This window comes from Schistocerca americana, chromosome 7 (genome assembly GCF_021461395.2).
Source record: "Schistocerca americana isolate TAMUIC-IGC-003095 chromosome 7, iqSchAmer2.1, whole genome shotgun sequence".
In the NCBI taxonomy this organism is placed as follows: Eukaryota; Metazoa; Arthropoda; class Insecta; order Orthoptera; family Acrididae; genus Schistocerca; species Schistocerca americana.
The window spans coordinates 445,201,399-445,273,487 of NC_060125.1; the positions used below are offsets into that span (position 1 = coordinate 445,201,399).

Here is a 72,089-nt window from a genome sequence, read left to right on the forward strand (position 1 = left end):
CCTCTGTTGTAAGTCATTAGTCTGTACAGAATTGACCTCTTTCTAAAATTGCGCTACATTCATTAGCAATCCTAGTTTTTTGGGATTTTTCTGTTTTTACAGACTCAAGACCAACTTTGAGATCAACAATAAAATTATCCAGCACTTTAGGGTCATTAAGACTAGGCATAAAATTGTATTTAAAACCTCTTGCCAGCAAGGCATTTTCTTCGGGAGTAAAGCTTATGTAAGTTTTATTTAGTACTCTATCAAAAAATTTGTATTTCGGAAACTACACGATTTGTCGGATGCTCGAGGAGTGCTGTGGTGAGTATTTTCAACACATGGTGAAACCAAGATGAAACAATGTCCAGACATCGCGGGTTTGGGCAGCCACCCCTCACTGTAGATTTTGGACGTCAATGGCTGGGCAGACTAGTAAAACAGGAGATTCAGCGAAATGTGGCGGAACTAACGGCAGACTTTAATGCTGGGCAGAGTACTAGTGTGTCTGAACACTCAATCTAAAGAACACTCCTAACGATAGGCCTCTGCAACCGACGACTCATGCAAGTGCCAATGTTATGACATGGCAATTACGACTGAAATGGGCACGTGGGAACGGCAGTAGCCATTGGTGCAATCGCGGAGACTTCCATGATTTGACGAATCCCGATATCTTGGTCATCATGCTCATGGGAGGGTGCGAACCCGTCGTCTCCCAGGGGAACAGCTTCTTGACACCTGTACTGCGGCGGCAGCGGCTCCACTATGGCTCTGGGGGCATTCACATGGGCGTCCATGGTTCCAGTGGAGCTTCTGCAAGGTACCATGACGCCCAAGGAGTATCGTACGCTGGTTGCAGATCACGTGCACCCCTTCATGGCGATCACGTTTCCAGACGGCAGTGGCATTTTTCAACAAGATAATGCGCTATGTCACAAGACCAGGAGTGTGATGGAGTGGTTCAGGAACACAGTGGCGAGTTCCAATTGATGTGCTGCTTCCGCAACTCACCAGGTCTGAACCCAGTAGAACACATCTGGGATGTGGTCGAACGTGGCATTCGAGCTCATCACCACCTCACCAGAATTTACGGTAATTAGGCGACTTGAGTGTTCAGATGTGTTCCCAGCTCCCTCCAGCGACCTACCAAGGCCTCATTGCTTCCATGCGATGACGTGTCGCCGCTGACATCCGTGCCAAAGGTGACATACTGTCTAATAGGTAGGTGTTCATAAAGTTCTGGCTGATCAGTACATAACACCATCTGCAGTTGAAACGTTTGTGACAGCAAATGTGTTAGTGTGTGAATGATCTCGGATCACGAGTTCCACCCACTGCCAGTTTTCGAATATCCTCGATGCAGTAATACCAAATTCATAATATCACTAAATGAGTGGACTCAAGTATGCGAAACTTCGATGCAATGACACTGGTTAAGTTCCCCCAGTGTTACTAGGCGACCATACAGTTGTCTCAGGAGACTTTCCAGAAACGATCAAAATTCATAAGGAAAAGGAGGGCACTCATCTACAGAAGCAGACATTTAAAAACTTAATGTATCTCAGTTGTGCAATGCAGCATGCTCTAGATAGGGAGCTAAGTTTTCAACCACATGTGTACAAATTCTACAAGAAAATGTGGCTAACTTTAAAAAAATAGCGGGCCAAACTCTTAATCTGTCTGAAGAAACCATTGCTCAACTGCATGAGGCATGCTGTGTATCGATATGTGGAAATTTGTGTGAACCAACCATGCCTGATGTGGTCATCAAACTGCGAGTGTATTTAAGGATATCCCTGCATATGTAAAAATTTCTAAAGGTATAAAGGTGTAAGAGGAATATGTGTTTTTCTTACTCTATGAAATCCTCTACATGCCAATGTAAACCTGTAGTCATCAACATAGCTGAGTGGACGAAATATGCTCTTTATGAAGACTTCACAGTAACCAACTGGTCCTGCAATGATCATGACACAGAGAAGAAGAAGAAAAAGAGGGTCACTCCAACCCAATAACATATGTGCTTTAATTATTGGGGCTTCTGAATGTGAGGAGACAAGTGTTATTCTGTCACTGCTAACACATTCTTATGGGGTCCACTTGGAGCATGTATATATGCTTTTAAAAACATTATTTCAGTCCAAGTGTCAGCTAGTGCAGGAAACTCGGCATGGCATCGGAAGGACTGATATAAAAATGATATGAAAAAATAGATGAAGATACCATCTCTTTGATTTTAGGTTGATGTCTTGTCTTCCTATATTGCTATCGAGCAAATCACTGTTCCCCATGTGAGAACTGTATAAAAAGACAACTGCTAGAAAAGGCACAATTACATGCTCCTTTTTCTTCCTACCAAATCTTCTCACTTCTGATTTTGGAAGTTCACCGTCAACAGAGGAGAAGAAAATCACATCATTGTTCCCCTTGCACAAAAGAGTAGAAATGTCACCTGACTCAAGTTTTGTTGTGAATTCCTCTGAATAACCGAATGATTCCTTTTTGACATATTTTTGGCCACTGAGCTTGCATTTAGGAATTCTATTGCATTGAATTGTACCAATGCACTGAATTCCTTTTTTGAACAAATATACCTCTAAATCCAGAGATTCTGTCAAAATATAATTTGTAATTCTGGTGTCTTGGCACTTTTCTTGACAGCCGAATAACAGGATTTCCACTAGCTCCGATATCAGGTTCCTCATCAGCCCGAAATTTAGGATCATTTTAGGTCTGCTATAAATTTCGAATTTGTGAGCAAACCCTAAGCCATAAAGAGTTTGTAACCCCACTTAGGTGGTTTATCTTTCATATACATTTTCATGTGGGGTCTTGCACTGGTGGCACACATCTGTTCATCAATTGCAAGACGTTCACCAGAGTACTGAAAGACAAGTAGTCTAGTATTGGCCTTATTTTGTATAGTTAGTCACTTTCCGGTCCTTTGGGGCCTGGTAGCTACCAACGTAACTCCAAATACATTATTCCATAGATCACAGACGGCAGCCGGCGGGGCGAAGCACTGATGATGCATATGCCAAAAAATTTATAAATGTCATAATTCGTACAATCAAATGGCATTTGGATTTTATTGAATAGCATATAAATTTGTGTCATCCACAATTCTTGATCTAATTTCATCAGTGAGGAAATATTTAAAACATTCGTATGATGTAGATAGCTCTAGAACTGATTGCTGTAATTTGTCCTTTCCTGTGAATGGAAGCTTGTCAGGATACGAAAGAAAATTTTGATTTTGCTTTTTCCGCAAAACCTCATGTTTTTTTATATTTATTTTATTGGTAATAGGAATTTTAGTTCGAATTGGCGGAAGAGATGAAGAATTCCCTTGATTATTTCCCTTAGCTCTATTGGATATATTTGAAATACGTTCTGTTTGGATATCAGTTCCAGGATCACTATCGCTAAATGGAGAATCAAGGTCTTGGACTTTTATTGTTGGATCTTCGTCAGAATCGTCGAATTCCAGCCCATCTTCACTCTCTCAGGGGCAGACCATCGCCATTAAATCATCTGATGTCAAAATCTTACGTTTTCCATTATCCCAATACATAGTGGAATCCATCACAGTAATTTTTTGTCAACAAGTGTACACGAAACTGAAACAAAATACATGTAGTTGGAATCTGAATAATGTAAGAGTTGAAAACAACAGTACAATCATATCACGCACTTTTTCAGATGTGCAAACTGAATAATATACACATCAAAAAAAGTTTTGCATCACCTCGGTTCCGAGAGTTCCGGAACCTGTACAGAAAATTTGAATAGAGATCAGCGTAAACACCATTTTCACCCTTTTAATTGCTCAAGAAAAACACACATTGCATGTTGTATCACCACACAGCGAGACCTTCAGAGGTGGTGGTCCAGACTGCTTTACACACCGGTACCTCTAATACCCAGTAGCACGTCCTCTTGCATTGATGTATACCTGTATTCGTCATGGCATACTATCCATGAATTCATCAAGGCACTGTTGGTCCAGATTGTCCCACTCCTCAACGGCGATTCCGAGCAGATCCCTCAGAGTGGTTGCTGGGTCACTTCGTCCATAAACAACCCTTTACAATCTATCCCAGGCTTGTTCGATATGGTTCATGTCTTGAGAAAATGCTGGCCACTCTAGCCGAGCTATGTCGTTATCCTGAAGGAGGTCATTCATAAGATGTGCACGATGGGGCCGCGAATTGTCGTCCATGAAGACGAATGCCTTGCCAATATGCTGCCGATATAGTTGCACTGTCGGTCGGAGGATGGCATTCACGTACCGTGCAGCCGTTACGACGTCTTCCACTACCAGCAGCGGCGTATGTCGGCCCCATATAATGCCGCCTCAAAACATCAGGGAACCTCCACCTTGCTGCACTCGCTGGACAGTGTGTCTAAGGCGTTCAGAGTGACCGAGTTGCCTTCAAACACGTCTGTGGCGTTTGTCTGGTTGAATGCATATGCGACACTCACCGCTACAGAGAACGTGGTCCCAGTTCTGAGCCGTCCATTCGGCATGTTGTTGAACCTCGCCATGGACGTCGGGAGTGAGGCTGCGCATCATGCAGCCTATTGCGCCCAGGTTCTGTGGCTGCACGTAAAGCATTATTCGACATGGTGGCGCTGCTGTCAGGGTTCCTCCGAGCCATAATCCGTAGGCAGCGGTCATTTACTGCAGTAGTAGCCCTTGGGCGGCCTGAGCGAGGCATGTCATCGCCACTTCCTGTCTCTCTGTATCTCCTCCACGTACGAACAACGTCGCTTTGGTTCATTCCTAGACGCCTGGACACTTCCCCTGTTGAGAGCCCTTCCTGGCACAAAGTAACAATGTGGATGCGATCGAACCGCGGTATTGACCATCTAGGCATGGTTGAACTACAGACAACACGAGCCGTGTACCTCCTTACTTGTAGAATGATTGGAACTGATCAGCTGTCAGACTCCATCTAATAGGCGCTGCTCATGCATAGTTGTTTACGTCTTCGGTGGCCGAGCAGTTCTGCTATGGTCGCAGGTTCGAATCCTGCCTCGGGCATGGATGTGTTCTATCAATACATATGGTATACCTTGCTGTGAGTGTTCCACAAATTTTGAATTATTTTCATTCTGCTCTCACCAAGATGCCCATTACTCAAACAGAACATGCATGTTGTTGGTCAACAGGTGACATGCTGCTGCGTGTTTTCACTGTGGGATTGAGACTCCTAGCGGCCTACGTGACAGCCACAGGCATCTTAAGTCTGGTCCCGACCATGGTTCGCACCTACCTCCGGCAGCGGCGACCCAATTCACTGATGGCCGGCCATGTGAACCGCACACTCTTTGGGGTGCTGCTAATGCTCCTCTGTCTTAGCGTGGGCGTTGAAAGAGGTGGCTTGATGGTGATACTGGTGGGATTCTACCTGATGGCCACAGGGATCTTCCGGCTGGCCAGGTACACAACACGTGCGCTGTTTCGCGTATGCTCCATGCTCTTCGGAGCATTGCTTCCGCTTCTCGCGCTCGGAGTGCATGTTGTAAATGGTGGCCGGCCTGCGTGGGAGTTCACAGTGATGGTGAGCGTCATGGTGGCCTACATGGCGGCGAAGGGCACCTTGCAGCTGAACAGGGACTCAGAGCCATTCGGGATGATCCTCGTGATCCTTGGTCTCGGCTTGTACATCGTAATTATGGGGATGGAACGTGGTGTCGTGCAGGTTTACTATGGTAGGTGTTAGTAGACTCCTCATATTAAGTTCCCAATTTATTTAAGTGACAATACTTCAACACTTTCTTAAATCAACAGAATTTTTAATTCTAAATTGTTTGTACACCAAATTTTGCTGTGAAGCACACCATGTCAAAAACTGATATTACATATGATGATTTAGTTCTAAGTTGGTGCCCATTTATTTATCAACAATAGTGGAGGACTTAGTTAGTGCTGATGTATACGCAACTGCTGATACAGCTTGAGTCAAAAAGGACTTTACAACTTTGGAATGATACAGAAATGTATTAGAAATACTTACAGAATAGATAGATGTATCATTTTGTAAGAAACAACCTGAAGCTTCTATAAAGTGTCAAGTGTAATTTTGGTTCGATGCCACTACCACTTGTGATGTGGGAAACATCCCACCAGCAATTAATTTTTTCCCACACTCGTTTCAGCGAATCAGATGTAACGTCCAACAGCAGTGTAGATTTGATTTCTCAGGTCAGCTACATTGTTTGGTACGGGAAGAACAAACACGTAGCCTTTAATGAAATGTGGCGTTGATTTTTGTGGGCTGTGGGCAAAGCTCTCCCTAACCTGCTCAACATATTCATCAACACGCTGCTGACCTAATGATTTACCATGTCGCAGTGAACAACCCGTCTCCACAGTGTTCTTATGCCAAGAGTAAATTGCAGGCCTGCTTGGAGGTTCTTTAGCGAATTCGGTGCAAAAGTTACGCCGAACAGTTGTTACAGAGTTAGTATCATGAAACCAAACACGCAACGAGCACGGACCTACTAGCGAAAATATCCATTTTAAGTGTGCACTACGCTGGCGCTCTTGGTGGCGGGATGGGGTGCTGATGAACTACACGAACAACTTGAAGCTGTTTGCAGCAAAATGATACATCTGCAGATTCTGTAAGTCATCTCAGTAGATTTCTGTATCATTCCAAAGTTATAAAGTACTTTTTGACACAGCCTGTATTTCTATGCTTCCGGAGGTTTGGCTGTTCATTGTGGGGTGGGGAAAGTTATATCAAGGGAAGGAAGGTGGGAATCGCAGTTGAAGACTGCATAACGTTGTGTTTAACTGGTTAGATAAGTATGCAAATTTTTCGAGCCTCTGATGAGGACAAGCTGGAAAGTTCATGGCCTAACAGAGACTTGAAATATCCTTCTTCTTCATGCATTCTCCTCGATAGCTGAAGTCAGATGCAATCACTACATCTGCTACGTCGTTACATTTATAGGGCTTTCAAAGTAGTCATGTAGTTTGCATCTCGACAAAGGGATATACTGGAAGCCTTGATGCGTAATTGCGGTGCTGTCCAACATTGTACTAACCATTGAAGTGAACAATCGAGCGCAAAAATGATGTGTTGTTGTTGTGGTGTTCAGTCATGAGACTGGTTTGATGCAGCTCTCCATGCTACTCTATCCTGTGCAAGCTTCATCATCTCCCAGTAACTACTGCAACCTACATCCTTCTGAATCTGCTTAGTGTATTCATCTCTTGGTCTCCCTCTATGATTTTTACCCTCAACGCTGCCCTCCAATGCTAAATTTGTGATCCCTTGATGCCTCAGAACATGTCCTACTAACCGGTCCCTTCTTCTTGTCAAGTTATGCCAGAAACTATTCTTCTCACCAATTCTATTCAATGCCTCCTCATTAGTTATGTGATCTACCCATCTAATCTTCAGCATTCTTCTGTAGCACCACATTTCGAAAGCTTCTATTCTCTTCTTGTCCACACTGTTTATCGTCCATGTTTCACTTTCATAAGGCTACACTCCGTACAAATACTTTCAGAAACGACTTCCTGACACTTAAATCTATACTCGATGTTAACAAATCTCTCTTCTTCAGAAACGCTTTCCTTGCCATTGCCAGTCTACATTTTATATCCTCTCTACTTCGACCATCATCAGTTATTTTGCTCCCCAAATAGCAAAACTCCTTTACTACATTAAGTGTCTCATTTCCTAATCTAATTCCCTCAGCATCACCCGATTTAATTCGACTATATTCCATTATCCTCGTTTTGCTTTTGTTGATGTTCATCTTAAACACATTTAAATCAATGCATCTGAAAGCGAGTCATCATGAACACATCGAATGAGATGAAAATATCAGTCACTACTTTAAAAGCTGAAGATGCACTTCTCTTTTCCTGGGACACTTTGTCAAAGGTGTGTTCCATCTTGGTTTCTTATGGTAGGTACCTTACATTAACGTTAGTTGTAATTCATATTTGGGTTCTTTTTGAAATACAATTCGCTATGTTTACTCTTTATCAATAAAGTTGTTGCGTATTAGTCTGCATTATTTCCAACATTTTTATGTCGACTACAGTGGTGTAAAGACGTAGAAGGTCGCACTATACAGGCTGTGACAGCTTCTTCCCACAGCTATGCTGGAGAGAGAAACAGCAACAGAAACACAACGGTTACGGTATTATGCAGACACTATATCGTGGCAGTTTTAGGTGGGTAGTGTTTTGAACTATGGTTGATTAAGATACTGGTACAGGTCGGGCCTGAAGAAACACTTCCAACCGCTACAAACAATTACGCTACAGCCACTACCAAGTACGATGTGTACTCTAGTTTGCTTTGTGATGTGGATTTCTTGTTTCTTTCATCTTACTTTGACATGAGTGAAGAGACTAATTTTGGTGCATAAATGGATTCCAAAGCGAGTCTCATCACAACAAAAGGAATCAGCGATCCCTATGAGCGTTATGAAAGTTCTGCTTTCGTGGAAGCACAGAAGACGGACGTTGGATGGCAGTCCTACGAGAGGGAGGCGGGGCTAATTGTCCCGCGCCACTTTTCTCCCCTTGGCTAGTCTTAAGTTCTCGTTCGTTTACGGTCGCGACCGATTGCCTCACTATACTCTCCGCATAATACGCACACCAGTACAAAAGCGCCATTACACAAGAAAAAAGAAATCTTATAGCCATCTTCTCGCACTGACTATGTGTAAGTCTAGATTTGCTATACAAATGTCCTTTCTGACAGCTTCATAGATACGCAGCACTACTGTCAATGTATAACCCTTTCGCCATGCAAATTTGCATTAAATGAAAAGTTCTTGTACGCCTACATAACATTAATTCCTTCTTTAAAGTATATCATTCAAAGTTATAGTGCTGAAGCTACGCGTTAACATTTGTGATTTCTTATATTTCAAATCAATGAAACATTTAGTGAGAAAAAAAAACATAACTAGGAGGTAAGAGTATCTCACTGCTATGCACAAGATCCACGTTCAGTTCTCAGTACTGCCCGGGATTTTTCCATGGTGGGATAATTGGATGGGGCTGTACTCATCCCCATGATGCCAACTGCGGAGCTATATGGGTGAGAAGTCACGGTTCCAGGCCTGGTTAGCTGACAACGGCTGGGAGAGTGGTGTGCGGATCCATGCCTCTCGATACCGACACAGAATGCCGCCACTGACAGAGGATAATGCGGCATCAGAATAGTTACGTGGCGTTAGTAGCTGCTAAAATATACTTGCAGTAGTTTGGTTCCTTGATGAATTGTAGCACACATTTCAACAGTTTTTGGTAACAGCTGCCAGCACCAGAAGGCGTCAAAACGCTGCACAATCTTATCAGAAAGGCAGCTCGGGAGACAGCAAATATTACGTGGTTAACAAATATGGTTAATGAGTCAGCAATTTTTCTTCTTTAGGACCACCAGCACAATATGTTCTGATAATGATATGATTATTAGAACAGATGCATCAAAGAAGCTGCTTACAACAACAAATCTTTATTTACGACAGATTGTTTCGGCTTTTATCGCCATCGTCGAGTACCTACGAATACAATTTTGGCGAGAACGTGTATAAATGTGAATGTCACTTACATTAAAGTGACTACATTGTACTCAAGTCTGGACTGATTTGACGCCCATACTACGTCGTTCGTGAACTGTCTTATAACTGTCATTGTTTGAATAAGATGGTAATGACGTAATATATTGAAAACAAAACTTTAATTACGGTGTGACAGAAGATTGACAGTTCCATTCTCTATGTTTAGAAAGATCATGAAGATGAACAGCGATATTATTTCATTAACTAGAATCTGTTGCGACCGAGCGAGGTGGCGCAGTGGTTAGACACTGGACTCGCATTCGGGTGGACGACGGTTCAATCCCGCGTCCGACCATCCTGATTTAGGTTATCCGTGATTTCCCTAAATCACTCCAGGCCGATGCCGGGATGGTTCCTCTGAAAGGCCACGGCCGACTTCCTTCCCCATCCTTCCCTAATCCGATGAGACCGATGACCACGCTGTCTGGTCTCCTTCCCCAAACCAACCAACCAACCAACCTGTTGCGATGTGATAACCCAGGCATATATATAATTGCATGCGACAGTAGTAATAGCTTTTACATTGGCCGAACAGGAAGAAATTTTAATGTGAGATGTGAGGAACACATTAGAATGAGCGAAAATAATGAGTAAAGCTTCTTTCTATACTTCAAAAATCAAACCACGCTGCTGATACGACCGAAAATACACTCCAGATTCTACACAAATACCGAAAGGTTTACAATGAAGATTTTTGAAGAATAGGAAACTCATATGCACACGAGAAAATACCCATAAGAAATAGTAAACGAGCATGCAGAATTCAGACGCCAGTACAACCTCAAAAACTTTATTGAACTTTGAAATGCGAAAATGGATCAATCGGAAGTAACATACGCAATAACCACAGATAAAAATGGCTCAAATGGTTCTGAGCACTATGGGACTTAACATCTAAGGTCATCAGTCCCCTAGAACTTAGAACTACTTAAACCTAACTAACCTAGGGACACCACACACATCCATGCCCGAGGCAGGATTCGAACCTGCGACCGTAGCGATCGCGCGGTTCCAGACTGTAGCGCCTAGAACCGCTAGGCCTCTACTGCCGGCGACCACAGATAATCGTACCAATTTTCATGGAGGTAAAAAAAAGATGGAAGTTGGCACTACAGATTTACGCTGTACGTTGTTTGAAGCCAGAGTGGATGGGGGCTACCGCCATTTTAAGTAGCCCAAAACATTAGCATACTACCGTTTACGGTTTACTTCTTGTTCACTAATCTCATCCTGTGCGCGCAACAGCTATTTCATATAACAAAGTTACACTGCTTACATGAACAACGTAGTGTAAGGAAGACAATTTCGAACGTTTTTCTGTTCTTGAGTGTGTCTTTGTTCTAGTAATACGAAACATTTGACCTCCTTAACTTGCTTTTTGCTGCAATATTTCGGGTAACCAGAAACAGAAGGAAGTGATATGAAAAGCATGCTTTCGTAATTCAATTTATTCCACTTTTACTATATTTGTATCGATAGCAAGTGAAACTCGAACTCCGAAATCAATGCTTGTTTGATTACTGGTTTTGCATTGCTTGTTCGTTACTTTTTCAGCTTTCAACTCGTATGCACATCATTTTTAGTGTTCACTTTAGCAAAAACCTTACCTACTTGTTCTTTCCCAGCCTATAAACGTGTGCAATGAGGTAAGAAGCAAGGCATGCTATCGTGTCTTGTGCATAGCAACAAAGTCAATGATTATTGAAATGTCAAAGAAACGGAACTGCATAGAGGTATACTTCCACGCAGGATAGAGTTCTTGTTTTATTAGATTGTCAGTGCAATAGTCTCACTGCCGTTTACCCATCTTCTCACTTTAAAATCTTTGCTGTGACGCATCGTTCAGTGAGCGGCAATAAATAGCAAATTTCTGAACAAAAAAAGATATAATTTTTGAAACAGCTACCAGCATTGTGGAATGCTATAAATGGGATTAAGGGAATGGTCCCAAACGCTGAAGGCCCCTTAAAATGGATATTTTGCTTTAAGATGTATGTGAGTAACTGTTTCATAGTGATAGCCTCACATGTGTAAGATGTAGGCCTACCTTTCCAACTTTAGCCTGTTTGCTTCCTTTCCTAGAATAGTTCTTGCCAGTAACTCCGTGAGTTTTCCAGCAATAACCGAATCTAGCACAATTAGACTGTACATCTACTTTCATTATCTGCTTGATTTTACTTAAGAATTTAATTTTAAGGTATTCAAAGTATATGAGTCTATACCATGCTTTGTGATATACCAGTAGTACTTAGTTTCATGCTCCATGTATCATTTGCATGATAAATCATAATGATATGTAAAAATATAATGATACTTTGATATGATACATTGACATCATTCTTTTTGTAAATAATCCTCGGTACCGATCATTTATTAGTTTTTACGTTTTTTAATTAATGACAGACAGATGTTAGTAATTCCTACCCATCATCATTTCCACACTACAGTTTTAGCCAACTACAGCTTACCTCCGTCTGCTAAAGAGATACAACGAAGTAGTCAGGCAATAACTTTTTATTTCCTTAAACTCGAACCCAGTCAACTGAAAAATCTACGTCAATACAAAGAATAATAATAAAAATCGAAGAGTAAAGCAGATTGTCCATGCGCTCGTCGCCATAGAATAATGCTGCGTTTCAATGCGCATTCGCAGATGTTTTTCTGGCGACTCTCACGCAAAAAACCGAACAACAGAATGCTGTTCTTTCCAGGGGCAAGTCGCAAGTGGGGCGGCCATCTTTATACTGATACTGCGATGGTATGTCTGTATCTGCACTATGCTGCCACCTACAGGCCATTCTGCACGCTGTTTGTAGCACACTTACCAACTTACAGGATAATGACGCGAAATTTCGATTTGTTATTAGAAATTTAAGGTTTTCATTTGACTCACCCTCGTATAAGACATTTCACTAACGAAGTAGTATGACGTCACATCAATCTAGAAGTGAGTACAATATAGTGATTTTGTTATAAATGACGTTCACATTTATACACGTTCTCACCAGAGTTGTATTCGTAGGTTCTTGACGATAGCGCTAAATGCCGGAAAAGTCTGTCGTACATAAAGATTTGTTATTTATTATAAGCAGCTATTTTGGTGCATCTATTCTAACAAATGATTAATGAGGTTAATGTTGTGACGCCGTTTGAATATAGAGAGAACTGTAACAGCCGCTTGGAAGAAATTTCAAGAAGACACGCAATGCATATTCTCTTGTCAGGTGATGATTATTACACTGACTTGTCGCATACGAAGAGTATGGAGCAAAAGTGAAGCTTGATTTTGAGAAGACTATGAAAAGGGCTGAAGGTAAGCTTTCTGCGTCCTCGATCTACAGTCAGACGTACAGAACTCGCACCTATGGCCCTATATACTTAATCTGTGACGTTGCCAGCAAGTAAACCGGAGCCCTTTTAAGGTGATATCGAAAGCCGGCTATGTTTCTGCGACAAGTTCGAATCCTCCAACGAAGATAACGCCTATCAGCCAACTGTTAAAAAACACGAATTTCTCTGAGTGTGTGTTGAAGGTCAAGCGAAATTACTCATTGACGGTATCTGTGTGGTGGCATCGTCTTATGTGGACATGAAAAGAATCCTCAACGATCGATATGGCGTCTTCGTATCTCAATGAAATGAAACCCATTCGGATCGTTCCGCCAGAAATCTTGAACATCACTTTCGTAGGCCGTAAGCGATGTATTCAGGCCCTACGTCAGTGGGTTAATACACATGGTAGTGTACTCGTGCCAGATATACCGTGCGCATTACCTGGCGACATATTAAACAAACGCCAAATAATTCAAGCAATTTGGGAGCAACTGTCACAAGGTAAAATTTTGAAGTTTATGATGTTTTTAGCTCATGAAGATCTTGCGATACTTACTGCGCAGAAGATAAGAGGGTAATTTAATTCCATGGATCTGATCCCCAAGCAGCTGCATTTCATTTTAATTCTACACCTACATCTATACTCCGCCAGCCACTGGAAGTGCATGGCAGAGGGCACGTCCCACTGTACCATTTATTAAGCCTTTTCCCCGTTCCATTTACGCATGGAGTGCGGGAAGAATGATTGATTAAATGTCTCTGTGAGTGCTACAGTTAATCTAGCCTTGTCCTTGCGAAACTTATGGGTGCGATATTAGGGCGTTGTAATATATTCCTAGATTCATAATTTAAAGCTGGTTCTTGAAACTTTGTTGGTAGACTTTCTCAGGATAGATTACGTCTGCCAGCTCAGTTCTTTCAACGTCTGTGTGACATTCTCCCACGACTCAAACAAACCACTAACAATACGTACTGCACTTCTCTGTTTATGTTCAATGTCTCTCTATAGTCCTATTTGGTACAGGCTGAGCAATATTCTAGGAAGAGTCGTACGAGTGATTTGTAAGCAATGCCCTTTGTAGACTATCCTTAGTATTCCATCAATAAAATGAACTCTGCTACGTGCTTTATCCACGATTGAGCCCATGTGATCGTTCTGTTTCATGTCCTTACGAAGTGTTACACCTTGGTATTTATATGAGTTTACGGATTCCAACTATGATCAAGTAATATTGTATTCATAGGCTACTACGCTTTTTCGTTTTGTGAAGTGGTCAGTTTCACATTTCCGGACATTTAAAGCAAGTCTCCAACGCACCACTTTGAAATCTTACCAAGGTCTGATTGATTATTTGTGCAGCTTTGTTCAGACTGTAATTTATTATGTATAACTGTATAATCTGCTGAACGTCTGATGTTACTATTAAATTAATATTGTTTGCAAGATCATTAATACAAGTTACTTCTACACCTGGCGATGACTTTTTGCCCAAGATAAGACGGTGCATGCACCTTACCAAAAAATCCTCATGCAGTCCCAAATTTCGTCTGATATCTCACATAATTGATAATAAGCATAGGTGTGGTAATGAGTCAAACGATTTTCCGAAATCGGAAAAATTCTACATTACCTCACGGCCTTAATCCATGGCTTTCAGGATATCATGCGAGAAAAGTGGGAGTTGGATTTCAGATGAGCTATGTTTCCGAACTCTATGCTGGTTGGCACGGAGGAGGTCGTTCTGTTGGTGATACCTCATTAAGTTTGAGCCCAGAATATTTTCTAAGATTCTGCAACAAATTGATGTCAAGGATACTGGACGGCAGTTTTGTGGATTACCCCTGCTACCCTACTTGTAGACACATGGGACCTGTGCTTTCTTCCAGCTACTGGGGACAACCTTTTTTTCGAGGGCTCTACGACAGATCATAAATAACAGGGGGACTAACTCAGCCGCAGATTGGTTATAGAATGTGATAGGGATTCCATCTGGCTGTGGGGCTTTGTTCAATTTTAACGTTTTCAGCTGTTCCTTAACGCCACTAATATCTACTTCATTCATCTTTCCAGCGGTACAAAAATTAAATTGGGACAATATTTCTAGGTTTTTCTTTGTAAAAGAACATTTGAAAACAGAATTAAGTATGTCTGCTTTTGCTTTGTTACTCTCAATTTCACATCCTGCTTTATCCATGTGTGATTGGACACAAACTTTGGTGCCATCAACAGCCTTTACATATCATGAGAGTTTGTTTGGATTTGGTGAAAGATCTTTCGACAATGCGGTAATTACTCTCTTGACTGCCAAAATGTTTCATTCTACATCTATCAATCTGTATCCCTAAGATATCATTTGTGCGTATTACACAGTTATCTCTGTTCCTTTAGAAGTTTCTTTACGGTGACTGTGTGCCACGGAGTATCGCTCCCATCATGAACTGTTCTGTGGAGTACATATCTATCCGCACATCGTCAACTATTCTTTTAAGCTTCAGCCTTAGTTCGTCTACAAGTTCTTGTCCTAAGCTAAAAATTTAAATTTCTTCATTCAGATACGACAGTACCGCTTCTCTGCCTAGTTTACTGAACACATAAATATTTATGCTGGTTTTAGTTGCCCTTTGAACTTTGGTATTCATTGTGGTTATAACTGCCTCATGCACATTGATATCAGATTCGATGTGGACGAAGAGGTCAGGTCTGGTTGATGCCACTAGATCGAAAATATTTCCTTCATGAGTGGGGTTCAGAGAAGGCGTTTAGTTATGTTTAACAGACGAGTTTGGTAGTCGATAGAAGGACGGTATTATAACTTTATTCTCATCCTTGAAACTGAGACTTGCCCATACAGTCTCACATGCAGCTTCATTATCTATCTTGGTGGATTTGAGTTTCTTGTATGCTGAGACAAATGTACCATTTTTATTTGCCATTTCTTATCCTTTTTGTATACCCGTAAATCTTCCCATGGATCTCACGACTGTCAGCTTCAAGTTTTAATTACCTTTTTGTGCTTAATGTTATGTGAGGTTGAGTGTTTTTTAGGAGCACTTTAAACGCTGGTACTTTGTTACCACTTCTTCAGTAATTAACTATTAGGATTTTTATGCTCTCACTGGCGGGTGGCACTTCTTTGGATCTTACAGTGACACTTCAGGGTTTCCTACAGCTATCGTTATATGGATTGGTTGGAGAGTCGCGTAATATAAAAACCCTTGTGTGCAGCCCATGCATAATCAACTATTTCATTCAAAATCAGTGTGTCAAGAGCTCAAATCCTTCAGAAAAAGAGGCGGCAACCAGGTCACCCAGCATAACACTGTAAGACTGTGGCAAATACCGACTGATATTTCACAATACTGAAATCTACTATCCACTGTTTCCTCTTCCTCAGTCATGGCGATGATATTAAGAACTGCATACAGTTAGATACCGTCTTTTGTTGGTGTTATAAGGAGAACCATCACAAATGCATTTGCACCAGCAATGAAAGCTCTGTTTCTGAAACATTTCCAAGTGATTCTACGATACTTTGATCGGCAATGTGCGCGCAGTGTCTTCAAGCTTGATATACCACATGTATATGCATTAAATTACGTACAGACTAGAGTGACGTCATTCGAGGCCGGCCGTTGTGGTCGAGCGGTTCTAGGTGCTTCAGTCCAGAACCGCGCTACTGGTACGGTCGCAGGTTCCAATCCTGCCTTGGGCATGGATGTATATGATGTCATTAGGTTAGTAAGGTTTAAGTAGTTCTATGTTCTACGCTTTGGATGGTGGCAGGCAATCCAATTTAATCAGCAATTTTTTGGGTGACAGTCTGAAATTAGAAACGATTGTCAGTGAACCACGTACAGTCCACGCCTCCAAAACTTCTTATGCCACATCAGGTTCACGCAGACGTGAGAAGGGTATATAAGAGTAACTAAACCTCTCATACGGCCTGCAGGAGCACACATTCATTCTCGCAACATCCAACAGTTCCTCAATGTTTGGAGATACTGAGAAAGACACGAAAACTACTTTTAGCTGACTCTAGACACCGGTCGAATCTGCCAGTCGAATTACTCACAAACTCTGACCGGTATTGCAAAATAGCTAAGAATGTTGTGCCAATATATATTTCTCCACATCCTACTTCAGAAGCTTCGAAGCTTTGTTAGATTTCCAGCAGCAACCACACAAGAATACCCATAAGCTACTAAACAGTGAATTTCATCACTCTATCTGTAGATAACCTCTGCAGTTTCTGGGAGATAGAAACTATAGGAATAATCACGATCTTCGTATGAGTCAATGAGATTCGGCGCTGTTGCACGAATTAGATGTATCCTACGACATGGAAGGTCAGTGATGAACTGTTCGCCTACTACTAACACAAAATTTTGAAGCAAACAGCCAGTCACAGTGCTTCAAAATTTTCTTTAAAATGGAACATCCACCATGTTTCTGTGGGCAACATGATCAAATGGACTCGATTAATTTTGGCGATAGTACAGAAACATTGTGTATTTTACACCATGTTTAAAGATATTTAAAAAAATGTTTCCAGAAAGTCTTACTTGCGGTATATACATAGCTCAAAGTACTTTACAGGGGACTAAAATGAAACAGCCAATTATAATGCACTCCCCCTGCCTATGGTCAAAAGCATTTGAATGGTCTGAATCTTTTTGGCGTCATTTTTCCACTTATTTATCCAAAAAATTACCTGAAGGAATGTTGCTGCAGTAATTTAGGCTGTGCGTAAACGTATACAAAAACTATAAATTTTTGTTTTGAATTATGTTCAAAAGTATTTATCCGAAAAGTAACATAAACGGTGTATCTTTCAATACTTTGACCATGTAGATAAGTGTCCAAATTCTATGAAATCTTTTTTCACCAGGTTAGGAGTATTTTATTAAAAATTTTGTAAATTGTGCGGCTTGCACCATTCTTGGCCACACTCTAAAGTATCCAAAAGCTGTGAATTCCTTTCTTACACCATATTCAAAAGTATTTGTCCTAAACAAGTTATGTAAAGTATGTAACTTTCTGTATTTCCACACCTCCAAGTCCGATACAATGCATGTTTAACACTCAAGTCACAGACAGTTAAAAAGATGTAATAATATAAGTGGTGCGACAATGGGGCTGTAGCACGATTGATCTTGATCCCTCATGGCAGCTCAGTTGTGGCTCAGTACAGTATGCACAAAACCTCAGGTGCGTGCAGCCTAGCTGCAGGGACGAGATACTGTGTCAGCAGTAACCAAATACACAGTATTCTCAGTAAAAATTTTGCCTCATCAGTAATTTCATCACACTTGAAACAATCAATCACATCCTAGCCATTAAAACGAAACAGCCAGTCCTTGTCTTTCTTCTCTGGTCTTTCCACTTGTCAATGAGCTTAGTTGAATCTATTTACCACATGGAAGCTAAAATTAAACATTTTCACATCTGAAATGTCTATATTATTTATCAAAATACACATGACATTATTGCTGATATAATTTACAGATTAAGGTGCAATATCAAGGAGCATAGTTTGATCTTTGTATCACATGTGGTGCAAGGCAAAATGCAACACCAAATTAAATATATCCACATCCAAAGTGTTTGAATTATTTTTGTGTGAGTGTAAAAATTACATATCAGCTAAAATAATATACTTGTGAAATGCGATGATATTATTACCACATCGAAATTGTCTATTAAAAGGATTTAAAGAAAATGACAGAGCTGGTGCAACTTACAATACTTCCAGTTCTAAAATGTCTGCAGATACACACAATATTATTCCACATCTAACATCAGCACTGCTGGTCCAAATTACAGTATTTTCACATCGGTGTTATTTATCAAAAATACATAAACACATACACATAATGGTTATTTCAGTCTTATTACCAGGTCTAAAATGTCTGTATTATTGTCCCACGAGACACATTTTAGCTAAAATAATGTGTCAGCTACAATAAAAATGTAATTATTGTGTCTTACTTCTGACACTTAAAAACATGACTGTGTTTCTCAAATTAAATGCCAAAACGCTATTTCCAACTCTATATTGCCTTTATTATTGTTCTAGACCACACATGTTAGCTAAAATAATGCGAGAGGTACTGTTAGAGTGCAGTTATTAAGTAACTTACACTTAGCGCCTGAAACCATTACTGTGGACAATCTAATTAAGTGCCACAATGCGGTTTCCACGTTTAAATTGTCCTATAACAGTATAAAACACATGTAACTAAAAGAATATGTTTAACAGGCAGCTGATACTACATCTTAGGCCTAAATAAGGTTATGTTATAGAAACGAGTTCTCAAATCACCATTTTAGTGTGTGTGTGTGTGTGTGTGTGTGTGTGTGTGTGTGTGTGTGTGTGTGTGTGTGTGTGTGTGTGTGGAGAGGGAGAAGATAATGCTAAAGAAAAATGTATACATCACATTGTTAACTAGATAATACTTTTTTTACTGTTAGTCTGGGAATCATCTATGGTAGCATGTCTCTCCACCAGTATTACTTTCCAGACACTTTACCACAATAAATGATACAAAAAATAGAACATTCCGGTAATACTTCTAATATTATGTATTACTTAAATGGCGAGACACAAGCATAACTATGGAAAGACCCAAATAAAAAAGAAAAACACAGTAAGGTCAAAGACAATTATGGGCTAGGTTCCATGCAGAGAGATATGTTCAAACTTTAGGTAATTCAGTCTTTCCACAAAATATAATAATTTATCAAAATATAAAAATATTTATAGTACAAATACATGTAGGTCACTTATAATATGAAAGTATAACTACAATCCTCTGATGAAGAACGAAAATTGTGTGTTTGTACCAAAATAAAATTGTGTATAATATTTATCAAAAAACATAAAAGTGTCAAGTACAGAATACAAGGGCACTATTGTAATAACTTATTTGTTCTGTAACATTTTAAAAAATTCATGTGGGCCACATATTGTCTCTACTGATATAAATTTTAGGTTAAGGCTAGGTGCTTGATTTCGGGGAGGGGGACCAAATAACATATAGATTAAGTTGCACTTGTCAATGAGCATAGTTCAGTCATTGTGGCACACTTGAAAACAAATATTGTCTGTACTGTTTATAAAAATACAGGAATATTTGTACAGTACCATTATGAAGCAAACATGGAACTACTGGTGACCTAATGTACAGGTTAAAGTGCATTTGTCAAAAAGAATAGTTTGATCATTGTACCACACTTTAAAGACACCAAAAATTGTATGTAACATTTGTCAAATCATACATGTCTTGTGTATTGTTACTTCTGATCTAATAGGTTAAATTGCACTTGTTTAGGGCTGACTTCTACTGTCTCACAGCGATAATTGCATGTCATTTTGATGCAATAGCATACAGCTTGGTAATAGTACACATTAATACAGGTATGAGACTTGTGTTGCTATGCTTTCAACTACCTACTTTCAAGTATACTTTAATACTTGTTCCATAGACTATGAATACGACATTTTGTAATGATGTGGAACATGTCACTTTCACTTGAGTTTTACTTACACAAAATAATTGATTAATATTTTTTTACAGTTACAACTTCATATACAAAAATTCATCTATTGAGTAGAAGTAGTTGTCATTCAGAAATTCTTTTAATTTGTTTTTAAGTTTTGGTTGGCTATCTGTCAGGCTACTTGCCAATTTCCAAGGACTTTTGTGGCAGCACAAGTAGCCCCTTTCTGTGCCATATGGAGATTTAATGCAAAATAGTGAAGATCATCATTTCTTCTAGTGTTGTAGCTGATGTGGACTACCAACACAAGTACAAGGATAGCATACCAATAGGGACAAGAAAGGAGGCATGAAGGACGCCAGAACAAAAATAACAATCATCCATTTATTGCACCATTACACATGCACATCATGATATATGAAACATTATAACTGCCATACTCAATCAATAAACAATATGTACCACAATGGTCACACACAATGGAGATTAAGAAATTACATGGCACATCAACTCCGATATGACAAACAGTGTGCATAATGAAGGCCGAACAATTTTACCAATGTAAGAAATTAAAAAATTACTAGCATAAAATTAACTAAAATGCCTTGAAGGAAATGTTTATGAGAAGAACACGACGGGTCCGCAAGGGAGGAGGCAACACAATACTTAACTCAGGTGCAGCAAAACAAACAACAGACACCAGGCCGTGTGCCAACAACAGGCACATAAGGCACGCAACTACTCTCTCTGTTACGGTTCCGCGCATTCCACCCAAGTAATAGCTACCTGAAACATTTTAATACTTAGAACAGTACACCAGTGATCAGCAAATTAACAAAAAAACAATAACATGACATAAAAATACAATAATTTAAGAAAATCACGAGACCTTGCCCGGGCCGGACAACAGACCAAATTCCGGGAAATACATAAGAAACCTCAGCCAACTTAATACCAAAACAACAATTTATGAACACTATGCAAAACACAAGACCTCTCAGTCTAAAAGGCTTCCGTTTAGTCGCGAAGGCGGCTCCGAGACGCCTGCTGAGGTGCCAAGCGTCGTACGGAGTGCCGAATAAAGCTTAACATTCACTGATGGAAAGCGGAAGCACCGCAAGACAAAATAAACTCCAGTCTAACTGCCCAAGGCAAACTCTAAGGAGTGCCACTCGAAGACTATGCACTTTAAGATCAAACATGAAGCACCCAGACTAACGTGCCGCTGAACGATGCACTTCCATCAGCAGCGTCTAATAGAATATGGCGAGCAGCATAGCCCATTGATATACATCCATGGGACTGTAAATGAGGATAGCAATCCCAGCGACGGAGAGACAGGAGGACGAAATAACATCCCGATGTACATAGAAGGTATTTCAAACTCAGGCTCGACAAACTACAACAGGCGAGATTTTGCTCCCCTTGCGAATCAAGTTAAACGGCACACCACGCCGCTGTCCACACTATTAACCGTAAAATCACGGTCCGGTCTTCCCACCAGGCCCCACTCGGCGTCCAGACGCAAACAACCCCAGCCAAGCTGAACTGTCTTCATGCCAAGGCAGCCCTGTCTTCCTTCCTCACACGCCTCCAGCTAAGCCCTGGCCAGCGATCACACATGGAAACAACCGCCTAACGCCAAAGCGCTATCTGAGTGAAAACTCAGCACTAGGATCGATACAGACTTGGAACTAAGTGAGCACCGTAACAGTAGCTATATACTTTGCTGTTATTTTTGAATTGGGGTGGGTTATTAATAACAAATTTCATAAGTGAATATATGTATTCCAAAGGTACTATGAATAACTCGTGTTTCTTAAATAAATGTCTGCAAGGTGATGTTGGATGTGCTCCAGCTATTGTTCTGATTACACACTTCTGTACAATGAATACTTTCTCTCTTAAAAACGAATTACCCCAAAATACGACAGTATATGATAGCAGTGATTGACAATAATCGTAGTAGGCTAATTTACTGGTATGTTTATCTCCAAAACTGGCAATAATCCTAATAGCATAAGCTGCTGAACCTAACCGCTTCAGCAGATCATCGATCCATTTCTTCCAATTCAATTTGTCATCAATGCACACATCCAGAAATTTTGAATATTGTGCCTTAGCAACAGACTTCTATTCATAGTCTCTATTTATCAATGATGTTTTGTCATTTACTGAAAAGAATTGTGTTAAACTATGTTTACTCAAAATTTAGTAAGAAACCATTTGCAGAGAAGCACTTAATGATTTTCTGAAAGACATTATTTACAATTTTGTCAGCTGATTCTTGTTTGTTGAGTGTGATTACCATACTTGTATCATCATCAAAAATAACTAGGTTTGCCTCTTCATCAATACAGAGCGGTAAGTCATTAATATATATTAAGAACAATAATAGACCCAAGACTGAAACCTGTGGGACTTCATTCTTGATACTTCCCCAGTTAGTATACACTGGTGACTTTTGTAGACTATCTATACTGTTAATTTCAAACTTCTACAGTCTCATAGTTAAAAATTAATTAAACCATTTGTGCACTGTCCTACTCATACCACAATAATTAAGCTAATCTAGAAGAATTTGTCGATTCACACAGTCAAAAGCCTTTGAGAGATCACAAAATATCGCATTTAATATTTGATCAGTGAAAGCATATATAGCATTTTCTATTGAAAAGCCTTTGAAAACCAAATTGACACATTTCTATTATGTCATTTTTAAAAACATGTGACACAACTCTTGAATACATTACTTTTTCAAGAATTTGGATAAAACTGTCAGAAGTGACAGTGGGTGGAAATTGTTAGCATCTGAATTATCACTTTTTTATGTAGTGGTTTAGCAATAGCATATTTCAGTCTACCAGGAAAAATGCCCTGTTTCAGTAAAGTACTACATACGAGGGCGGTTCAGAAAGTAACCTCCGATTGGTCACAGTGCGGGTTGTGGGGGGAGTAGCGACGCCATCTGTGCGTTCACGCACTCAACAGGTCAGTCGGCATCAAGCCATGGTCGAGTGAACGTCGTACCTGCGCTAGTTTAGTTTTTGTGGCAGTTTGAAATGTGTGCTGCAATAGAAAACCCCGCCAAATGTGAAGTGCGTGCTGTCATAAGGTTTTTTACAGCCAAAGGATATTCTGCAGCAGCTATTCATCGTGAACTTTGTGCCATGTACGGACCAAGAGTTATGAGTGAAGGAGTTGTCCGTGAATGGGTACGTTTATTTAAAAGTGGACGAGAAAACGTACATGATGAAGAGAGGAGTGGTAGACCATCATTGGTGACTGACGAACTCGTTCAGACAGTTGATGCAAAAGTTCGTGAAAGTCGACGTTTCTCAATGTCGGAGTTGTCTACTGGTTTTCCACAGATTTCTAAGACTCTCTTGTACGAGATAGTGACAGCAAGATTGGGTTACCGTAAGTTCTGTGCACGATGGGTGCCCAAAATTCTTACCGACCACCACAAAACTCAAAGAATGGCCTCTGCATTAGACTTTCTGTCACGTTATGAGGACGAAGGAGAACCATTGTTAAACAGAATCGTGACTGGTGACGAAACCTGGATTAAGTACGTGAACCCTGAGACAAAAGAACAATCAAAGATGTGGGCACATTCAAATTCGCCTACCAAACCAAGAAAAGCCTCGCAAGATTTTTCTGCCAGAAAACTGATGGCAATGGTGTTTTGGGATGCCAAAGGGGTGTTGTTGGTTGAATTCATGGAACGTGGTACGACCATTAATCAAGACGTGTACTGTGAAACAATAAAAAAGTTACGACGGGCTATACAGAACAAACGCCGTGGTATGCTGACTTCCGGTATCGTTTTTTTGCACGATAACGCTCGTCCTCACTCTGCTCGCAGAACAACGGCCCTTCTTGAGTCCTTCAGGTGGGACGTTATCAACCATCCACCTTACAGCCCAGACCTGGCGCCAAGTGATTATCACCTCTTCATGCATTTGAAGAAATGGCTCGGGTCACAGCGATTTGATGACGACGAAGAGCTCAAAGATGCGGTCACAGGCTGGCTCCAGGCACAAGCGGGTGATTTTTATGCAGAAGGAATTTCAAAGCTTGTGAAGAGATACGATAAGTGCCTCAATCGTTATGGAGACTATGTAGAAAAATAGTGCAAAGATGTAGTTGTAAGATGTATATATTAAAATATTTTTATTTAACTTGGTGTATTTTTTTAAATCAACCGGAGGTTACTTTCTGAATGGCCCTCATATATGGCTGAGAATCCTACTTATTTGTTGGGAACAAGCGTTTAATGCTCTGTTGGAAATGCCATCAATTCCAGGTGAGCTTTTAGTTTTGAGTGAATTTACTGTTTTCCTCATTTCAGTAGGAGAGGTGGGTCGAATTTCAATTTTATCAAGTTGCATAGGTATTACCTCTACCACATACTGCCTTGCACTTTCTAATGAATGGGAGGATCCTATTTCCAGTACAGCACCAAAAAATGATTATTGAAAATGTTTTAAACTTCTGACTTCTTGCTAAGAAACTTTTCATTGAGTTTGATAGAAATACAGCATCTCAGTGCTGTCAGTTTCAGATCTCTGGGCAGGGGCTGCTCAGGAGGACGTTGTTATCAGGAGAAAGAAAACTGGCGTTCTATGGATTGGAGGTCCCTTAACCGAGCAGTTAGGTTAGAAAATTTAAAAAGGGAAATGGATAGGTTAAAGTTAGATACAGTGGGAATTAGTGAAGTTCGATGGCAGGAGGAACAAGACTTCTGGTCAGGTGAATACAGGGTTATAAATACATACTCAAATAGGGGTAATGCAGGAGTAGGTTTATTAATGAATGGGAAAATAGGAATGCAGGTAAGCTACTACAAACAGCATATTGAACACATTATTGTGGCCAAGACAGATATGAAGCCCACACCTACCACAGGAGTACAAGTTTATGTGCTAGCTCCACAGATGACGAAGAAATTGCAGAAATGTACGATGAAAACAAAGAAATTTTTCAGATAGTGAAGGGAGACGAAAATTTAATAGTGATGGGTGACTGGAAGTCGGTAGTAGGAAAAGAGAGAAGGAAACGTAGTAGGTGAATATGGATTGGGGCTAGGAAATGAAAGAGGCAGCCACCTGGTAAAATTTTGCACGGAGCACAACTTAATCATAGCTAACACTTGGTTCAAGAATCATAAAAGAAGGCTGTATACATGGAAGAGGCCTGGAGATACTGGAAGGACTGACAGATTATAAATTGGTAAGACTTCAGGAACCATGTTTTAAATTGTAAGACATTTCCAGGGGCAGATGTGGACTCAGACCACAATCTACTGGTTATGAACTGTAGATTAAAACTGAAGAAACTGCAAAGAGGTGGGAATTTAAAGAGATGGGATCGGGATAAACTGACAGAACCAGAGGTTGTAAAGAGCTTCAGGGAGAGCATAGGGAACGATTGACAAGAATGGGGGAAAGAAACACAGTAGAAGAAGAATGGGGAGCTTTCAGAGATGAAATAGTGAAGGTGGTAGAGGATCTTGTAGGTAAAAAGACGAGGGCTAATAGAAATCCTTAGGTTACAGAAGAAATATTAAGTTTAATTGATGAAAGGAGAAAACATAAAAATTCAGTAATCGAAGCAGGCAAAAAGGAATACAAACGTCTCAAAAATGAGATCGACAGGAAGTGCAAAATGGCTAAGCAGGGATGGCTAGAAGACAAATGTAAGGATGTAGATGAAGATGAAATAGGAGATATGATACTGCGTGAAGAGTTTGACAGAGCACTGAAAGACCTAAGTCGAAACAAGGAGAGCAGACAAGGAATATACAACATTCCATTAGAACTACTGACAGCCTTGGGAGAGGCAGGCCAAACAAAACTCTACCATCTAGTGAGCAAGATGTATGAGACAGGCGAAATACCCTCAGACTTTAAGAAGAATATAATAATTCCAATCCCAAAGAAAGCAGGTGTTGGCAGATGTGAAAATTACCGAACTATAAGTTTAATAAGCTACGGCTGCAAAATACTAACACAAATTCTTTACATACGAATGGAAAAACTGGTAGAAACCGACCTCGGGGAAGATCAATTTGGATTCCATAAAAATGCTGGAACACATGAGGCAATACTGACCCTTATCTTAGAAAATAGATTAAGGAAAGGCAAACCTACGTTGCTAGCATTTGTAGACTTAGAGAAAGCTGTTGACAATGTTGACTGGAATATTCTCTTTCAAATTCTGAAGGTGGCAGGGGTAAAATACAGGGAGCGAAAGGCTATTTACAATTTGTACAGAAACCAGATGGCAGTTATAAGAGTAGAGGGGCATGAAAGGGTAGCAGTGGTTGGGAAGGGAATGAGACAGGATTGTAGCCAACCCCTGATTTTATTGAACCTGTATATTGAGCAAGCAGTAAGGGAAACAAAAGAAACATTCGGAGTAGGAATTAAAATCAATGGAGAAGAAATAAAAACTTTGAGGTTTGCTGATGACATTGTAATTCTGTCAGAGACAGCAAAGGACCTGGAAGAGCAGCTGAACGGAGTGCACAGTGTCTTGAAACGAGGATATAAGATGAACATCAACGTAAGCAAAAGGAGGATAATGGAATGCAGTCGAATTAAATTATGTGATGCTGCGGGAATTAGACTAGGAAATGAGACGTTTAAAGTAGTAAATGAGTTTTGCTACTTGGGGAGCAAAATAACTGATGACGGTCGAAGTAGAGAGGATATAAAAAGTTGACTGGCAATGGTAAGGAAAGCGTTTCTGAAGAAGAGAAGTTTGTTAACATCGAGTATAGATTTAAGTGTCAGGAAGTCGTTTATGAAACTATTTGTATGGAGTGTAGCTATGTATGGATGTGAAACGTGGACGATAAATAGTTTATACAAGAAGAGAATAGAAGCTTTCGAAATGTGGTGCTACAGAAGTATGTTGAAAATTAGATGGGTAGATCACATAACTAATGAGAGGTACCGAGTAGAATTGGAGAGACTAGAAGAAGGGATCGGTTGGTAGGGCATATTCTGAGGCATCAAGGGATCACTAATTTAGTATTGGAGGGCAGTGTGGAGGGTAAAAATCATAGAGGGAGTCCAAGAGATGAATACACTAATCAGATTCAGAAGGATGTAGGTTGCAGTAGGTACTGGGAGATGAAGAAGCTTGCACAGGATAGAGTAGCATGGAGAGCAGTCTCTGGACTGAAGACCACAACACCAACCCTTCCTAGCTATAAGACACATTTCATTTTCTGTTTACAAGACACTTTTAACCCTTGAGTAAGCCATGGCTTTTTACGTGGTTTGATACAATTATATTTCGTTCTTTTCTTAGGGAATTTTTTTTAAATATACTTTCAAAGCTATCACTAAGTAGAGTGAACTTTAAATTAGCATCAGGTTCACTGTACACCTCATCCTATTCTAACTTTTGTTGGAGGACTGTTTTCCATTACTGTATGGAGCTATATCATATACTGTAACTAGCATCATGATCAGACAGACCATTCTTAAGGGGAAAAGTTTTTGTTTGATTAAATTTATCTTGGTCTATAAAAACATGATCTATCAGTGTGCTGCTTTCCTGTACCACCCGAGCAGGAAAATTAGTAACTGATATCAAACTGAAAGAACCAAGCTTTCTATCAGACTCAGACTCTTTCAGAAAATCTACATTGAAATCCCCACAAACAATAATTTTCTTCCCTCTGTCTGACAAATAGCACAACAAAAAATCTAAGTTTTTCAAAAATAGTTGAAAATTTCAGAATTGGGACCTATACACGGCTACAGCTAACAAAGTGCCATTATGTAGTTTAAGCCCACATGCACATGGTTCCATATGTTGCTCTACACAAGTTTTTTTTGTTTCCAAATGTTTCACACTATGACAGATTTTAGCATACAAGGAGCATTCAAAAAGAAACGAGCCAGAGGAATAATTACAGGAACCAATACCTGTATGTTAGAAGTATTGACCCTAGCTGTTGAAACACTTGTCCCACTGTGACACAAGGCGGTGACTGGCTGTATCATAAAATTCACGGGGCTGTGATGTTAACCAGTTCTGCATGTACAGCTGGACGTCTTCGGCCAAGGTGAATCGTATGTCTTCAGAGACCAAAAGATGGCCCCCTTCCAATTCACTTCCTGCAGCATGGAACAACAGTGAATGCCCAGCGTTACTCGCAAACCTTGTCCATTCTTCGCCAAGCGATCAAATCAAAACGACTATGCAGTCTCTCCTGTGGGGTCATTCAGCTCCATGACAATGCAAATCCTCATACGGCCAACAGAGTCACGGCACTCCTGCAGAAATTCAAATGGGAGGTTCTCAGCTATCCTCCATACAGTCTGGACCTCTTTCCCTGTGATTACGCTATTTTTGGTCTCCTTAAAAAGGCTCTGAGGGGTAAACGATTCACCTCGTCCAGCTGTATGTGCGGAACTGGTTATCATCGCAGCCCTGGGAATTTCGAGACAGCCATTCACCGCCTGGTATCACCGTGGGACATATGTCTCAACAGCCAGTGTCAATATTTCTACACACAACTACTGGTTTATCTAATTCTGCCACCTTCTCGTTTCTTTTTGAATGCCTCTTATATATGGCAACTCCTTTCTGCATAGTGTCTCTACTTACAAGTACTGGAAGCTTATATTCACCTACATATATCATTTCCATTCCTGTGACTATATGATGCTCAGACAGGCACTTTACATCTATTCCACCCTCAGTTTCTAAATCTTCTAAACCAACAAGATGCTCATCTACTTTGTTTTTTGATGCCCTTATAGTCTGATGCAATATACTAACATTATTTCTTACTGTGCTTTTACAATAATCTTGTGACATACTAACAATATTTTTCACTGCACTGTTATGAGAATCTTGTTATATTTTAACATCTCTAGTACCTGCCTGTCTGAACTTCTCGTCAAGCTTAATTTCAGTCAATGTTTGATGACTGAAGACTGATCTTAGACTACTTTTCAAAGCCACCCAAAAATTATAGTGACTCCATGTTATGTTATTGATTGTATCTTGCAGTACAAAACTCTGTCGCCATCTGCTAATAATGGTAATTTGTGCTGTCACACGGCGGAGACCACATGACAATTTGCCACTATCCCATACACAGTTGTTTCACAGCAAAACTGAAACGAATTACCCTCTACAGCGCTATTATAGGGCTAAGTGGTACCAGATGAGTTCCAAACATCACATGTGCAGCAAACAAGTAACAAATTGCCCATTATATTGCCATGTTACAACAGTATTGTAAGAAACTGTGACACATATTGACATGTTACAGCAAAAGTGTGATATTGCCCCATACATCACCATGTCATGTCAAAACAAAGACTGCCAAATGTTGGTATCGTGTATGCATGATGACAGTATATGTGCAATTAACTGAGAGTGGGTTTCAGCTACTGGATCCCAAATAATAAACTAACACCAGAAGCTGGCAGTGCATATAAGCTGTGCAGTATTGGAATAATATGAATAAAATTTGTATGCATAATCAGACTCCAGTGATATCCCAGAAACAGTTCGCAATCTGTGTACTGTCATGTCTCTAAAATTAATCACTACAGTGGTCAGAACTCTGTATACTTTCTCACAAAGTAATGCGAAGTTTGCAGATGTACTAGCACTTCAATACTTGCTGACCAAACAACAGTGAGAATCTATTCACAATGTTGACTCTAATATCAATTCACATACTGTGTATATTATCATCTTGAATCATTTTGTAAGCTATCAGCGATGATATATATAAAAAGTGACTATGTAATTGACCTACATTACACCTGCAATTTCATTCTATGCAGATTGCAGTATGAAGACCAATACATCCCTTTTTGATGCATATGGTCACACCTGTAAGGTATCCTTTTTTTGCAACGTAAATAAGATTCTCAAATGAATTCAGTCTTCCTATAAAACAGTGTTAAGAAATTAATATATCTTAGTGTTTTAATAACATGAAAATACCTAGCCTACGACAAGATAGCAATATTATTGTTTGTTAACTTGCAATTCAAGTATTACTATTTATTAGTTCCACTACAAAATCACTGAAGTGTGGCTCTTTTCTTTATCTAATATTTGATAAACATGCAAAAAGTAACAATAATTGAAGTATGGTTCTTTATGGCACAGTTGGACCTCTACTATACTGTTAACTTATAAATAAAATATAATTAATTTTCGTTACTACTCATGAATGATTGGTCTCCCATCTAATTACAGTTAAAATGTCGAATAATTGGCCAAACCTGGCGATAGCAAATATTCTTGTGCTAACTCCTAGCACAGTCAAGTTAATTGTAAAGTCAGAGATTTAATATTACTTTCCTCCTGAATGTTTATCAGGTACAAACAATTGCTTTTCGTTCCTGCTTATCATAACACGAAAATTACCATCAAATACCTACCGCCGATACAAATTTGTTAGTGCCTGTTTTTATTTCAGTGCATCAAATAATATACAAATGATCATTGTCGTTTACATAGACTTAAAACATTACATTGTATCTTTGGACTGTACCCTGTAATGCAGTAACAGAGAATTACCAATACTTTTATGGTCCCTCTTACATATGTATCTAAATACTATTTTCTTCTTCTTTCTTACTTTGGGACAAGAGATTAGTTAGGGAAAAATTATATTTAATTCAAATGAGAAGTCAGGAGCTTACTTTTAACTTTTCACTAATCAAAAATTAATTTGATTTTTATTATCTTTACAGCAGTTTTTTGTTGACTTTGAATGAGAATTAGCAAAGCTAATTCTCCAAACCAACAACGACAGTAGCTACTAAAAAACCTGAACAAAAAATTTGGTGCCACCACCACTTTGGGCCAAGTTGACAGCTCTACCTATGTAGGTATTGACACATTATTCCCATTAATTTTTCCATAATGAATGGTCACTCTCGACAATAATTCCATAAGGTAGGATAATTCTGCACAAAGCTGACACTGATCGATCCTTTAAAATACAATTCCTAAAAAATTCAGGGAATGGTCTTCAGGCAAAATATGTCGTATGACCAGGTGAAATTCCGTTTTCAACTTGATGCCTCTTAAATAAAATATCCTGCAACTGAGTCAATACAGTGCTCAACCAGATCATCGAGTCAATCCCCAACGCAAATACAGCATCACTCAACTACCTTAGAGCATGCTGAACTGGACCACTAGCCACAAGTTGTGGAAAAAATGGGCCCTACAGGCTGGTCACAAGAAGTCCTCGCACCAAAATAACCATTATAACTGATTGGTCAAGATACAACTCCACTGACACAATGCTGCAATAATTCAATCAATTATATATGCCCACTCAGTATACCATCACTTCACAAGATCTCATAATATTAGCAATGCTATCATTTATTTTAAATTACATTTTTCTTTGTTGATAAAGCTATTTCTGCTCCTTTGTCAATTTAATGAGAGATCGTCAACAGTTTACAAAGTGACCTTTCTACTTCTATTATCATATTGTTAATTTTCTCATATTTTTGACTCGGTTCCATGTATCCTTTCTTGCCGCCTAAACCCTATGGTAAGTGCTTGCTTCAATTCCTCAATTCTGCTTTTAAATTCATGTTTTAATTCCCCACTAAGCTCTGTATTTCCTCCTCATTGCGTTTTTCTATTTCCTCTTGTCCAATTCAATTGCAAATTGTTCAATGCAATTTGAGCCACAAAAGCCTGTAGGTCTTCATCCATTTTGATATATATATGTATTCAACATTAGTGATTTCCCCTGTCTCATATCTACATGTAAAACTAACCACCAAAATTAATACTATCCAATAATGACTGTGGCCATACACACCTCTTAAGTATTTTTAGATCTACTACAAATATCACACAGCTAAGATTCTAACATAGCACAGTAATTGGAAAAATAAGTTTTTTAATACTCATTAGTCTTTCTGGTTATGCCTTGTCAGACTGTAGCCTTGCTCATATTGCAATGCTGCTGTAAAGGCTCGGGCATCTGCAAGGTCTTGCGAATCTGCCTGCTCAGAAAGGCCACCACTGTTTGTGACTGCTGCTGTAAAGGCTCGGGCATGTGCAAGGTCTTGCGAATCTGCCTGCTCAGAAAGGCCACCACTGTTTGTGACTGGCAGTAAACTGAACAAACCTTACCACAATGCCTAAACTACCAAATGAGATAAGTTATATGCTATTGTCCCTACTTCCTTATACCTAGGTGCTGATGTTTTTACTTTCTTACAAAAATAATTGTCTGAATAATTTATAATTATTTTGTAAGTGAGGAAGGCTATTACAACCTCTTGTACACATTTTTCTTAGACAATTCATAAAATAATTTTTTGGGAAGAAGCTCACTATTTTAATGAATGACCATGGCTTCACAGAATATCTGTAATCGAAAATTTGAAATTCAAAGTCCAGAATGTGTTGGTATTTATACACAACCAGGCAGGGTCACCACTTCATATACTCTGTAGGAATAATATAATTAAATTTTGTATTTATAATCTGCCTCTAGTGACACCCCTGACAGTGTTCATAATTTATGTACCGGCATGCCTCTAAAATTAATCACTAAAGTGATAAAAACAGTATGTACTGTCCCACAAGTAAATTCACAGGATGTACTAGATCTTTAGTACTTCAGGATGACACAGTGGAAACATTCTATGTATGGGATTGAATTTAATACAAGTATGTGTTCTGCATATGTCATTGCCTGGAATAATTTCTAAGCAGTCATTGATGACATATGCAAATGATAAGTATGTTTCAGACCTGTATTACTCTTTTCCAGTATGCAATTAATTACATATGTACAAGTAACGTTACTCAATTTCACGTCTGAGTGACATACATAGACAAAGACCCATTTATTGTTAAGTGGTTGCATATAGGTGTTTGATTTTTAAAATTAAGTTTATAATCTCATTCCTTGCAGACCCAAGTAAAAAAAGTTATTCATCCCTTTTTGACACATATTTTCACACCCTTCCCAGCCAGGAAGTTTTACACCTATATTGGATCCATGTATTAACACTTATATAAAATTATGAAATGGCTTCAGTTTCTTGTAAAACAATGCTGCTAAATTAATATATTATAGTGTTTTAATAACACATAAATACTTATCACTTGATGAGCTAGCAACATTATTGTTTATTAACTTGTAACACAAGCCTTACAAATGCTTAGTTCCATTACAATATCAGTGTAGAGCAGAACCTTTCCTTATCTAATATTCTGATTAACATGCAAAATTTTTCTTCTTTAAAGTGCAGTTGTACCTCTACTATGTCACTGACTAATATGGATTATTTAATAAATTTTCGTTAGTACTCATGAAAAAGTCTGTCTCCAGTCTAATTACGGCTAAATGCTAAATAATTTTCAAACATGGTGATAGTAAATATCCTTTTACTTACAGCTTACTAAAATATGCGTATGAGCTTGATGCTTTTTTTTGTCATACAAGTTTTGCTAACTTCAAGAGAAAGTAAACGGTATCTTCGGACTGTCACCTTGTAATGTAGCTAACAGATTTTTTCCTAATTTCATTATACATCCCCTTTACACAGCTTTCAAAATATTATTTCCTTTTTCTTTCTTTCTTTGAGCCTCAAGATTAATTAAGTGTAAATTTTTTTCCTCAAATGAGAAGTTGGGGGATGACATTTAATTTTTCACTAGTCTAATGTTTATTTTATTGTCATTATATTCACCACCGTTTCTCGTTGCCTGTAAACAAATGTCATCAAAACTAATTTCCCAAGCCGACAATGACTGTGAATAATAAAAAGTGAAAACATCAAACCTAGGCACCACTACCACTTTAGGCTCTGCAGTTATACAGTCAAATCAAAATTCAGCCTCCTCAGATGTTGGCAAATGCATCCAACTACCTTTCTCTTGAAAGGTAACTCACCTCAATAATTCTGTAAATGGTTACCTGACAATGTCAGCAGGAGAGCGATTTCTGAATTTGAAAAATGTAATCTTCTTACTAGAAGAGTTTCACTTGCCATGATCGCAATAGCTCCACATATAGGTATTAGTTTTGGCAATTTAGATTGCCATCTTCAGATCATCTACATTCATCAATTGTTGTGCCACTAAATGCAGTGTTCCGCCATCTTGTTGAAGAAGACATATCAATTTAATGTCATATATCATATAATAAAATCCACTGTTGTAGGAAACACAAAGGTTTCTGATAGAATACATTTGGTTCACAGGGTACTGCTTGCTGTGCCTTTCACTACAGAATAAAACTATGGTATGGAGTTGGCATAACCAGAAAGACTAATGTGTATGAAAAAATTATTTTTCTAGTTACTGTTCTGTGTTTGAATCTTGCTTTTCTGATTTTGTAGCAAATCTATTGATGCTTTAGAGGCAGTGTATGACAATAGTCGTTACTGGATGATACATTGTTTTGTTATGTAGAGCTGAAGCAGAGGAAATCACAAATCAGGATGTTCATCATCATAAAAAGTGAGTATATTGTGTGCCATTGAAAATGTGTACCTATATGTTGTTGTTCAAATATGTGTTAGAGATCAAAATGAATGAACACCTCTGCAAAGTCACAGATCAGTTTCCTTCAGCCAAATAGCATCTCGAGCAGCAAAAACTTTAAAGCATTTGGCCACTAGATGATGAACTGGTGACCATCATAAAAAATGTACTAATAGTCAAGACTGAGGGTGGCGCTCTATATTTATTTGCTTTAATGGTTCCACAAAGGACTAATGTGGGTCGTATGGCCAGTTGCAGTTAAGCTTTAGTTACTCACAGGTCAGCGTAACCACTGACCACATATGTCTGGGAGTCTAGACACAGTCAGGAGCTACCTTGAATGTGTGGCAAGTCAACTATATAAAAAGTGACTACTAGCAACTTGAATTATCTGCTGGTAAAAAGGTATATGTCAGGTTCATATTAACTTGCTCAGAATTCGTTTTACATGCATGACAGCATTGTTAATATAGGTATCTCTCGTAAAATGATGGTATGGTGAGTGGGCATATATGAATTACTGGATTATTGAGTATTGTGATGGTAGAGCTGTGTCTAGACCAAGCAATTATTATTGTTATTTTGGTGTGAGGATTTGTTGCGACCAAGTGTGGGCTAATTTGTTCCATATCTTTTGGCTAGTGGTCAAGTCCAGCACCTTCTAAGGTAATTGATAGCTGATGCATTTGCATTGGGTATTGGTTTACTACTCTCTGTTGAGAAAGGAATTGATTCAACTGCAGGAATTTCGTTTAACACGAGCGAGGGGTTTTGAAATGGAATTTCATTTGGTCATACAGCATGTGCTGCATGAAGATTTTGTAAGATATTTCCCTGAATTGTTAAAAATTGTATCCTAAAGGAACCATCCAAGCGAGTTTTGTGCAGAATTATCCTACACTTACAGCGTTAGTGTGGCAATTGACTATTTATCAAGGAAACGTTAGTTTAATGTGTCTGCCAATACCTGAATAGGTAGAATTTTGAACTGATTGTGGAAATTCGGATCCTAATGTGGTGGTGGCACTAAATGATTTTTATTACTTATTATCATTGTTGGTTTTGGGAATTTGCTTTGCTGGTGCTCGTTTACAGCCAACGAAAGGCTGCCATTAAGATAATAAAGATCAAATAAATATTCGATTAGTAGAAAATTAAAAGTCAGTTCCCATTTTCTCATTTAAAGTAAACAGAATTTTCCGCTAATTAATCGTGAGACCCAAAGAAAGAGGGAAAACGGAAGTAATAGTTTGAAAGATATTAAAGAGAGAGTATAAAGAGGTTAGTAATTCTCTGTTACTGCATTAGAGGATAACAGTTCAAAAATACAGTTTAAGTGTTCTCTATCTATCTAGACGATAATGATCATTTGTATATTTTTTACAGAAGTAAAAAAGAAGAACTACCTATTATTTTAAGTGATAGGTATAGCTGATAGTTGATGGTAATTCTCACAATATTAAAAGCAATACAGGAAACAAGTTGTTTGTAACTGATAAACACTCAGATCGAGATTAATATTCTGTGTCTAACTTGACAGTTAACTTGATTTTGCTAGGAATTAGCACAACTGATACGACAAAAGAAAAAAATCATCAAGCTCGTAGGTATATTTTGGTAAACTGTAAGTAAAAAAATATTTCTTATCGCCAGGTTTGCCTAATATTTTGGCATTTTAACTGTAGTTAGATGGAAGACGGAATCTTTCATAAGTAGCAACCAAAATTAATTATATTATCCAAGCTAGTCAATAATGTAATAGAGGGCCAACTGAGCTTTAAAGCAACTGTATATTAATTACTGCTACTTTTTGCGTGATAAACAGAATATTAGATAAGGAAAGGATCCACACATCTACAATATTGTAATGAAACTAAGCACTGGTAAGACTCAATTCACAAGCTAATATATAATAATATAGCTAGCTCATCTTAAACAAGGTATTTACATGTTACTAAAAAACCAAGATATTTTAATCTCTCGGCACTGTTTCACAAGAAGACTGAAGCCATTTGATAAATGTATTTAAGCTACAACAAAAGGATATAGTATAGGTGTGACCATCTATAGCAAAAAGGGATGTATTTGTCTTTGTACTTGAGTCTATATTGAACGAAATCATAGATTTAATTTTAAAAAATATGAAGGAGAATAAGCAACCTGTTTACGATATCTGGGTCTTTGTCTGTGTATGTGCCAGTCAGATTCATGTACATAAATAAATTGTTTACTAGCAAGGAGTAACATAGGATAAGTACTCACTCACTATTGACACATGTCAACATTAATCACCTACAAAATTGTTTTAGACAGTAATATACACAGTATATGTACTAGTGTTAAAGTCAACACTGCACATTGACTGTAAGCACTGCGTGGTCAGTAACTACTGACGAGCTAACACATCTGTGAATTTAATATTACTTTGTGGGAAAGTAGAAGTGTTCTGACCACTGTATTGAACTATTTTAGAGGCATGCCAGTACGTAGATTGTGAACAGTCACAGGTGTATCACTGGAGGCAGGTTACCAAATTTTATTCATGTTATTCCAACACAGCACCACACATACACACTATAAGCTTTTGGTGTTAGTTTACTATTTGGACCCAGTAGGTGAGTCCCATTGTTAGTTAATAGGATATACATTGTCGTAATACATTTGAGGTTTCAGTATTTGGTAATTTGTTACAATTTTGGTGTAATATGGCGATGTATGGGGCACTTTGTTACAATTTTTCTGAAGCATGGTGATGTATGTGACAGTTTGTTATAATGTTATTGCAACATGGCAATATATCAGGCAATTTGTTACAAGTTTGCTGTAACATGCAATGTATGCGGCCCTTTTGGTAACATTCCCGTATATCATGGCATTGTATAAGGCAAACTGTTAAAATTTTGCTGTAAAATGACAATGTATGTGGTAGGGGCAAAGTGTCAGTAGTGTCCATTGTGCGACAGCATAGTCAGCATTATTGGCAGAAGGTGACAGACTTTTGTACTGCAAAAAAAAGTTGGTAACCTAACATGGAGTCACTATAATGTTTGGATGACTTTAAAAAGTACTTGAAAGAGGGTAGTTCAAAGCATAGTAAGCCTCTTCTCATACCTGTACATGTATGTATTACTACCACACAGTATGCTACTGCATCAAACTGTCACGAAGATTCCACTGTGTAACAGTATAAATAACTCCTCAACAAATGCAATTTAACTTATTAGATCAGTAGCAACAAAACAGAAGACATGTGTGATTTGACACATATTACAGACAAATTTTGATACAGTTATCAAACTGTTCTTGTTGACAAGTGCAGTTTGAGCTGAACGTTAGGTCACCAGTAGTCGCATGTATGTTTCTTAATGTTACAGAACAACCTTCACATATTTTTTTACATACCATACAAACAATATTTGGTTTCTTTAAAGTGTGCTACTGTACAATGATTTAACTATGTTCATTGACACCTGCAGTTTAACCTGTAAATTACATCATTAGTGATTATATGTGAACCATTTGTATTTTTTAAAATGTTATAGAACAATTAAGTTATGATAATAGTGCCACTTGCATTCTGTACTCGACATTTTTATGTGCTTTGATAAATAATATGACCAATTTTATTTTGGTGCAGAGACACAGTTTTAGTTCATAATTAGACGATTATAGTTAGACTAGGCATTAAGTGGAAGATGCAAATAATTACATTCTTCCAATAGCTGACAGACTATTTTAGCCAAAATATGTTTTATAGAACAATAACACAGAAACTTAGGCTTGGTAATAACACTGACATAAGAATTATGTGCATGTCTACTTATTATTGAAAACAGTATGAATTGGAAATACTGTGAGTTGCACCAGTAGTGTCAACATCGTCACAAATTTTAGACGTAGAATAATATTGTGTAACTTAGCTGATATCTGCAGTCGATTTAGACCTGGAAATCATGCAAGTTACATTAGTACTATCGATTTCTTTAAGCATTTTTAAAATACATTTTCGATGTGATAACATCATTATTATATTGTATGGTCCTTTTTTTAGCTAATATGTAATTTTTACGGTTATAGAATAATAATTTGGACAGTTTGGATGTTCAAATATTTAATTTGGCTTCCACTGCTCCTTGACACGTGCACCTTAACCCATAAATTATGTCAGCAGTAATGTGTATTTTGATAAACAACATAGATGTTTTAGATATTGAAATATTTAGTTTTAGTGTCCATTGGGCCTTGGATAAAATGTAGTAAATAGATTCAACTATGTTCATTGACAAGTGGGAGGTCCAGATAACAAAGATAACGATTGACTGTTTCGTTTTAATGGCTGATAAAATACTGGGCTGTGATTGGTTGTTTCGAGAGTGATGAAATTTACTGCTGAGGCAGAATTTTTGCTGAGAATAGCAACTAGGCTAGATGGATTTGTAGTGTCATGCATGGTATACTGAGCCACACCTAAGCTGTCATGAGGGATCAAAATCAAACGCACTTCAGTCCCTGTAGATATATTACTTATATTATTACATGCTTTTAACCGATGTGACTTGGGTACTAAACATGTATAGTATTGTGACTTGGAGTTGTGGAAATACGTGGCACACTTTACATAACTTCTTTTGGAAAAACACTTTTGAATGTGGTGTAAGAAGTTTTCGTGCATGTTAGAGCATAGCCAGAAATACTGCAAACTGCATCCTTTATGCAATTTTGTCGATGAAACTCCTTTGAAACTGACGAAATAAAAATTTCAGAGCATTTGGATACTTTTCGAGACAGTTAAAATCTGAAGGATAGACCATTTATGTATTTTTTTAGGAAAAATACTTTTGAATATGCTGTAAAACAAAAAATTACAGTTTTGGGATAACTTTAAACACAGTCTTAAATGTTGCTATTTATACCCTTAACATAATTTTCTGGATGAGTAAATGCAAAAATGGCGCCAAAACAATTCAGTCCACTCAGATACTTTTGAGCATGAGCAAGAAGAGTGCATTCTGACAGGCTGTTTCATTTTAATGCCTGTAAAATACTTTTGCCTATGGAAATACTGCAAGTAGCAGTTTCTACATCATTTTTAAGGAAAATACCTTTGAACTTGGTGCATAATGTTCAGAATGTTCGGATGCTATTGACAAATTAATCAAATACATTTGAACACGTTGTCCATAGAAACTTAATGTGGATACTTTTGAACTTGGTGGGCAAAAAAATACTTCTCTGTCATTGACTATTTCGTTTTAATGCAAATTTTTAAGCACTGTGATTGGCTGTTTCGTTTAAAAATTCCCCACCATCACCATTTTAATTGTTAACTCCTTTACCATTCACCATATTTAATTTTTAAATTTCCTGCTATCTTCCATTTTTAACTTTTAAGTTTCGCACCATCTTGATGTCATTATGTATTCAAAGTCATTGATGATGTCATTGCCCCTGGCATGTCGGCAACCTATACCATCTCTTGCACAGTCTCTCTCTTGGATTGTGATATCAGCAATATCACATGCTTCAGTATTGCATTTAAGTACTAAGTGAGCCAGAGTCAGCATAGCATTCCTATTAGGTTCATCTGCAGAAAATCAGAAATCCATGATGACAGAGAATAATTGTAGATGTAAGCTCATTAGTTCTGGCAATGCTTGAGATTGGAAATGGCTGTCAAAATGAAGTACATCGTACTGGACATTTTCTTCAAGTGAAGATACGTCGAATTCTATTCGCCATTTAACAGTTCCTGATCTGTTCTTTCTCAATAAGTGATGTGGCAAGTAAACCGACTGCTGCTACATGTCCCATTCTCATGTATTCTAAAATCTGTGCCTCGTATGTAGTCTTCAAGATACCATTGTCTTTAATCGATACAAAGCAATAAATTAAGTTACGAGTATACTTACATATGAAGGTTGTTTGCACTAGTAGCATGCGAACGATTCGTCACTGACCTTCGATAGAGTAGGACACATGTAATACTTCCAACACTGCAGAATCTCCTTGACTCTTAGGAAGAGCTTGTCTTGTGGTTATTCTCATAGTCTCTATGTTCTAGAAACTGCAGAAGATATCTTCAGACAGAGTGATGGAACTCAATGTTGAGTAGCTTATGGGTATTCCTAAGTGGTTGCTGCTGGAAATCTAACAAAACTTCGTAGGTTCGAAAGCATGCTATAGAGAAATACATACTGGCACAACATTCTTAGCTGTTTTCCAACACTGGTCAGAGTCTATGTGCAATTCGACAGGCAGATATGGTCTGTTCCATATCATTACGAAACATTGTATTCATGATTTAATGTAACGTAATGTCTAGGGTCAGGTAACTGTAATTCTCGCGTTATTTCTCGGTACTTCCAAATACTGAGTAACTTTTGGATGTTGCAAGAAGGAATGTGTGCTCTTGAAGGCGGTATGAGAGGTTTATTCATTGTTATATATACTTCTACTTCTACTATGCACCATGAACCCGATGAGAGATAAGAAGTGTTGAAGACATGTGCTGTCAGTGGCTCACTGACAATCGTTTCTTATTTCAGACCGCCATCCAAGAAATTTTTGATTAAATTGGATTGACTACCACCATTCAAAGCACAGTATATGACGTTACTCTTGCCTGTAGGTCATACATATGGTATGTCACTGTGCGCATATTACCGATCAAAGTACTATAGAATTATTCAGAGATATTTTAGAGACAGAGCTTTCATTGCTGGTCCAAATAGATTTGTGGTGGTTCCTATGATAATGTGAACAAAATACTGTTTCCATCGTTGCACGGTTCTTCACATCATCACTGCAACTGAGGAAGAGGAAACAGTGGATATTCGGCTTCAGTATGCTCATATCTCCATTGGTATCTGCCGTAGTCTTACAGTCTTATGGCGTGTGACGTGACCGCTGGCAAAACCCTACACAGCTTTGTTTTTATAAAGGATTTGCGCTCTTGACATACAGGTTCGAATGAAGTAGTTGACTATGTATAGCATACATGTAGGGTTGTTAGATTAGGCGACTTTCAATCCAGTCCAAATAACGATAGCTATAGGAAATCCTGAAGTATCATTGCAAGGTCCAAAGAAGAGCTTCAAACTAGTGACAGTATTAAAAGCTTAGTAGTTAATTGCCAAAGCATTCGCAACAAAGTACCACTGTTTGATGCACTCTTGGAAAGCACTGAATCTCACCTAATACTCAGCACAGAAACCTGAATAAAAACCTGATGTTGACAGTAGCGAGATATCTGGGAAAAATCTAATTCCATACCGAAAGCATTAGGAAATGGGAAACAATTGTGGTGTATTTGCAGAGTCATCTCCTTATGTAACTGAGACCTTTAGAGGAAACCTCAGTCCTTTTTTACATTAATTCCCTAATAATACTGTAATAATTGGAGAGGAATTTAGTCATCCACCATTCAATTGGACAAATTATAGGGGATGGTGCGAGAAGTAACTTGTGAAATGTTACTACATTCTTTCTCTGAAAACTACCTACAACAGATAGTGGGTTCCCCATTCATGATGGAAATATATTAGATCTAGTAGCATGCTCAGCAAACTAGATTGAGAAGAGGCAGTGTCATATCGCAATGGGCTTGAAACTTTAGCTCAGAACAAGAACATATCGACGTACTATGGCTGAAGCTTATAAGAATAATTGACCATGTACAGATAGGTAGATACCAGGCAGAACAATTCGAGTTGGGAGAGATCCTCCACGGTAAACAGTCGCTTTAAAGAAACTTGTAAAAAACTGATACAGCTATAGATAGGAAGACAGAGCAGTCAGTGCATGAAGCCTTCAATGATCATCATAGCAGAATATTGGCAAAGGATACTTCACAAAATCCAAAGAAATTAGCTGCTAGTGGCCCAAAGCTAGTGTCACATCACCAGGTTAAATGGTGAAATTTTCAGATTGACTTACATACATAAAAAATTGTAGAATGAGATTTTTCTCATAAGGACACACTTATACAAGCAGACAAGTGGAGCAATGGATCTCAGAGAAAAAAAGTATGCTTCAGAATTCTGTAAACTTGTCTGCTGACCTATAAGACAAGTCAAGCATTTTTTTTTCAAATCTGCAACAAACAATGCAAGTCTAATCCCTTTTTACTTTCCTTTCCAAAAGGTGAATAGTATCTTTACTTAGCATTTTGTGACAAAGTAAAACAAATGAATTAGTCTCAAAAACATAGTAAAATTTTTGAATATTATGCATGGCACTCAGTATTTAGTTAAATAGATGCTCACAAATAGCTGTGCATTTAGTGACAAATTAACTTCATCCTCTAGTCTATACAAAGTCAACATACTGTACAAAGCAATAGTGATAAAAACCCCAAAATAATCTCACTATTCAATTAAAACAAAATTGTAAGTGTAACTTTTAATTGCCAATTTCACTCTAATCATTTCAACCATATTGTCGCCATGAAGTATTTCTGATATTTTTCCAAAATCAACAGTCTTCCTGTTTGTTTAGTACCGAATGGTGCCACACTTTTATTTATGTTCAATTGTGCATTTAATTGGTCAGATACATTCGAAGTTTATCATCAGGTGTTATATTTTTGTAACAGGCTACAACATTATATTCGATACTTTACATAGAATATCCTAGTTATCTCTCATCTCAAAATTATCTTATCTTGACACTGTTGTCAACTAAAATTGACATACCACAAATATGCCAGAGGAATTGGAAGTAACTCATAAAATACATCAATACAGGCATTCTTTATAATCTCATAGTATTCATGTAACTTTTAGTTTTCATAATTTGTTTACTCTTTTGGACTGTCAAACATCATCCTCTACTGAACTTTCCTTTTACAAGATACAAAAACAGAAATAAAGTTGACAGAGTTTGCAAAAAATATAACATTTCCGTTTCCCATCAGTATTTTTTACTAATACTTCTGATTCTTTCATATTACTAATAACAGCTCACTGTAATCACAACAAAACCATAAAATACTTGCAGTCTGAGTTCCCATCTTGGGAAAACCAAATTTCTCTTCCAAATTTTCCAAATATTCCCCAGAACTGCATTAACTATTCCAACACAGCATCAACACAATACACTACATCTCTGTTTGAATTAGCTGGACGAAATGTATATTATGTTTGCAAATAACATAGACTGTAGGTTCAAACAACTTTTGTTCCTATAAATTTCATGAAATTCAAACAGAGTACAAATTCAAAATGTAGCAAATGTTATTTCATAATCAAAAAGTTATTGACATAAATAATAACTAATACTTTTACAAGATTTTGAACATGGCTGCAACAGCAACTGTTGAAATTCTTCACGATAAAGGATGACAGCCAAAAACGGTTGCAGGATAAAAATTTATTAAAATTCTTGACCAAGGTTTCTGTACATATAAATATACCTTCATCAGAAGTAAAAAATCCTGAACAGGAAGACACTTTCATTAGAAAAGCCTTAGCATCGGAAGTGAGAAACACAAAAGCTTAAGTAATAGTGAAATTACCAAAGTAATACAGGCATAAAATCTTTAGTTTCTTACTAAAATTACATCATGCAATGGAGATTAATAAAACAATTGTGCCAAAGGCGTCATCAATAATTAAGACATCTTCTCCATTTCTACAACATGACTATAGGCACAGGGTCAAAGCGAACAGTTCAGCACCATTACTTCGCCTATGAACTATCGAGACAAGAGTGTGAAACCGCTAGGGCAGATGGTTTCGCCGAGAGAGGGCACTTGTATGTGCCAGACACTCACGCATATTAAAATCCGTGAATACATACATAAGCACATCAAAAATTATTAAAAGTTGTGTTAATTCAAACTTTCTGTCTTAATAAATAAAACATATCAGACCATTAAAAACATTTATGTAAAATATAAAATATAGAAACAATTTACCTGTGTCCTAGTGTCAAACAGATAAAGCTTGCGCTATGGAACATCTAACGAGAGAGGGCACTAGTGTAATGCGCGAGAATCTCGCGTAAAGTAGGCGGTGAAATACATACTAGCGAAAACAACCAAAATGTTATAATAAAACGAAACCATCTGTCGTTGTGAATAAAAACATACTAGTCGATTAACCCCACATACACATCGAAAATCACAAACAACAAACATCAAAAATAGATACGTAAAATCACAACAAGACCCTAAATCTAATGTTGTTCATGCACAAAGAACTGTCAATTGTGAACACAAATTTTTTGACTGAGTACTAAATAAAACTTCCATAAGCTTTCCTCCTCAAGAAAGCGCCATACTAGTGAGAGGTCTTAAATGCAATTTCATGCCTAGTCTTAACGACCCTAAAGTCGTAGATAATTTTATGGTTGACCTTAAAGTTGGTCTTGACTCCGTAAAAATAGAAAAATCCCAACAAAATTGGATTGCTCATGAATGTTGCGCAATGTTAGAAAGAGAGGTCAATTCGGTAAAAAACAATGACTTAAAACAGAGAGGCAGTAGCATTATTACTAGTTTTAACCGTAAATTAAAAAATAATGAAGCTCTTATCACTAAATCTGATAGAGGAAATTCGCTTGTTGTAGCCTACAAAAGTGAATATATTGCTAAAACTTTGGCTTTTTTCGAGGAAAATGGGATATTTGAAATCGAGCAGGATCCTACCCCTACATTACAAAAGCAAATTAGGGATATGTTAAGAAAAACTAAACATCTTATGAAAGAGTTTTAAAAGAAAACTTTAATTAATATGAACCCTAGAGCACCTATGCTTAGAAGTCAGTTTAAGGTACACAAAAGTCAACACCCAGTTCGTCCCATCGTTAACGGAATAAAGAGTCCACATCATAAATTAGCGAGATTCTTACATACTAAAATCAAAGCAGCCTTTGTTTTTGGAAACAATTATTCTGTTAAAAATAGTTCTGAGGTAATAAACAAGCTAAAATCGATAGAGATCTCTTCTTCCTCTCGTTTGGTTTCTTTTGACGTCGTAAGTTTATACACTAATGTTCCAGTGGATATCACTCTTAAGATTATGGAAGATAACATTCGACAACATAGAACTCTAAGTGAGCTACAGTTGTCGGAACTTATGTCACTACTGCAGGTTGTACTAGAATACAATTACTTTCAGTTTAATGGTAAAATGTATGAGCAACCATTCGGCTTAGCCATGGGTTGCCCGTTAGCTGGTATCTTAGCTGACATCTTTGTGAATGCGTTATAAGAAAATTTCTTCAAAAACAATCCTGCGTTGGGTAATATGATTCCTTTCTATGCTCGTTATGTTGATGATATACTCATAATATATCAAGGGAGAGACCAAGATCTACAACAACTGTTTCATGTTTTCAACAGTTTTCACGAGAAAATGAAATTCACAAAAGAGATACAAAACAATGAGAGAGAACTCTATTTTCTCGACTTGAAACTTAAGTTATCGGGTAACACTATTAGCTTCGACATTTTTCGTAAAGAAACTTTTTCTGATAATATGATTCCAGTAGATTCTTGTCATCCTCAAACTCACAAAATCGCCTTCTTTTAGTCTGCTGTTTATCGTGCTGTGAGCACACCTTTAGCACAGAATTGTTTCGAAAAAGAAATATCTCTATTAAAGTCAATGGCTACTAACAATGGATACGATCCTAAATTAATTGACCAAATTGTTAAGAAAAAAACAGCTGTAAAATGTTCAACTTTAGGAGATAACAGGGCGAAAGAGAATGAGGGTAATAACTTTATTTCTATTCCATTTTTGGGGAACGTTTCATATAAGATAAGAAGACTTTTACAGAAACAATACGGTTACAGAGTGGCATTTTCCGTAAATAATAGCCTGAAACAAAGAGTAATTCATACCATTGGAGCACGGGAAGAATTCGGCACTAAGTCTGGTGTATACAAAATTACTTGTAACGACTGCCCAAACTATTACATTGGACAGACAGGTAGACCCATTAAGGTTAGGTATAAAGAACACATGTTAGGTAAAAATGGGGAAAAGGTACATAATTCCACGTTTGCTGAACATCTATGGCTCTTACAGCATACGCCACGTGAACTGGGCGACGTAGAGTTGCTTCATGAAGCTAATAAAGGTTACAAACTGGACTTGCTAGAAGAATTAGAGATTTTCAAGCATATGTCTCTAAAAGATGGTTTTGTTCTTAATGAACAGGTGCAGCTTAGAAACAAAATTTTTTTAGATAGTTTCAAACCCCTCCTTGCCTTAATATAATATAGTCTGGCTGACTAGAAGTTAGTTTTCTTGCTTGTTGATGCTGGTGAAATGCGCTTTTCTTGTCTTGTTGGGATTTTACGTATCTATTTTTGATGTTTGTTGTTTGTGATTTTCGATGTGTATTTGGGGTTAATCGACTAGTATGTTTTTATTCACAACGACAGACGGTTTCGTTTTATTATAACGTTTTGGTTGTTTTCGCTAGTATGTATTTCACCGCCTACTTTACGCGAGATTCTCGCGCATTACACTAGTGCCCTCTCTCGTTAGATGTTCCATAGCGCAAGCTTTATCTGTTTGACACTAGGACACAGGTAAATTGTTTCTATATTTTATATTTTACATAAATGTGTTTAATGGTCTGATGTGTTTTATTTATTAAGACAGAAAGTTTGAATTAACACAACTTTTAATAATTTTTGATGCGCTTATGTATGTATTCATGGATTTTAATATGCGTGAGTGTCTGGCACATACAAGTGCCCTCTCTCGGTGAAACCATCTGCCCTAGTGCTTTCACACTCTTATCTCGATAGTTCATAGGCGAAGTAATGGTGCTGAACTGTTCGCTTTGACCCTGTGCCTATAGTCATGTTGTAGAAATGGAGAAGATGTCTTAATTATTGACGACGCCTTTGGCACAATTGTTTTATTAATCTCCATTGCATGATGTAATTTTAGTAAGAAACTAAAGATTTTATGCCTGTATTACTTTGGTAATTTCACTATTACTTAAGCTTTTGTGTTTCTCACTTCCGATGCTAAGGCTTTTCTAATGAAAGTGTCTTCCTGCTCAGGATTTTTTACTTCTGATGAAGGTATATTTATATGTACAGAAACCTTGGTCAAGAATTTTAATAAATTTTTATCCTGCAACTGTTTTTGGCTGTCATCCTTTATCGTGAACAATACTTTTACCTTCCATGTCAAGAAAGTTTTCTGCTTCAGCAGATAGCATTACAGAAAATTTTTTCCTCGGATTGTGACATTAATTATCCATCTTAAGTCATTTATATGTCAACAGAATAATTTTTCTGCAAAAAAGAAGACAGTCTAATAGAACTTGTCATCCTCCGAGAGCATCTTTACCAAAGTTATTCAACAGAATTTTCCAGTACTCCAGCTGTTTGAAACATTGTCGTTTTCTCAATGTAAACCTCAAATTTTACCACTACTCTGGTCAGCGCCTTTACCATATATTGTCATTAACAACTATACTTTCTGATGATGCTCTTTAACAACAAGACTGACTTTGCTGTTAATATCGTTTAGTTTGCTATCTAAAAAGACTGTACTTTTATTTGCTATTTTATGTCGTCCTTAAAACTTTTTAATCGATTACTTATTTTAGATTACAGTTCAGATTTTGAAAGGCCGGTAATAGATTTCATTGTCAACTCCATTTCAAATATTTTAGAACCTATTTCTCTCGAAATTGATCTTACAGATCATACTGGATTGGTTTCCTTTCCTCTACCGGATGGTTTGTCACCTAAATCAAATGAAACTTTCCCTCTAATTCACTTATAGATTTCTGGAATGACCCTATTTGAAACTTTTAAAAACCGATTACATCAAAAAGTATGAACTGTAAAATATCTTTTATCCTTCTCTTATCTTATCTCTTTTTTCGAAGTTCAGCTTGATGTTACTTTAATTTACCAGTAGTAATTCAGCAGTTGTCTTGTGACAGCCAGAGCGAGAGCACCAGCAGCAGCGAGTACTGTTTGTATAAAGCGTTTTTGTACTTATTTGCTGCGCTTAGCTTTTAAATAGTTTTTCTGGGAAAACCTAGCGTAGTTTTCGCGTCTCGTATTTCAGTGAGTGTTTCCTGATTATCAGAGTAGCTCATCAGAAGATTATCTTGGGAATTTGTCACCGTATAGAGTAGGGTAAACAGTCATGTGTAGGGACTGTGGTTGTTGTGAGCGGACGCAAGGAGAATTGGCCACTCTTCGGGGGCAGGTGGAGGCTTTGTCTGTTAGGCTCATCGAGCTCGAGGCGCAGGCGTCGGCTCGTAGTGGCGTTGGGGCAACTGTGGTGAGACCTATGCCTACTTCGGTGGCCTTGGAATCGCATGGAACCCCTGATGTCGCTGCGTCTTCCGGCAGTGAGCATCTTACCGGTCAGCCATCACTCCAGGGTGAATGGCGGACAGTGGTGGGCTCGCGCGTGCCTGGCCGAAAGGCAAAGGTGGGATCTGGCCGCGTGGCAGCTGCCTTACCCCATTCCAACAGGTACGGGGTGCTTCCTAGTGGTGATGACATCGTTTCCGAGCCACCACAGGATGCCTCGCCTGTTGGGCCAGTGGCCGATTCTCCGGCAAGGTCCCGACAGTCACAGAGGGCGGGCCTATTAGTTATAGGGAGCTCCAACGTTAGGCGGGTTATGGAGCCCCTCAGGAAAATAGCGGGTAGGTCGGGGAAGAATGCCAGTATGCACTCGGTGTGCTTGCCGGGGGGTCTCGTCCGTAATGTGGAGGAGGCCCTTCCGGCAGCTATTGAACGCACTGGGTGTGACCGGCTGCAGATAGTAGCACATGTCGGAACGAATGACGCCTGCCGCTTGGGTTCTGAGGCCATCCTTGGTTCCTTCCGGCGGCTGGCTGATTTGGTGAAGACAACCAGCATCGCACGCGGAGTGCAAGCTGAGCTTAATATCTGCAGCATAGTGCCCAGAGTCGATCGCGTTCCTCTGGTTTGGAGCCGTGTGGAGGGTCTAAACCAGAGGCTCAGACGACTCTGCGACTATAATGGTTGCAAATTCATCGACCTCCGTTATTGGGTGGAGAACTGTAGGGCCCCCCTAGACAGGTCAGGCGTGCACTACACACCGGAAGCAGCTACTAGGGTAGCAGAGTGCGTGTGGCGTGCACACGGGGGTTTTTTAGGTTAGAGGGACCCCCCCTTGGGCGAAACGATAAAATACCTGACGGCTTACCAGAGAGGACATTATCATCGTTGATAAAGAACGTCCGTCCTCAGAGACCAAAAACAGGAAAAGTTAACGTAATATTGGTAAACTGCAGGAGTATCCAGGGCAAGGTTCCTGAATTAGTATCTCTTATTGAAGGAAATAGTGCGCATATAGTATTAGGAACGGAAAGTTGGTTAAAACCGGAAGTGAACAGTAACGAAATCCTAGACACAGAGTGGAATATATACCGTAAGGATAGGATAAACGCCAATGGTGGAGGAGTATTTATAGCAGTAAAGAATTCAATAATATCCAGTGAAGTTATTAGCGAATGCGAATGTGAAATAATCTGGGTTAAGTTAAGTATCAAAGGTGGGTCAGATATGATAGTCGGATGTTTCTATAGACCACCTGCATCAGCAACCGTAGTAGTTGAGCGCCTCAGAGAGAACCTGCAGAACGTCGTGAAGAAGTTTCGTGATCATACTATTGTAATAGGGGGAGACTTCAATCTACCAGGTATAGAATGGGATAGTCACACAATCAGAACTGGAGCCAGGGACAGAGACTCTTGTGACATTATCCTGACTGCCTTGTCCGAGAATTACTTCGAGCAGATAGTTAGAGAACCAACTCGTGAAGCTAACGTTTTAGACCTCATAGCAACAAATAGACCGGAACTTTTCGACTCCGTGAATGTAGAAGAGGGTATCAGTGATCATAAGTCAGTGGTTGCATCAATGACTACAAGTGTAATAAGAAATGCCAAGAAAGGAAGGAAAATATATTTGCTTAACAAGAGTGATAGGGCACAAATCGCAGAATATCTGAGTGACCACCATCAAACGTTCATTTCTGAGGAAGAGGATGTGGAACAAAAATGGAAAAAATTCAGAAACATCGTCCAGTACGCCTTAGATAAGTTCGTACCGACTAAGGTCCAAAGCGAGGGGAAAGATCCACCGTGGTATAACAATCATGTACGAAAGGTACTACGGAAACAAAGAAAGCTTCATCATAGGTTTAAGAGTAGTCGAATCATAGCTGATAAGGAAAAGCTGAACGAAGCGAAAAAGAGCGTAAAGAGAGCAATGAGAGAAGCATTCAACGAATTCGAACATAAAACATTGGCAAACAATCTAAACAAGAACCCTAAAAAGTTTTGGTCATATGTAAAATCGGTAAGCGGATCTAAATCCCCTATTCAGTCACTCGTTGACCACGATGGCACCGAAACAGAGGACGACCGAAGAAAGGCAGAAATACTGAATTCAGTGTTCCGAAACTGTTTCACTGCGGAAAATCGTAACACGGTCCCTGACTTCAGCCGTCGCACGGACGCCAAAATGGAAAATATTGAAATAAACGATATCGGAATTGAAAAACAGCCGCTATCACTTAGTAGCGGAAAAGCATCCGGACCAGACGAGATACCCTTAAGATTCTACAGTGATTATGCTAAAGAACTTGCCCCCTTTCTATCAGCAATTTATCGTAGATCGCTGGAAGAACGTAAAGTACCTAGCGACTGGAAGAAAGCGCAGGTCGTTCCCATTTTCAAGAAGGGTCATAAATCAGATGCGAATAATTATAGGCCTATTTCGCTTACGTCAATCTGTTGTAGAATAATGGAACATGTTTTGTGTTCTCGTATTATGACGTTCTTAGATAATACAAATCTCCTTCATCATAACCAACATGGATTCCGTAAACAGAGATCATGTGAAACTCAGCTCGCCCTATTTGCCCAAGAAATTCACAGTGCCGTAGACACTGGCGAGCAGATTGATTCCGTATTCCTGGACTTCAGGAAGGCATTTGATACGGTTCCGCACTTACGTTTAGTGAAAAAAATACGAGCTTACGGAATATCGGACCAGGTTTGTGATTGGATTCAGGATTTCCTAGAAGAAAGAACACAACATGTCATTCTTAACGGTTCAAAATCTGCAGATGTAGAGGTAATTTCGGGAGTACCGCAGGGAAGCGTGATAGGACCTTTATTGTTTACAATATACATAAATGACTTAGTTGACAACATCGGTAGCTCCGTGAGGCTATTTGCAGATGACACGGTTGTCTACAAGAAAGTAGCAACATCAGAAGACTCGTACGTACTCCAGGAGGACCTGCAGAGGATTAATGCATGGTGCGACAGCTGGCAGCTTTCCCTAAACGTAGATAAATGTAATATAATGCGCGTACATAGGGGCAGAAATCCATTCCAGTACGATTATGCCATAGGTGGTAAATCATTGGAAGCGGTAACGACCGTAAAATACTTAGGAGTTACTATCCGGAGCGATCTGAAGTGGAATGATCACATAAAACAAATAGTGGGAAAAGCAGGCGCCAGGTTGAGATTCATAGGAAGAATTCTAAGAAAATGTGACTCATCGACGAAAGAAGTAGCTTACAAAACGCTTGTTCGTCCGATTCTTGAGTATTGCTCATCAGTATGGGACCCTTACCAGGTTGGATTAATAGAAGAGATAGACATGATCCAGCGAAAAGCAGCGCGATTCGTCATGGGGACATTTAGTCAGCGCGAGAGCGTTACGGAGATGCTGAACAAGCTCCAGTGGCGGACACTTCAAGAAAGGCGTTACGCAATACGGAGAGGTTTATTATCGAAATTACGAGAGAGCACATTCCGGGAAGAGATGGGCAACATATTACTACCGCCCACATATATCTCGCGTAATGATCACAACGAAAAGATCCGAGAAATTAGAGCAAATACGGAGACTTACAAGCAGTCGTTCTTCCCACGCACAATTCGTGAATGGAACAGGGAAGGGGGGATCAGATAGTGGTACAATAAGTACCCTCCGCCACACACCGTAAGGTGGCTCGCGGAGTATAGATGTAGATGTAGATGTAGATGTACTCACTGTCCTTTGCATTCATGACCAGCATCGAATTCTTCCATATTTATCGTAAAAAATTGTTTTGACATAATAATATAGTTTTGAAAAATGAAATTGGTTTTAATGTATCAGTAAAAAAAATTATATCACAGCTGGAGACTCCACATATATTTGTTAGTAGTATGTTCAAACAACAACCGAGTATTACAGAGAAAGTGTGTCAAATTCATTTCTCTGTTTCTATCTTGTAAGAGGAAAGTTCAGTAGAGGGGGGTGTTTGACAGTGCAAAAGAGTAAACAAATTATGAAAACTTAAAGTTATTTGGGTACTATGAGATGGTTAAGGAATGGCTATGTCAATGATTTTTATGAGATACTTACAATAGGTCTAACATTTTCGTTGACAACATTGTCAAGATGATACAGTTTTGAGATGAAGAGACTACAAAAATACACATGTTGGAAAAATGTTTGGCATGGTATATTTCTGCATGTCAGTTTTCCAACCTTTTTGTTGTGCCTTTATACTGTAATAATCTTCATTTTAATCAATCAACTTAATGGCAGTGGGAGAGCAGTTTACTACAGATGTGTTCTTGTGTTCCACCAGAAAGGAAATCAGCATCGCTTCTGAACTCAGCATCGCTTCTGCACAACATACGACAGTATCTCAAGGTCTGGAAGGAGCGCATGCGGAGGTATGGCTCCTGACATGGGTCTAACATTGTCCTTCTGAACAATATCCAGAATGCACCACCATGGTAATCTTTCCAATGTATTTGCTCCTTGTTGACTGTATGTATACGAATTATGCATAATATGTTGTATAATGTCTGCTGTATTTGCGTGTAATCATCATTGGAAGGAAAAATGTCAATAAGAAGAATATCAGCAGAATAAAGCTTCGTTATGTTGAGAGACTACTGATATTTAGTGCATTGTTTAACAAGTTACCTATTTCAGTGATCAAATTATGTAATTCTATAATCTGAAGTACTTATTGCAACCTAAGCTACTTGTTTAGATGTGGTACTTGGTCAACAGATTTATAAATTTATACAGACTCTAAAAGCAGGAGAAGAAGAAAGAGGAAGATCAGGTTCACATTTATCTTAATAAGAATAATACCTAAAGAACATTTACCAAAAAGATAAATGTCGCAACAGAGCACACCTTGGAAAGGTCAAAGGAAATAAATGAGCATTTGAAAACTTGTGAATTAACCAAAATATCCTAATCAATATCGAAAATTAACTTAGAAAAGCTAGAGGTGGTTTTACTGCAACAACTGGTAATGTACATCACACTGAGGTAAAACTTCAAATGGCAATCCTACAACTAAGAAAAGGTTTTAAGGTTTACTCAACTCTTAGAAGTATAACTCAGTTATTTGCATAGATTTTTATAAGTGTGTCCATTTATTCTTGTCTTATAAAATCCCATTTCAATGGAGAAAAGTATAACTTTTTGCCTTCATTACTAATGTGACAACTTCTCTCCACTATGACTAGAACAGCGTTCAGTTTTGTAGGCGCCACCACCGTCTGTAAATACAATCTCACAAACAGTGTTTCTCAATGTATTTTTAAAAGAATGCATAAAAACAAATACAGTTAACAGTTATACATGCTGGATGAGTTTCATGGAGGATTCCTTACTGCAATACATGGCTACAAATTTCATATATGCAGAACTTAGGAAGAGGTGCATTTTAGTTCAAAAATAATTAATTACTTTTTGTAAACGATTAGTACAAGATAATGATGATTTACATTTGAATTACACCATTGTTTTTATGATAACTTTATCCCCAGGTCTTTGATACATGATTAACACGTAAGTATGGGCAATTATTGGGTCAAAACTCCATAAGAAATTCTGAGTTGTTACAATATTTTACAAAATAATTTTACATAAGAGAAAAATAATTTTCGTGTGATGGTATGTTATTTGATATAATTACATCTGCAGGCTGATAACACATCGAAATTTGAAAATTATCTCTGTTTCCAGTAAATACAAAAAGTTTACACAATTTTGATCTTTGGATTTGATTCTTCATTAATGATGGGAGATCAAATGCTCCACTAATATTTACCATTACAGCCCACCCATCCCCTTCCTAGATATTTACACATAAGACTCATGCTTATGGTCCTGCCATAGTCTACACGTTAAAGACTGAAATGGAAAAACATAAAAAAGAGGTGTCAAAGATTCAGCAGCAGCGTTTAGTTCACAAGCTATTAAAAATAACTAGCTCATCTTGTGCACATAATATGTAACAAATAATAACTAATTACTATTTTTGTTAACTCCTTTTTTAATAAAATATGCTGCAAATTTTACTTTTAGTTAAAATTTCCCATATAAACAATAACAATGACCCCTCATTCTTTTCATTAGATCATTGTGCATTCCAATTTCTCTGTATTAACATGGGTTTCTATTTTTCTTCTGGTGTTAACACTTTGTTGGTAGTAATTACAATATCGATTTCAATTAATAGTTCAATTATTCATCATCGAATTAATTTGAGATCATTGTAAATATCTCCACTCAATATGCAGTTTGCAGTTTAATTCAGAAGGTACTTCACTCTGTCATTTCCACTATTCATTAGTTAAAATCATTACATTGGCCCTTGTCTCAAATTATCTCATTGATTATGTTCACAAATTACAGATGCCAAACCAGTACTTCATTTCACAGGATTCCATCAAGACACTCTACCATTATACATGACTTTGAGTCACTAACCTCAAAGCATCATCATCATAATCCTTAACCTCATTCTCCTTGTAAAGCCATAATATGTCATCACTATTCTATCCTCTCACAATATAGTTTCAACCTTGTACAATACATCATCAATGAAATCATCACTAGCACCAGTGTTTCATCAATGAAGTAATCTCTCACCTCACTAAGAAATCATGACAGTAACAAAGACATATTCACTTCATCATTACTTTCTGCTGACAAAAATATTGTCAAACATATTAATAGTATATATTCAACTTCAATTTCTTCAAACCAATTCACTTTCATAAAACTACAGGGTCTGACTCCCATAATCGTTAGTAAATGTTACAAAACAGATATGGGATAAGGAAATATACAGTTTGTCTAACTATGTCAGAACAATTAACATTTTGATAGATGTAATAATTATTGAAATGCAGCTAAAATGTAAGACAAAACTATTTTCTAAATCAACTAAGATTCAATCACAGTACAACACACAGCAATTAAACTAAAGTTCCAAAAACATTGGTTATGTAACCACTGACGGGTGGTTCTCATTAAAGTCGTTTAATTGATAACGGAAATCTGAACTAGTGGCAATCATTGCCATGACCCTCTCCCATATAAACACTTAATGACAAAGCAAACAACTAAAATTTGAAAAACATAGTGCAGAATTTCATTTCCTACTGATGAGCAACATAAATCTTAGTAATTAATGTTCTCTTCTCATTACCTAATCCAATAGCATTCCTCATTCATCGAAACAAGCAGCCAAGCACACAGCAAGACATTTTGACAATGTAAGTATTCACAAAAATATCATTAAATCCAGCTCAAACGTTTCCTTCGTTTTTTACATCATATAATTAATAAGTATGTTGAATTAGTCTGAAATGTAAGTTAATTTCATTCACTATGCTAACCATTGTGTTAATAATAGCAAAATTAATTATTGGAGAGCTTTATGAAATCTCAGTCTTCAGGCTGGTTATTATAAGTCTTTTATAGAAGATCAGTTAATAAGACAGTTCGCAAATCTCAGAAAAATGTTACTTAAATGTTACTTAAATCTGTAAAAGGACTGGTTCATGACATATTAACCAAAAACGTTATTAGTTATTTAAGATCCTAGTGCAGTATAAGTTCTGCATGAACAATATCATCATAGTAACATTTTCATAAGTTTAGGCTACAATAGTATACTGAAAATTTACTAATACTTGACTTTTGGAAAATGTATGACAAAATTATAATCGTCCTAAAAGGTAAATTCTCTCACAGATAATCATTCTACTAGTCATTACTATAACAACACTGCCACACGAAATGCAGTCATCAATTAAAATTAACACACTGTAATATTTCTACTTCAACCTTTTTTCTTAAATTTTACTTCATTTTGCTAATAGAACTGTTAAATGCTGTCATATTGTAGCCACATTAAACGACAAATCTGAAGGCAGTGTCGTCAATGAAATTCAAGAGTTACTGTAGCACTGAAAGCATGGTTATTACGATAACAAGCCTACAGCCAGAGCAAAACTGAACTGGAGCATTCACGTAGAATATGTCTGAACTTTTGAACAGAGGGCTCTGCTACTTATACAAACATCGAATATTCCAGTATGCTAGTATTTATATAAAAATTGAATATTCCAGATATACAAATATTACAAACATAAGATATTTTGAGAGCTTTTCAGAAAAATTAATTATTAATTAGAAAATGACTGCTGGTTGTCGCACTTCACTTGGCGACCCTAAGCACACCAGCCATAAACATTAACCACTGCGTCACATCGCACGCACCACAATTCAGTGCATTGCACGATGTAGTGGAGATTCTCATCGGAGGCATCTATAGCACCATCGATCGAGATCTTGTTAATTGTCCTCTGTATGTCAGTGCTGGCGGATCCTCAAACTGTGGTCATGTTGTTACATCACTTCACTATGGTGAGCCCTGTCGAAATTTCACGATCGTCTTGTGGGTCTTCAGAGTTTCCTTAAACCTGCCGTTGTCGATCTGCACCTGTGGACTGTAATAGGGCTTCATAAGGAGAACCTGGGCGATATCTCTGCGCTTCTGTCTTCCTGTTGAAGGAACAGAACCCTTGACTTTGTATGTGACGATTAACAAGTGATGAAGGAAACTATATGGCCCAAAGTACTGTTTTCGTAATCCTTTCGATAGTTCCACTTTCCATACAGGCACAGAAATCTCCTGGGCTTATCTCACTGACTATTCTAGGTTTTATAGCTCTCTCGGTCTTTCTTTTGGGCGTCCAGGGTCTGTACGTGAGCCAGTTGCCTATTTTCTTTGGTTCTGGTGATGAGGTGTTTCGTGTTCTCATCGTGTGGTTCGTCTAGTTGAAATCGGAACAGTTTTTCCAATATCATTTCGGCCTCATGTCCGTCGAGCAAAAATTATGGTGTAAAGTCTGTAGTCTTTTGTTCCCGCCATTCAGCAGCAATATCATTTAATACAGTTATGACTAATATTTCACCCACACCCCTATATTCCACAAATGATTCCTTGAAAGGCAGTTGGCACCCTTGTGTTTGCATGCGTTTTTGTATATCACTCTGATGTCATCATTCTCATAAAGCCTCAGTAACTATCTCACCAGTTGATCTGATGGATCCTTGAGGCTAGTCAGCCAAAATGGATAACAGCAATCCGTCACAATGGGGAATGGTTTGCTAAGTAAATGTGGCCAGATCTTGTTGATGGCCCAAATAACTGCAAGGCACCCTTTCCTGGTTGCAGATTAGTTCAACTGGGACTTTGAGAGTACTATGAAAGCATAAGCTATCACCTTTCCAGCATATTCCTGAATTTGCTCTAGAAGTACACAGATCCCATAACCACTAGCATCAGTGTCAAGTTCTGTCTTGGCATTATCATCATACAATGATACGACTGAAGAAGATGTTAGTGCCAGTAATCAAGTAGTGGGTATACAAGTGCAGAACCGGTTGTATCTGGTTTTATGACATCACTTCCGGAGTCATGTTATGTAACTGGGTGAGTTATACTCAAGGTAACCCACGGGAACCGACGTCCTACCCATGCACTTGATGAGGACTTGCGGTGTAAGGCTACACTTGACATAGAGAGGGGGTATCAGGTTACAGCTAAGGTAGCTGAGCAAACTTTATTCAACGTAGCTACCCTCCTCATCCCGCCCACGCCTGGCTATGCACCCTTACCCTCCCTCCCTGGGTAGACAGGATTAAAGCTCACCTTACCCTAGCCCTTTGATGACTAAAGCAATTGTGTAGCGTGCTCCATTTGTGTCTTTGAATCATAGGGAGAGGATAATCAGGTTTGTTTTGGGTTATAAATTATTCTAATTTAAAGTTGTTACAACTACATGAGTTTCATCATTTTAGCTTAAGGAGAGGATCAGTGTGTGGGTATTTGATATAAATGGCTTTTTAGTACTATAACTGCGCAAGTTTCGTAATTCAAGTTCTAGGGAGAGGAGTAGTGTGTGGGTATTTGTTAATAACAAATTAAGTTTATTAGTATCACAGCTACACGAATTTCGTCGTCTGTAGCGGCGGCAGAGACCATCCACCACCCCGTGGCACATGTGTAAGTACTCTCCACATTTTGCATATTTCCCATATTTTTCCAATTCTCCACAATTTTGTCTTTTTTGCAGATTTGGCCACATTTTTACCATTGTACCTGTTTTTCTACATTTTCACATTTTCAACATTTTGTCGCAATTTCTATATTATCTATGCTTCATATGTAAATGTACATGTCCATATGTTCTTATTTCATCACATTAGGCAAGAACAAATATGATGTTGCAGAGATTTTAAATGTGAAAGAAATATCACAGCGTGATTTATAAAAAAATACGTAATATTTAACAACAAATACACTCTGGCAAAGAGTGTAACTGTTAAACTAATAGAATAGTGCTATAGAGAAACAAAATAAACTCACTCTATGTCATTTGTACATTACTAGACTGTATGACATCATAGTGTAAGTGTTCCTTAGTTGATCAAAATAATGTCATCATGATCAAATCTCTGTAAACATAACTAAATTTATAACGTCATAGTAACATTTCTGTGGTTTACCGATTACAAAGACGCACGTAATTACTGTGTGTGTAACAAATGCTACACTGCTAAAAATACATACCTCGTTTACAAGAAACCCACTGGATAGACAGAGGGCGAAAATGACCAATGAGTTGCTTGTAGGATATGCAACACATTGAGCAATGATGTGTAGAGTCTGGCCATGACCAACCGAAAACACTCCACACCAACCCATCTCCCCCAGCAATTTGCAATGTTTTAATAATGTATGTTGATGTGACTAACTTGGTTGTTGGCGTTAAGACACTGCTGCAAAAGCAGGCACATGAATATCGATAAACAATTCCTGACATGCTGACGGAAATATGTGGGGGTTTTGCATATAAGCTTCAAACACTCCCATTGCCTCCCCTTTCTCTCTGGACCAATAAGGAACTAGCTCTCTCGACCATTCTGCTTTTAATACTAGAAAAACACTATGGGTGGCATCACACTTGGTCAGCCAGCAGTCCCAGATGGAATAAGAAATGGTAAGAAGACAATTTAGCTACCACAACACAATATTTTAAACAAAGAAACCATGCATTATTAGTGTGTGACATCTCAACAACACTCATAAGTAACTTCAGCAAAGGTAAGAAGTATATACACGTTCCATCCATCCAAATGAGATTGAGCAATGACCACAGTGCAGCAAAAGTAAACTATTTCAATAAGCCAAGTCATCGATTGTCCAAGGTCATTCAACCTCTGCTGAGCTTGACATAATAATTATGATGAATTTGACCATACATATATGTAGCAGATGTGTGTCAGCTGTTGCTAGGCCATCATGCCTAGCAGTCCACACAAAATTTCACAACAGGATGGCTATCTCACATACCGTATGCTCTCTGCCACATATCTGAGGAGAAAAATGGTTCTTTATGATGCATACACTGATCAGACAGAACATTATGACCACCCACCTAACAGCTGGTATGTCCACCTTTGGCATGGATAATAGTGGCGTCATGTCGTGGCATGGACACAATGAGATCTTGGTAGGTCACTGGAGAGAGTTGGCAACACATCTGCACACACACAAGTCACTTAATTGCCATAGTTTCCGGGGTGGGGGCCAATGAGCTCAGACACCACGTTCAGTCACATGCCAGATGTGTTTGATTGGGTTCAGATCTGGCGAGTTGGGGGGCAAGCACATCAATTGGAACTCGTCACTGTGTTCATTGAATCACTCCACCACACTCCTAGCCTTTTGACATTGTGCATTATCTTGCTGAACAATGACACTGTCATCGGTGAACATGACGGTCATGAAGGGGTGCACACGATCTGTAACCAGTGTACGATACTCCTTAGCTATCAGAGTGCCTTGCACAAGCTACGCTGGAATCATGGATGCCCATGTGAATGTCCCCAAGAGCATAACGGAGCTTATCTCCATACCACAGTACAGGTGCCAAGGAGCTGTTCTCTTGGATGATCACGCCCTTCCACTGGCATGATAAAGAAGGTATCAGGATTCAGACTATGCAATGCTCTGCCACTGTGCCAACGTCCAGTTCCGATGATCACATGCGCATTTCAGCCTAGTTGCCGATGTTGTGGTGTTAACATGACACATGCATGGATTGTCAGCAGCGGAGGCCTATCGTTAAGAGTCTCTGGTGCACTATGTGTTCAGACACACTTGCACTCTGACAAGCATCAAAGTCTGATGTAGGTGCCGCCACAGCATGGTGCCTGTCCTATTTTACCAGCCTGCCCAGCCTATGATGTACAACGTATACAATGAGGGGTGGCCACCTGAACCCATGAAGTCTGGATGTGGTTTTACCTTGGTTTCGCTATTGTGCATTATCTTGCTGAACAATGACAAGTTGTGCAGTTTCAGAGACACTCATGCTGAGCCTCTGGGCCATCGCAATCTGCCCTTGATCAAACTCAGATAGATCAAGCACGTTGCCAATTCTACCCATGGGCAGCATGCTCACTGATACTACATGCATCGTGTCTGACTAGCAGTCATTCCTCATCAAGTGATGCTGCTATCGCCTGGATAGGTTTATATGAATGGTAGGTCGGTGGCCATATTGCTCTGAGTGATCAATTTATATGAATGAATAGTAGGTCGTGGTCATAACGTTCTGGCTGATCAGCGTATATGAACGAGATGATCCATGTGATCTAGGGGTAGCGTAATCGACTACTAATCACAACGTCCTTGGTCAGAGGTTCAAGGGATCAATCCAGATATATTGACGGTCAGTGAAGTTAAATGGAAGGAAGACAAATATTTCTGGTCAGTTGAATATAGGGTAATGACAACAGCAACAGAAAATGCTATAACAGGAGTAGGATTCGTTATGAGTAGCAGGGTAGGGCAGAGAGTGAGTTACTGTAACAGTTCAGTGACAGGGTTGTTCTCATCAGAGTAGTCAGCAAACCAACACCGATCACAATAATATAGGTATACATGCCGACGCCGCGGCCAGATGATGGACAAATAAAGAAAGTATATGAGGATATTGAATGGGTAATTCAGTACATAAAGGGAGATGAAAACCTAATAGTGAAGGGAGATTGGAGTGCTGTTGTATGGGAAGGAGTAGAAGAGCCACTTACGGAAGAAAATTGACTTGGTTGTAAGAATGAGAAAGGAAAAAGTTCCGCAATAAACTTCAGCTAGTAATAGCGAATACTCTGTTCAAGAATCACAAGAGGAGGAGGCGTTCTTGGAAAAGGCCGGGAGGTACGGAATAATAATGATCAAGAGGCCGGCCGTTGTAGCCGAGCGGTTCTAGGCGCTTCAGTCTGGAACTGCGCGACCATTACGGTCGCAGGTTCGAATCCTGCCTCGGGCATCGATATGTGCGATGTCTTTAGGTTAGTTAGGTTTAAGTAGTTCTAAGTTCTAGGGGACTGATGATTTCAGATGTTGAGTCCCATAGTGCTCAGAGCCATTTGAACCAATGATCAAGAGTAGGCGGAAGTTATAGAGACTAATCAGGAAGAAATAATGTGCGAAGAAGCGGTTTGTGGAAATACTAAGTAATGACGAGATACGCTTGAAGTTCTCTGTAGCTGTAGATACTGAGCTAATAAATAGCTCAGTAGGTAGTTCAGTTGAAGAGAACTGGACATCTCTAAAAAGCGCAATCACAGAATTCGGAAAGAAAAATATAGGTACAACGAAGGTAACTGCGAGGAAACCTTGAGTAACAGAAGAAATACTTCAGCTGGTCGACGAAAGAAGGAAGCATAAAAATGGTCTGTGAAATTTGCACAAATAGAGATGCAATTCGGTTAGAAATGAAATAAATAGGAATGTAAAGAGCGAGGCGAAATGGCTGCATGAAAAGTGTGAATAAATAGAAAAAGAAATGATTGTCGGAAAGACTGACCCTCCACTTAGAAAAATCAAAACTACGTTCGGTAAAATTAAAAGCAAGGGTGGTAACATTAAGGGTGCAATGGGAATTCCACAGTTAAATGCAGAGGAGAAAGCGGATAGGTGAAAGAGTACTTTGATTCCCTCTATGGGGAAGAGAACTTGTCTCATGACGTGTTAGAAGGAGAAACAAGAGTCGATAGGAATTAAAGAGAGGATCGAGCATAAGAATCAGAACTTAAAAGAGCTTTGGATAACATAAGGTCAAATGAAACAGAATGGTTCGATTACATTGTATCAGAAATTCTAAAATCATTGGGGAAGGGGCAACAAAACGGCCTTGGTGTGTAGAAAATATGAGATGGCGATATACCATCGGACTTTCGGAAAAACATCATACAAACAATTCCGAAGGTAGCAAGGGCCGACAACTGCAAGAATTGTGGCACTGTCACATTAACAGCTCATGCATCCAACTTTCCGACAAAAATAAAATACAGAAGAATGGAAAAGAAGATTGAGGATCTGATAGATAACGACAAAACATCATGTAAACTATTTCGAAGATACCAAGAGCCAACAAGTTCGAGAATTACCACACAATCAGCGTAACAGTTCATATATCCAAATTGTTGATAAAAATAATATACAGATGACTAAAAAAGAAAACTGAGAATCTGTTAGATGACAACCAGCTTGGCTCCAGGGAAAAAAAGCCATCAAAGAGGCATTTCTCATGTGGCTGTTGATAATGGAAGCGAAAAAAATCAAGACACGTTCGTAGGATTTGTCGGCGTGGAAAAAGCATTCGACAATGTAAGATGGTGCAACATGTTCGAAATTCTCAGAAAAGTAGGGGTAAGCTATAGGGAAATACGGGTAATACATAATACGTGCAAGAATCAAGTGGAAACAATACGAGTAGGGGACCAAGAACGAGGTGCTCGGATTAAAAAGGGTGTAAAAAAGGGATGTCTTTCGCTCCTACTGTTCAAGCAAGAAGCCATGACGGCACTAATGGTTAATATAGTGGACGGCTTTCTGCTTATCAGTCATGTAATAAGAGATTTGCTACTGGTAGGTCCAAACAACGCATGGACTCAAATAGCAATATCACGTAAGATACGAGAATTTAGAGCTCTAACCAAGATTTATAGATGGTGGTTATTAGCTATTGATGTATTTTTGTGAGTGGCACAGGTGCCCTCCGCCAGGTACCGTATCATGATCTATGAAGTACGTGTGTTCTAAAAATTTAGGAAGAGATGTCATTACCAAGTAGCCAAATTTCATGCACTAAAATATTACCAGAGGCGTTAAAAAATATGGTTACTCTGAGACATGTGTGCAGGATTAGATAGCATCTGCCTGCTTTTCCGTTCAGTCCGATAGTTTTTCGGACACATGGACATGAATCCTTGTCTGGCTATCCAGCTCTGCAGTAAAAAAGGCCTCAATACATCTTTTAAAGAGGCACTATGTGCCCTCTATTAGGCACCATAAGGTGGTTTGTGGAGTGTGTATGCTTTAATCTCCGACATGTGTGTGTGAGCACTCGCCTGATACTTTCGCCAAAATGTATGTATTAAACACTGGACTGGCTTCCCACTTCTACAACATAATAAGTTTCCATGAAATAATGACGCCATTTTGCTCCCTACAACTGTAACCCACATCTATTAACCGCATCTCGTTATCTGTCTCAGGCTTTCGAGCAAAGGAGTATTTTTTATGTAACACACCACAAAAATCCGAAGCATGTTATGTAAGTGATAAATTATAGTTAAAAACTAAACCGAACATGATGAGTAAACATGGGTATTTCACGACTGCATATTGACATTATCACTACATATTGTTCCACACAGTCGACTCATTTTAACGATAGCCGATTTCACACTGTAGCCAAAATGTATATTTCCTTGATTAAATAATACACAATAACTCTCACCAAGTAAAAATTCTTCCTGGATTGCTAAGAAGTCCACAGTAATCCATACCCCCCAAATGGTATAAGATAGGAAATGATAGAAAACTGCACTTTATTTTTAAATAATGATGACGATACGTATATTAACTTTTTAAAGTAAATATACGTATCGTCATCGCCGCACACCTCACCAACTTAGCTGTCGAATTTTTTGCATTACCTCGGTTCCGAGAGTTCCGGAACCTGTACAGAAAACTGGAATAGAGACCAACATGAACATCATTTCCGCCCTTTGAGGCAAACCAAGGAGCTACTTGACTGAGAAGTAGCGGCTCCGGTCTCGTAAACCGACATACGGCCGGGAGAGCGGTGTGGTGACCACGTGCCCCTCCATATCCGCCTCCAGTGACGCCTGTGGCCTGAGGATGACACGGCGGCCGTCGGTACCATTGGGCCTTCCAAGGCCTGTTCGGATGGAGCTTAGTTTAGTTTTATTGCTCATGAAAACCACACATTGCATGTTGTACCACCATACAGCGAGACCTTCAGAGGTGGTGGTCCGGATTGCTTTACACACCAGTACCTCTAACACCCAGTAGCACGTCCTCTTGCATTGATGCATACCTATTTTCGTCGTGGCATACAATCCAAAAGTTCATCAAGGCACTGTTGGTCCAGATTGTCCCACTCCTCAACGCCGATTAGGCGTAGATCCCTCAGAGTGGTTGCTGGGTCCCGTCGTCCACAAACAGCCCTTTTCAATCTATCCCAGGCGTTTTCGATGGGGTTCATGTGTGGAGAACATTCTGGCCACTCTAGTCGAGCGATGTCGTTATCCTAAAGGAAATCATTCACAAGATGTGCACTATAGGACTGCGAATTGTCGTCCATGAAGACGAATGCCTCGCCAATATGCTGGGGATATGGTTGCACTATCGGTCGGAGGATGGCATTCACGTATCGTACAGCCGTTACGGCGCCTTCCATTACCATCAGCGGCGTATGTCGGCCCCACATAATGCCACCCCAAATCATCAGGGAACCTCCACCCTGCTGGACTCGCTGGACAGTGTGTCTAAGGCGTTCAGCCTGACCGAGTTGCCTCCAAACACGTCTCCGGCGATTGTCTGGTTGAAGGCATGTGCGACACTCATCGGTGAAGAGAACGTGATCCCAATCCTGAGCGGTCCATTCGGCAAGTTGTTGGACCCATCTGTACCGAGTTGCATGGTGTCACGGTTGCAAAGATGGAACTCGCTAAGGACCATGGACTTCAGGAGTGAAGTTGCGCATCATGCAGTCTACTGCGCACAGTTTGAGCCGTAGCTCGACGTCCTGTGGCTGCACGGAAAGCGTTATTCAACATGGTGGCGTTGCTGTCACGGTTGCTCCGAGCCATAATCCGTAGGTAGCGGTCATCCACTGCAGTAGTAGACCTTCGGCGGCCTGAGCGAGGCATGTCATCGACAGTTCCTGTCTCTCTGTGTTTCCTCCATGTCCGAACAACATCGCCTTGGTTCACTCCTAGACGCCTGGACACTTCCCTTGTTGAGAGCCCTTCCTGGCACAAAGAAACAATGCGGAAGCAATCGAACTGCGGTATTGACCGTGTGAGCATGGTTGAACTACAGACAACACGAGCCATGTATCTCCTTCCTGGTGGAATGACTGGAACTGATCGGCTGTCGGACCCCCTGTGTGTAATAGGCGCTGCTCATGCATGGTTGGTCTTTGGGCGTGTTTAGTGACGTCTCTGAACATTCAAAGGGACTGCGTCAATGGCACAATATCCACAGTCAACGTCTATCTTCAGGAGTTCTGAGAATTGTAATGCAAACCCTTTTTTGATGTGTGTGTTTCTGTTGGACTTGCTCGCCCACATAAGGTTAATAAAGTGGTCATTAGGAAGTAAACGCTTGAGAATATGGAGACAGAATTAATAAAAAAACAGCAGATCAGAAAAAAACTCTCAAAGGTGGCGCTTTTGCATGTCATAGTAATAGTAGATAACAAAACGCGTTTCCCAGTCTTGGTTCTGTACTAAGAATACGACTCAGTAAAGTGGCTGAAGAATTGATTAAACGAATAGCAAGTCATGAATTTCCTTCCGCTATTAGGAAATGTTGGGTTAAATCTGCATTCTTGTAACGCTTATACCTCCCTTACTGATTTATAACAGTAATTTTTTTTATGACGAACAGACAAAGATCCAGCAGAGCAACACAGAGTTCCAGACAGACATATATTTCATAATGCTATTGTCAGTATCCGTGTTTGATTGTTTGTGTAACCTAGCATCGGTATTGATTGCGTGGTGTGTGCATACATCTACAAAAGTCAACCATATCTGCTTTAATTCTCCAGAGTCCAGAAGACGCTGTTCTGATGCGAAGTCTGTCTTAGAACTTTTGTACCTATATTCTCTGATATATCTATTAATGGCGTCTTTTTTGTGTATAGGACAACCACTGTAACACATACAGTATTTTCAAACTAAATATCTAAAACTGTAGGCATTCAGAGCATAGCTTTATAACTCATTATCAGAACTGACTGCCTGCAGTATATGTACTTCTACATAAGTCAACTGTATTTACTTTGGTTCTCCAGAAAGTGCTGGTTTGGATCCCATCTCAGTCAGTCTTAGTATTCATATATGTGTAGGACGAACACTGGAAAGTGTTTTATCATAACTATACGAACAGAATGTCTGCCAAAAACAAATGTTTTTTGCTGCTGATGAGTATCCGTACCAGTAGCAAAAATTTTCGGACAAAGGCCATGATGACAGCACATATGGTCATGTGATCTTTCAGTTGTATCATCTAAATCTGAATCTACTCTAAATCCAATTGTAAACACTTTCATTTGTCCTGTGACGTGGATGTCCGACGGCCAGGGGCAAGGCGCAGGAGTGGGAGTAGATCCAGAAATGACAAGCAGCAAGCATGTGTTTTTTGTATGCAGAGTGTTACTCTACACACGTAAATGCTTACTAAGAGAGAAATTTAGTAGCATATATTTTTTAAAGGATCAGCCCTGATGTCTATAGTATGTGAGGTGCCACTTCCAAGTGAACAGTAGAGCTCAACCATGACAACTGTTTGAAAGAATGAGGTAATGTTAACGTTGGGAGTTACCCTAGCAAGGGAGCTCGTCTTAATGTATGGATGACTTCGATATCATTTTAATGAGAACTTGGATCTATATTTTGACAAAATAATATGGGCGTTAACCCTCAATCCTTGCTTAGCCTAAACTTACACATCTTCAACAGTAGTAAACAGCTCAGATTACATTATTTAATATGAGTGCACAACAATGTGAGTTTGTGTAATCGATTTCCGTGCTAATAATTAAAACTACAGATAATAGTTTGCCTTAGGAACTGTGATGTGGGTTATAGACGGAACGTAACATGTGTTTCTTAAACTTTTTTAAATAATAATATGGCGCTTATGCGTAATATATGTATCATCTACATGAATCTATTACAATATTGCATTAGAACACTGTTTTATAACATCAACCAATTCCACTTCATAGTCAGAGTGTATTTGTTAATTTTGAAATCTAATAAACGCATGACGGTAAAATGTTAAACATTAAAACCACAGGACAGTGTGGGCTGACAGATAACGGTACTGGGTGGTCCTGAGATATCAGCAGCCACGGAACCAACCTGCCGCACAGCAGTGACATGATACGAATGCTATTAGCCCTGACCACATCTCCAGTCATCTCTGTCCAACGCACGTTGATTCTCCTCCAAAACAGTCGACTGTTTATGAGTCGAAAGCTGTAAACTTCCCACCACTGATGCTGCCCGACAGAACAACCGAGAAAAGATTAAAACAGTGATAAATTGTTTAAAAATCAGATAAACGTCAAGCAATTGTATTACTTGTTAATCTAAGTCATGTAAGTAACGTGTATGCTGCCAACGCTTTGCGCAGAGCCCTTTTACACTCTATCAGCAAACTTATTGTGATTTCATCTGTAGGAGCGTCAATATGCAGTCCATATTTACTGGGTTTAGTTTATGGAATCATGTCACTTTATACAGTACCCAAATATTTTACCGTTCCAAATACGTATGACTAGCACCTAGTGCAGAATACCACCGCATTCAGAACCAAAATAAAGACAAACAGACAAGGACCGTCTGAACAGGCCTTGAAGGCGACGTAAGTCACATTCCACGGCAATAAAACGACTAGGGGTAATAAAACTTAAGACATATCAGGAATTTCTTTTACATTCAGGTCCTACAGAGAGCTTATAGTTCCTCAATGTAACCGCTATATGTAGGAGAGCGAGTGACATCACACATGTTTTAATAGTGGAAAGATGTAGAGAAACGTGATAGCAACATGAAATTGTCACATTCCTTCTAGTTCTGTGAGCGTGTGTGAGAAAATAGTAATGTTATTCCCAATCCACATTATAACGATAAAATGTCGTATTTTTCAAATTATCGAGCAGTACTTTTATAATATTATATTGTGACATAAACTGGTAGGCATCCACTCGTCTCCTAAACTACTAGTTGTACACACAAGAATAAGGCGTGAAAATAACTTACTGGGATGCGTTAATTGCTCTTACCATGAGTGGTGACTTGTAAGATACCTTTCATTGAGATTTGGAAAACTGTGGTATTCTCTCCCAATACATGCCAGCTGCAAGTCACATATGTCCAGGGGTTACCCACTGGAGAGTGTACAGGCTCTAGATTTTTAAAATTATTTCATTGAGAATTCATAATTCTTTGTTACAAGCTCAGATGCTGGGCAGAATGCCCACAGTCCTTCGCATCTTCAGCATGTGTTGCTGAGCTGTTAACGTTGTCACAATAAGGAATGCTGAACAAGGGGCGCCTTCCATGGACTTTTTTCATCCCCCTTGGTCAACCGGGTAGCATAAGAGGGTCGCGTGGTGTCTCAGATGTGGGCGCGTAGAGCTGAGTGAGGATGCTTCTCTGTCTTACTCGCCGTTGCCTCACCAGCTAACACGTTCCTCTCATGCTCTCCCAAGCCATCCTTTACGTGTTGGTCTTACTGGCCACCTCTCTAGGCGGTGGCTGCGTTTATAGGTGCCACGAATGTGTGCCACTTTTTCTGGACTGAACCCAAAGGGTGTCATTTTTTAGAAATGATGCTGCCTTATTTAGTCGACCATCCTCAGCTGTATGCCCAGCTCTTGACAACTCGTGCCTTCATGTGTAAATCTGGTATCACATGCATGATATGGGTCTTCATCATCCGAACGGAATTGGGGTCCAAAAGGACTGGTTGCTGTCAGTATCCTGTTTTAAGCATTGGCAAGTGCAGAACATAACTTCTGGTGCAGCCTGTAGCAGATGCTGGCTCATGTTAGCCAGCGCTGCAAAGAGCGTGGATTTTGTCCTCGCCATGCTGCACCCGCCAACAAGTGCTGCATGCCAGGCACTCACCCATGCGTCGGCGTGCTGTCTTACTGTATATGGGCCGATTCTGGGTTGTGCTATATTCGCTGCTGCGTCCAGCTGCGCTGAATTCCGGCCGGTCAACACACCATGCCGCCTGGGCTCTGTTCAGTTCATCTCGCTGCCAGCTGCTGCCACTTTGCTCCCCGATACTGTGCTGCATTCAACATCGCTGCTGCCCGATCTTGCCACCGCTGTGAGGGTCCAGGCGTCGGTGCTGGAGTTGTCCTCACCTCACTCTAAACTTCTCCACACTGCCACCTTGCAGTTCTATCACAGCTCGCCACCTTTTGTTCCCATTCTGTTGTCCAATGACAGACAGCACTCGTCACCGCACACCGCAACAACCCGTTTCAGCCGTCGCCATGGGGATCAAAGTATCGAGGACTCCAGGGTCGGCATCGCCCCGCCGGAACCCCCCCTCCCCCCCCCCCCCGTCACCTAATAGTGGGTCACGGACGCCATGAGCCATTGCGATGCGACGCCATCGCCATCTTCACACCTAGCTACTAACGTGTCACCAGCCACTGCTTTTGCATCGTGCCACTAATGTGCTGGTGAATGTGCGTGCCTACCTAGCAGCCAGATGGACCAGGAATTCCTAATCTTGTAGGGGTTGTTTCATTTCCTCTTGAAGTTTTGATTCATTACTGTTAACTCTGGGGCCTTCCTCTGTTATAAGCATGCTTTTAACACGCTACCAAATCAAACTTATGACCGAAAAACCAGAGATAGAGGAACGAGTTGCGGCTCTGTAGCCTGCAGTCTGTGCCAGGATCGAACGTACGCAGGTATTCAACCGACGTTTGAGGGCCTTAAAGAGGAAAACTTCGATATAATGAAAGCGACTGATGATGATATGCTCCAAACTTTGCTAGAGATGGTCGAAAATCTGACGCTGAGGAACAGACAGGAAGTGGAGGAGATGCAGGGAAAACTTTTGAGTGGAAAATAGAATTAAACCAACCTTCCATCACGAGGGAATATTTCCCACTTAAATGTTCAGCAGTTAATTTCACCCTTCGTTCTTGGGGAACCTACAAAACATGTACATACATTTGTACAAAAGGTCCGTGAAATTGGTCAGTTCTGCTCATGGCCGGACATTTTCCTAATGTGTGTGGTACAACTGAACCTGGCAAAGAATGCTTGCACTTGTTGGCTAGTCGATACTCTGAAAAATGATGAGAGACGTGTATTCCTGGCAAAAAGTTTACTAGAGTGGTATTCCGTCAAGAGGGTGTTAACTGTTACCTTCATAAACTTTGTATCCTGAGACAAATAGTGAGGAATATATTGAACAATTTGCTCATTGCATAAGATCTATCTCATTCAAAACACATACCCTCGGTCGGCATACAACCCATAATGATATGCTCCTAGAAGAAGCTGAAGTGCGAGTGATCGATCTTTTTATTGACGGTACTGACTCGCGAATCAGAATGGAGGCTAAATTATCAGTTACCAACTCACTAAATGAGGCAGCTCGTTTGGTTACCTGAAGAAGCCACGCAC

At 39.1% G+C, this 72,089-nt stretch overlaps 1 protein-coding gene across 1 annotated transcript; it reads left to right on the top strand.

The window, feature by feature from the left end:
- Window positions 1-5,252: 5,252 nt before the first annotated feature.
- LOC124621809 lies at window positions 5,253-53,719 on the top strand. The gene is made up of 2 exons (XM_047147246.1): window positions 5,253-5,703; window positions 53,575-53,719. Exons 1-2 carry the CDS (start codon window positions 5,292-5,294, stop codon window positions 53,673-53,675), a joined length of 513 nt encoding a protein of 170 aa, XP_047003202.1. The 5' UTR covers window positions 5,253-5,291; the 3' UTR covers window positions 53,676-53,719.
- Window positions 53,720-72,089: the final 18,370 nt, after the last annotated feature.

Excerpts from the sequence above, each read along its gene's own strand:
- LOC124621809 (XM_047147246.1), top strand. The coding sequence starts at position 5,292 with ATGGCCGGCCATGTGAACCGCACACTCTTTGGGGTGCTGCTAATGCTC. Across the intron at positions 5,704-53,574 it reads TGTCGTGCAGGTTTACTATG|AAAGGAAATCAGCATCGCTT; the intron begins GTAGGTGTTAGT and ends GTGTTCCACCAG.